The following is a 72,089-nucleotide window of genomic DNA, read 5'->3' on the forward strand; positions in this document are numbered from 1 at the left end:
GATCAGCTCTCCCCTCACATTCTGAAATAAAGCTGATTATGAACTTAGCAAACCTCTCGCTGAGTTTCTGCTTTTGTGTCCACAATCCACTTCACACAACAATATTACTTTATGAATCTTTTTAAGAGTTACTTCACTATTACTTTTGACTCTTTAGTGAGACACTATTCTGACTTTGTGTATATGATGAACTAATTATCTATGAATCTGACTTTTATACTATACGGTGACTTTTCATGACTATATAAGACATACTATACGATGAGTTATGAGTTTTTATGACATACTATACTATACTATACTACGACTTTGTTTTTATATTTTTAGACACATAAAGAGACCGGAGGATTTCTTTTTTTTAAATGTTTTATTAAATGTACAAAATGTGAAATCGATGGAAGCAAAGCCTTGAGCAGCCCCAGAGGCTAGATGAATACCATCATACTCATCACTGGTAAGCATGTCTGTTTTGGGGATTATTCTTCCATAAATGAGCAAGACTACAGAATAAATCAATCCCAAACCGTCCGTATCTACACTTGAGTACACTGTGCCGTTTAATTACGTCATAAAAACATGTTCATGGGTATTTGAAGGATCAGTCTACTTATACCACAAGAGTTTTTTTGATTACTCGATCCAGGTAACCCTGCAGATAGTCTTACATCTTGGATGCTCAGGACACCTTTGTCTGAATCTTCCTGATCCTCTGGATAATCCACAGAACTCTCAATAGTTTGCAGGATCATCCAGAGAAACATGGCATCATATCTGGAAAGATAAGTGAAAACGTCCACTTATCAGCCAAGATATTTATATTTTTGGATAAACCAATGTGTTTTACATGTCTTAAAAAGATTCAGATTGATAATGCAAAATCTGGAAATGCCGAATCTCAAAACCTCAGCGGATAAAATAAAATGTTTGGGTTCGTCCAGAAGCCACTGAGGTTAATCACACGTCTTTGTAGTTTGGTTTTTGAATTTGAAACTGCAGATGCGTCACACTGCCACTTCTAGTACAGCTACTTTAGTTCAAGGCCATTTTCTATTCAGACTGCAACTCTACAGAGTGAAGGGAAAGTCGAGGACACCATCCTTTGTTTTAGCCACACGACTGAACAGGAGAGTTAGCAAAGACACTTCTACATTACATCTAAAAGCACTCCCTCCTCCATTAATAGTCAGTGAGCAATAAGGTGAAATGATATATAATAATGAGTCATTTTAAGGTGGCCAGATTGTCTTCAGACAAATATTCAACCAGAGAACTGGGAATGATCAACTTCTTAAAAAAATATATAAAACTGCACAATATCTTTATAATAATGTGACATTCTCAGGAAAACGTATAAAACCTCTAAGTTAAATTTAAGCTTATAAAACGTATTTGTCACTCGTCACTATGACTGAATCCAAAAGCACTTTGCATTGAATCGTTGCACTATGTTGCATGTTTGAAATACATGTTGGAATGCGTCCCTAGCTCTAAAATCATTTTGTAATTCATGAAATTATTTCATTTATGATTTGATGCTTTGCTACCTCAGAATCAGATTCTTTAGTATTTTTACCCTTCTACCGAGTTGAGAGCAACATTCGGCTTAGCTCGCAGTTTAAAGAAAGACAGGTTTGTGTTTCCGGAGCTCAAATGTTTCCGTGGACCGAGCTGCGGAGGATCCGGAGGCGAGACATGACTTCATCCCAGTCCACGTAGGCGCCCTCAAGGTGCCGCGACCTGTCCGGCCTGCTCCTGTAGGTCCTCCGGCCGTGCAGCAGACGCCAGTTATCGAAGGTCAGTACGTCGCCTGCAACACGACAACACCAACACATCAGTCACGAAGGAGTGCGGTGCATTTCATCTGATCCCTATTTCAGTGTGGAATTGAGTTTGTTAATGGAAAAATGCTTGTGTAACCTATTCGCTACACGAGTCACAAACATGAGAAAGAACAAAACACAAACAGAAGTACATCCCTGTGCATCTTTTTTAAATGCAAACAGCAACAACAAAACAATTTCCTGGGCAATTTGACCGACGCCTTCACGTAAAAATACATTTAAAAAAAGCCGGGAGGTCGTTTTTTTTCCCGGAAAAACAAGTTTCAACACCGTCGCCTTCAGATGCCGTTGGGCGACTTGTTGGAACAGGTTTGTTTGAAGGATCTCAGGGAGGCTTGAACCCCGCGTCGCCCCGCTAACGGCCACACTTTGATCTCTCACGATATCGCTCCTTCATCTCTGTCCTCTGGATGCTGCAGACTCTTTGCAGGGCATTGATTATTCAGAGAGCGCTACAGCACTCTTGAGGTAATTTGATTTGGTCCACAGTGACAGAGGTGACCCTGACCGCGATGATGACAAAGATGTTGTTGCACGTCATCGTACCAGACCAGGATCCGTTTACTACGAGCCCGAGTATCTACGACTAGGGGGGCTTTTTGTTGTTGTTACGTTGCATGGGGAGGGTTTAGAGAGTTGCACACTGACCTGGCATCATTTTGTAGGTGACCATGTTCTCTCCTCGGTTTATGATATCCATGTAGGCCCTCAGTGCTCTGTAGAAGGGCTGAACCTGCTGCACGGGGAGGTCCAGCACCGAATCTCTGGTGGCGTTGTTGTAGTTTATCCTCACGACTCGGCCCTCGGCATCAACTCTGAGAGGAAGAGGAAGAGGAGGATGTCAAACTAACGCATCACACATTAAGTAACATCCGAAGTTTTAGAGCGGAAACCATTTGTTGATTAGTTGATTAGACGCTCAACAAAAAAATAATTGGCATTTTTGCTTTTAACAAAATTGTGGCCAAATTCACTGGAAGGGCTGCAACTGATGATTCTCTTTTTAACTATCGATTCATCTGACAAAGATCTGGACTTGGAATATAACATTTCAGAAAATAGTGAAAGCCAATGGGATGTTTTTTAATATTTAACTGATCGCTGGACAAAACAGCAATATTTGCACTTTGGGTTGTGGGAAACCTGAGAAGAATGTTTCAGGAAAGTCTCAAGGACTCATTAATTAATAAAAAAAGTAATCAATAGATTCATCAATTATGAAAATAATCACTTCAAACAATATACTGTATATATTGTTACACAGTTTTGGTTTTGCCACATTGAGAACATTTGGACATAATAATTCTGAACAGCAGATGGCAGTGTCCCATTTCAAATCACTCCACTGCATCTATTTCTTCCTTTTAATGCACTTCTTTTAGACTCTTTCAAGGCCTTGAACACGGAGACAGTAAATGTGTACGCGTGAGAATGAAACCGGTGATCTGACAGTCCGACTTACTCGATGATGCACTTCTTGGCCTGCAGCATGAACCGGCAGTAGTCTATCCCCATGTCGGTGAAGTCCACGTGGGCCGAGGTGAGCGTCCTGAAGGCCTCTGGGTCTTCTCTCTGCAGCAGCTCGGCCATGTGGAAGCCATCCACCATCTCGCTCTCTCCTCCTTCCTCAGCATCGCTGATGCAATGCAGCAACTGCACCTACAACACACACACACACACACAGTCAAAACAGACCTAAGAGCAGCACGTGAATGCATAAGTGATACCGTATCTGTTTAGTGTCGTTTGATCCTCTATAAAGAGCGTATAAGTCCGATTTTACTCACTCCAGGTGCGTAGTGCAGTGCAGGGTAGTCTGTGTGGGGACTGAGCTTTCCTGAAGTGTAGGCTATATTGTTTGCCATGTGTTTGTCCTCGACCTGCCATGTGTGCCTGAAGACAAAGATAACATTCATTAATCAACTCCTAGTTAATTATACTTTGGCTTTAGAAGATAAGTAACAATTAGGCTGCGCGGAGAAGCGGATGAGAGGACATGAACTTTGGGCAGCTTCACAGGACTGTAGTCCCTGAAGTAGACACTTCATTGGGACGCTAACGAGGTAAAGTTATCTTCCGCGTTGCGTTTGCACGCCTCGTTTGGATGCCCGACTCGTAAAATGGTCTGGTTTCTGCGATGGCAGGCCTTCAGCTTCAGTCTGCAGCGACTTTACTTCCAGCAGTATGAGCTCATGCGCTGGCAGAGGGTCGGCTTTACGCTCCAAACCTCTGTTCTGACTGAGTGCACCAGGTAATTCCTCTGGCTTAAAAGAAAAAAGAAGCTGGAATGCTCTTTCGGTTGTTTTCCCCGGTCTCTGTCCTCAAGTAATCAGCTCTGCAGTAAGTCAAAGTGATGAAGTCTGGTGTGATGAAAGGGCCGACAGACACTCTCTAATCTAAACCAGATCAATCAAAGCCACAGATAATTGACCAGTGGGGACTTTTTTCATAAACGTTAACGTGGTTAAGTGAGAATCTGAGAACATCTTTCATCAAAATATCAAACTCGTTTTCTGCTTCCCTGGAGAAGGGTTGTAAATAAAAAGGTCTTTTGTACTTCATTTTTTTTTGGTGCTAATAACACTCTCTGGGCTCCGCTCCAGCTAAAATATGATGGGTGGAAAATGTAGCCGTTCAGGATTTAGTGGGGAGTCGACGGACGAACAGTCACAGGGTCTCACCCGTAGAACGTCATCCTGAGATAGCCGATCCTCTCGGCGAGTCTGGCCACTACGCCTTGCTCCGCCGGCGCCCCCTTCAGGTGGACGACGCCAACGCGGCGCAGGGCCAAGAGCCAGTCCAGCGCGGCCTTGTCGTCGCCGAGGACCTCCTGGTAGTCGGCCGTGGGAACGCGCAGTTTGGAGTCCCAATAACTATGCTCTGAAACGAGAAAGAGGATCATGGAAGAAACGCCACTTCATCTTAGTGGAGAGGTACATACAGTGGCTTATGTGGGGGGGGGGGGGGGGGGGGGGGGGCGCGCTGTGTGTCTGACAATAAATAAGCCGAGTGTCTGCAAAGCACCAACATGAGGCTTCTCCACCCAACAGTGCGTCTTTGTCCGGGTCTGTAGCTGCTCTGCATCACTGCAACTTCATCAGATGTTGCATTCATTTTTTTTCTTTTCCACACAATTTATAAACTGTTCGCTTCTCGTGGAGTGAGAACCTGCATCATGTTCTTTAAGCACACATTTACTCCATGCCACGTTAAATAAACCCTAACAACCGTTTCATTTAGCAGAGGATATTGGCAGGTTTTAGCATCATGACTTAAAGCCACATTCAGAACTCACAACTATAGGTTTGGATTGACAAACTGCATGTTTTCACTGAAGACATCTGCGTGCAGGGACCAGAACCATCCAGGTGTGCCGCAGGAATGAGCTACAGTAGAGCGAGCGTGCCCATAACATTTGCACACGTCACTACTTTTAGGAAACATTCTTTTCCCCGAGATGACGGAAAGAAAGTTGAATAATGTGCGGTAAGAGCTGTCTGGCGTGCTGAGGGCAAAATAAATCAAGCGCACACATCGCATAATACATCACGAACGTGTGTGGCAGATTTATTCACTAAATATTGAGGAAAAAAAGAAACCGTTTTTTTTATTTTTTATTAGAGCAAACAATGCATTTATAACTTAACTGTTGGTCCCTTGTCTCTTTCATCTGAGACGGTGCCAATGCGTACGATAGCCTGCTCACTTCAAGACAAAAGTCTCCAGACAGAAGTGGAAAGAAACCCTCCCACTGCTCTCCACCCAGCTGGCTCCACTCCTTTTTTTCCATGCAGTCCGTCTCCAGTGACTTCCACAGAAACAGCTGCTACGTGCATTTGCAGGAGCAGGAAGAAGGGTTCAGGTGAGGAGCTGGTGTACCTGCCTGATGTTTGCGTCTCCTCCTCGTGTCTCTTTTCAGTACCAAACCACTTGAAAAAGAAAAGCTTCCAAACGGCTGCGTCATGGACACATTGCGGGGCTAAAAGCCGGCAGGAGAAAGGGGCAACACAGCAAAGGAGAGTTCGCACAACTTCACGCATAGTTAATCATCCCCAAGTGTCTGAAACGTTGAAAAGAGAATGTGACCGCTCGCTCTGAAGGCCGTAAAGATTTACAGTTGCAACAAACAAAACTGGTGGTGAGGACCTTCAGTGAAGGCAGAAAGCCACAAATCATGATCACCGGGACTCGCAGACCTCCCTCCAGGCTGTTGTCACACACGATCAGCTTCTGGCCGCACAGTTCACAGGGTCAGGGTCCCCCCGCTTGTTAAGGCTTGTCAAGGGGAATCAGAAACTGGAGAAAAGGTCAAGCCTGAATGTTACAACTGCTCTTGTGAAACTGGATCCGGATGGGTTTTTTTTTTCTTTGGGTGTCACCCGTGACAAAGCGTCCACGCCGCCGGCCGCTGGTGGCGGTGTGCATACACATCGGCTGTGTCGTCCCGGCTGCCGTGCGGCTCGAGTCTCATTCTGAACACGCTCGCTGCTGTCGAGCGGGTTCACGCCGAGGTCTGGCCGGCTTGTGCTGAGGATGAGAGCTTTGCACGAATATCTTTCTTCTTTATCTTGTAATCGGCTCGTCGCGTACGTTTGTTTTAAATAGAAAAGGCTAATCACCAAATCTTGGATGTGAAGGATCACAAGGAATATGTACGTCTCTTCTCGGCTCATACTGTCAGAAGAGATTAAAGAACAAGCAGGAGTCTCGGCACCCGGACTGCTGTAGATACACATCTGGTCAAATGTAGAGTCGACGAAACAGAGATTTGATGCTTGAGAAGTACATTTATTGAAATAATATACATAAGTGCAGTTTTAAAGTACTTCTACTTCACCTCAAGTCCAAAAGAATCTATGCAACAGATTACTTCTTTCGTGTTTTGTGGACATTTGAGGTCTTTGGTCTTGTTGATTGTCATGATTTTACAAGCTTTGTATTTTCTTTATGCTGAATCATCGTACGCGTCAATTCATGTTGTTTTGTCTGCTTTTCATATTTGTTAAAATGCTTATGTGTTAATGCATTAGTAGTAATAATCCAGTGATGTAATATATATGAATAAAAACTCTAAAAAGGGCCCATTCTATTAAGATCTTTCACATATGACATTTAAATCGGTTATTTTTACATAAAAGCGCTGTTAATGAATTGATAATCAGCGTTGTTTTCAGCCCCAGCGGGCAGCTGCTTTCAACAGGACTCTATAAAGCTCCACACACACACACACACACACACACACACACACACACACACACACACACACACACACACACACACACACACACACACACACACACACACACACACACACACACACACACACACACACACACACACACACACACACACACACACACACACACACACACACACACAGTGGAGCACTTAGCAGCTAAAGAGCCAGAGATTCCCCTCAGGAGTTGGTGGAGACCAAAAACGGAGCCAAAAGAGAGTTATTACATTATTGTAATTAAAATATTGTAGATTTACATTCACCAAGTGGCCGAAACACGACTCCTTATGAAAGATAAAGTTGCTCTGTGACTGCTGGACGTGTGAATAAGCAATGTTTAGTTCACAGCTTGCTTCTTGATGCAGGTTTAAGTTCCACTGCTTTTCACAGGGGTAGGAACACCTGACAGCCTGACGAGATAGTGTACGTGCATGATCCCTCTCCTGCCCCCCTGCCCCCCCCGGTCTGCTCCAGTGGCTTTTCCAGATGAGGAAACCCGAAGCCGCGGCTCCTGCTGCTGTCATGGCAGTTTGGGCTTCTCCACTCCACTGTGCTCTGTTTAAGCTCGCTCTCCTCTGCTGCTGGGAGCGCCTTCAAAAAGCTCCGTTTCAATCACTGCAGTTATCCAGAGAGCTGTTGTTTTGACTTGGTTAAGTTTTATCACAGAGCTCAGATCAGCTCCCTTCAATGGGCCGTCTGTGGAACGCACAGCGGAGGGCTCAGAGCCACATCGGCAGGAACTTAGCTTTTTGTTGAAAGAATGGGCTCTACAAATGAGTTTCAAGCTGTTTAGACTAGAAGCACATTTTAGACACAGTCCTGAAATAAAGTAGAGCAAGATTGACTCGGTTACATTACATCACTGTAAAAATACTTTACAGACTGTTTCCATTTCATGCTATTCTATATTCATGTTGTACTTTTTACGCCACTACATTTATTAGACAGCTGCAGTTACTTTATGAATTAAGATTTCATCCATAAATCATATGATGATCTGATCAAATATGACGCATTTTTATAGATGAAACTACCGAACTGTAGCTATAAGACATGCATATGTAAACTGCAATGTTCCTCAGTAGCAACAATCCAAATGTATAATATACAAAAGTATAAGACTCACAGGGAGCTATTCTTCTACATTATGAATGCAGGAATTTGACCTGAAACTGTTCTTATCTTGCAGTCTTTTCAGTACTTCAGTAAACGATCCGACTACTTCCTCCACCGCTAAATAACGACACTTTTGACCGACTTCCTCCTTATTCACAAAGCAATAAATCCGTAACTCGGTTCCATCCCTGTTGATGCACGTGTTAAGTGAATACAGATGACTTAAACCAGGTTGGTGTTTTTACCCCCGACTCAGCTTGTTAACAGCTGCAAGAACGAAGTCTGCTTAATGGTCACTGATTAGTGTTGTTGAGAAGAATAGCAGCCGTTCATTACCATAATGCCAACATGTTGCATTCATTAGTGTTAATCTGTTACACAACTTGCTGCCGAACTTAGAGCAACTTCATTACTTGTTTTAAGGAGGGAATAGCACCTAATTTGGCCACGTGTTGATATATATATATATATAGTACTATATATCTATCGCTGTCTATTCAATGATTTTTTACCCATTAACAGCTAAAAATATTTACTTCAAAACTTTTTGTTACTTCTGGGAGGATTGAGATTGTATTAAAGTAACTAAAGAAAGTGCTTTACTTGTAAAATATAAAACAATTCTGCCTTTGATCGCCTTCATAAAAATAATTATTTAAAAATAATCATTTTCCCCTTTAACCAGACGCACGAGTCCAGACATTTGAAAAATAAAAGAGAAACTGTGCTCCTAGTTATATTCCAGTCAACAATTAGCATGCGTGTTTACCCAGTGTGCATAATGTGTGTGTGTGTGTCAATGCAGCTGCAAGAAAACTCCCTCCACCCTCCACCCAGTCAATAAACACACCTTTATCTGTGAAACATACCTGGATGACAGAGCAGCCAACCTCTGCACTCCCAGTACGGAGGAGACAGAGTGAGCAGTGTTTTCTAACTGGAGAGCTGCCGTCTCTCCACACACACACGCACACGCACACGCACACGCACACGCACACACACTAATCCAAACACAACCCTTTCTCCATTTCTCCATCCTTTAGTCTTCCCCACATTCTAGTGAGTCTTGCAGTAGTTTGTCAAACGTTGTCCAATTCGATGTTTTCAGTAGTATTCCATGCAGTCTGATGTAAAGGTGTTGAAATTTCAAAAGAGATGACAAAGAGAGAATTTAACCCAAATATGGTTGATCCGTGAAGGATACAGGAATATACTGTGAACAAAATAACTGTGTGTGTGTAAAAATCAGTGCTATTTGTTGAAAGGAGGCCTAATTCCCCTGGAAAGAGACATCTGATATGTGGAAGCTTTAGCCGACCACCGGTATGTTGGACAGATCTGAATCTAGCAACGCTTCACGGTGAGAAAAGCTCATTTAGACGAATGAACGCTTACAGTTTAGATTCCTCAAATTCCATTGATAACACGCCACATGCACACGTGTATGTAAGCACGTGTTCGTTCACACATCATTTACAGCTTCAGCCTAACCGTCTTTTCCCGGACTGTCAGGTTTTGGAAAACAGTTTTTTTTTCCACGGATGGACCTCCACCGCTTTGTTTCCAGGGAACCTTTTCTGTCGACTGACGAGTGAAATTCAGAGCAGATGGCAGAAAGGAGACGGAGCACATCAGCTGCTACTTGGCCGAGTCACATGGCTCAAACTTTATCTCTCTAGCACGTATATCTGTACAGGTACGTGCAGATATACGTGCTCTGCAAATCACTGACAAATGTATGCAAGTAGCAAAATATATGTGAGAGACGACCATAAAGCACAATGCAGAACTTGATCTAAAGAAAAGAAGTACAAATAAAGATTTAAGTTTAAAAAAGGGAATAAGAATGTAATTACCACCCAAACAGTCGTGATGTAGTTTACGTCCACGTCTGTCCAAAATGTCATCACTTCATCGTTTTATCTTATTGGATATTTGTGTGAAATTGTCAAAAGTAATCTTTGACCACCAAATTCTAATCCGTTCATCTTGATTCAAAGGAGATGTTTGTGCCAAATTAGAAGAAATTTGCACAAAGTGTTGATGAGATATCGTGTTGGCGTAAATGGGATGTATGAACGGATCTAAAAACCCCAAAAATAAACTTTAAACTGACTAAAAGCCGGCCTAAAAAAGTGTTACGTGCACATTCAAAGATACCAGCATGCACCACTTCCAGAAGGTCCTTCGGCAGACACAGAAGAGGATGTGCTCTATATATATATATAGTTAAATCTGTACAGAAACATGCAACAAGAGTAAGCCCTTGGAAATGGGAGCGATGTTTGCTCTTCTTCTGGCCCTCAGGCTGTGGAGTACTGGATCAACTTGATCTGATTTATGACAGACTGAGGTATTACACTTGTCAGGGTCTGCTATAGATCATCGGTCTTGGTTGGTATCTAAATGTATTACCTACTGCAGCAAATAGCGCCACAGTGTACTATAAAGTACACACTGCTGTGGAACATTTTCACCTCGTATTTAGGGCACGCATGGCCTTTGTCAGACCGGCTTCACAGAGATTCTCACAATGCTCCGGATGATTAGGACCAGATAGTTGAGAGCAGGGATCAATTGAAGGACAATCTACAGCTCAAGATTAGATATTTTTCACGTTTTTTTGGCTGCGACTAGTAAAAGGAGCTGTTTTATTTTGGCAGGTCAAAGGAAGAGGTAACAGGAACAGCTGTTTCAGTGAGAGAAATCTCATCGCACCTTCAGTGTCATCATTCTCTGTCAGTCTCTTAACACATTACCCGTTAATTAATTTCATGAAGTCTGTCCAGCATAGTCCTAAGATTTTACTTACTTGCATTGTATTTTGAAACTACACTCCTGTGTCAAAGGTAAAGAATGAACTCTCTAGAATGTTATTATTGAACCCGTTATTATTGTACTGTTTACGGACCACACCCATCTTCAAACTCCGCCTTCATTATGAGCTCGACTAAACACACCTTTAAAGCTTCGTGATGCCAAATCAGGCATGAAGGCTTGAAGGCATAAACCCTCAACCTTCATTTTGATATCAACTACAAACCGGTTAAGCTTCCAGACTGCTCGGGTTGGAACGCTTTCGCAACGACAACATCTTTCTACTGATGAACACACACAGACTCAACAAGTAGAAACAATAGCAGTGTTGCTGTTGTGGCTGTTAATAAGGAGGATAAAATAAACTTTATTACACCCGTCTTATCAGAAACATGGAGCACAATTTGAGTTTGTGTTCTGCTACCATCTACTAGAGGGACATGAGGTACAAAATCCTTCTGCAAATGAGTAAAGTAAACCGGCAAATCCCTTTAAGTTCTTTTGTTGTTCTACTCCACATGAACCATTCAACCATGGTGGCTTGCTGTGTGAAGCTACATCAACCTTTGACCTGCAGAGCAGCAAGAAATGGGAAAGGGAGGCCAAAGAAGGCCGGGCGGTGGTACTTACCCCCATTAGCACAACTTGCTGCAGTTATTCTAAGTGATCACAGCAAATGACTCAAGTTGTCACGGAAATGACATGCCATTATGCCCCATTGAGGGCCAGCGATTCAGACAGTTTACTCAATCAGAGAAGGCTAGACGACGGACTCCTTTTACAAACTACCGATGTGAGCTGGTGGTAAAGTGTGTGAGAAACGGCTGGGAGCTGCGTTTGGTTATCTTTCTACAAATTCTAAAACTCCATTTAACCTGTTTCAAATCCCTCTATTAAATACCAGTCACATGAAATTAGTCATGATTCCCTCCCCGGCTAAATAAACATGACAAGCGCAAAATGGGAGGCCCCGAGACGATGACGTGGTTCAAATATGAAAAGCATCTGGCAGGCGTTTGCGTAACTCACTGACTGGTGAAAGGGAGAGTCATTGAAGATAAGGTCGTGAGGGGCGCAGCGTAGCTGTCAGACGAAAAGCTTGTATGTCCAAAACTGTTATTTTTCAGGAAATATGACAAACTGTGTTGTTGTTAATTGTACACTTCATCGTCAAAGTTGTGCACTGTGTCCTATATGGTCAGATACTTGCATGTGTCATTATATTAGCAATATTTGACCCAAGCGGCAACCATTTGTTCTTAAAAGTGAAGCCAATGCTTAAGTGCCTTAAACCTGCATTCTCTCTAGTGTCCACCAGGGGTCGACTCCTCTGGTTGTATAGAAGTCTATGAGAAAATGACTTTACTTCTCTCTTGATTTATTACCTCAGTAAACATTGTAAACATGAGTTTATGGTCTCAATCTCTAGTTTCAAGTCTTCTTCAATACAGCATGATGTTCATTTAGTAAATGATGGTCCATTTAGAGTCAAACAGACCATAAAGCAGGGGATGCTTTAGGGCGGGGCTATCTTTTGATAGACAGGTCGCTGCCACGGCGTTGTCAGTGTTTTCGTCTTACAGCTTTAACCCTGTCACAGTGTGTTATCAGTTCATGAAAGTTAATTCTAACATTCCGGTCACCTAAAAATGTCTCTTATTCAGCGTTTTGTTGTACTTAGCTCCACCCTCTCGGGTCACTTTGGGTTGCAAAAAAACAAGATGGCGACGGCCAAAATGCTGACCTCGAGGCTTCAAAAACAGAAGTCCACAAACCAACGGGTGATCTCACGGTGACTACGTCCATCAATGATTAGAACGGGCACTCAGCCGCTGAGGTCACTTTGCTAGCTAGCTACGCTAGTCTCCTCAGCAAAAACTTTCATCTCAGATTGTTAACACTAGAGCTGGATGATTAATGGGTACACTGCACAGTTTTAACTGAGCATGGAGTTCCGCGGCTCTCGGTCGAAGCCACAAGCCACTTTCACCCCGCGCCTTTCCAAGCTGAACAAGAGCCAGCGGTCACGGCGCCGCATAGAGGAAATGTGGCTCAGGGACGGCCAGCCAGCACTGGGGGGAGGTCTCATGAGGAGATCCTCCCACACCGAGCAGCCGTCTTCTGACCCGCCTAGTTGAATCCCCCGGGCAGACTGCTGTTTAGTGTGAAAATATGTTCAGTTCATTATGAAACTGTGGGGGACACTGCCTCAGAAGAAACCAGACAAAATCACCTCATGTAAAACCCACAAACAGAGGTGAATGGTGACCAATGACAACATGATACAAGAGATACAAGGACTCCGCCAGAGAGAAACCAGCATGTGTGAGTTCCAAAGGTTCTGAACAGATCTGAGATGAGACGCAATACTTGTGTTGATGATACTAGCTACCAACTACCAAGTGGCCTATGAAGTCCAAGGACATAGAAATAAATGAGTCTACAGCCACACTAGTGTAATGTTCATTGGTTAGAATCTGTTAAATACTTTGGTTTGTCTAACTCTGACCTGAAGATGGCACTAGATGAAGCATCAGGGGCTCACCAATAATGTCCTCACTGAATTTCCTGATAATCCATCTAATAGTCGTCGTGACATTTCACTCATTAAAGTACAAATGCCAGCCTGCTGGGGGAAAAGTCAGGGGATCATTGGGGATCATTGGGGATCACGATCATGAATGCCAATCCAAGTAGCGGATATTGAGAGATTTAACAGGAAATATATATAGAATATCTATATATATATATATATATATATATATATATATATATATATATATACATACACGACAAGTAAGGAGATCCCTTCAAGTTATTACAGTTCATCCCGAGGGTAACATAAAGGTTTGAATCAAAATGTATGGTAATCCGTCCAGTAGTGAATGGACATTTCCAACTGACAGACGCGTCGTCATCAATCCACACTGCTTTTTCTTGGCAAGACCCGCCCTGCACAGCATTCGAGCGCTAGGATTGGCCGGGCAGCCATGCTCGCCGAGATACTGGATAGCTGATTCTTTCAGGTCCCATACCCCGTACCCAATGGCCTATCCTGACCCTTACTACTGGAGGTTGATGCCTGATCTTAACCAATCGTCTCTGCCTCAAACCAACAGACATTGCCAGCCCTGGAACAACAACCATGCGGGGGCCTGAAGTGGCTTCCTGTAGTTCATGCCCTTTGAAAATAAATGTTCTTATATGTTCTTTTGCAAAAGCAAAGTTACCAAACTTGTATCGTAAATTGCTAAAAATATAGTGTCCAACTGTATATTGGGATATTAGAGACTGTCTGTAAGAACTCCTCCGTCTCAAACACCAGGCAGTTTGAGGTTACATTCCTGGTTACACACACCTACAGGCTCGGGGATTTGTTCGTTCCCAAGGAAGGAAATACTGACAACGGTGAGCTTGTGTTTGGTAAGAACATGCAGACCTGTTCTTGACCCTCACTCTTGAATCAGTTTTCCATATGGCGGAAGCAGAAGGGGGTCTGAATGAGACTCGCATGTATACCGATGTCAGCCTTTAAGAAGCTCCGCTGCTTTACGCTGTTCACATGCAACCACATGTGCAAGGACAATAAACTAGAGATGTCAACAAATCACATGTGCATCCTATACGCTACAGCGGACATGTGAAAATAAAAGGAGGAACTGAGGAACTGACTGGACAGTTGAGATGCATGGAACGTCAATTAAAAGTTAAATCTTCTGTCTGAGAATGATGGAAAACGCGTTCTATATTTGGGAGTGTGTAATACAGATTTAAAAGTTTTCAATATCATGAAGTAAATGTCCTTGAATAGTACTATTTCCATGTCTCACTCCAATAATAGCTGCCGCTGAACTACATACTGTGGTTTGAGTTACACAACTCCATAGAAACGGTAAAAGCAGAAGAAAAAAACATTAGTTCGGACATAAAAGCAGGAGGCTGAATAATACCCCCAGAGCTCCAATTTTCATATTGACCTCGCAGTGTCCCGCTCACTGTTGAGAGCACTTTAACAGGCATACTCGGGCCTGTAACATCTAGGTGCACGGCATGGAAAAGGAAACAGAAATTCAAACTGTGGACTACGCTTCAGTTAGTTAACGTCACGGAGAAGTAAAGAGCGAGAACAGGAGCCAAAACCCTCCGAAGTGAACACTGTTCATCATCCATCTTTTTTTGAGAAAGTAGACCTTTTTCCGGGAATTTTAGGCAGGAGGAAATAATTAAACCCAGACAGAGAGAGTGTGTGTGTGTGTGTGTGTGCGCAACATAATCTTGTATTGTGTTTTGGTGTTTGAGTTTAGCGGCGTCTTCCAGGAGCACTCCTGGCTCCGAGCTGGACATTTTTTTTCAGACTATCTGTCTGTAGATTCTTATGAGGGGGATCTGTTTACACTTCAACATGAATGGAAAGGTTCTGCAACACACACACACACATTAGTCTAATCAGTCTGGAACTGAGCAGGAGCCACTCAGCCCTGTGGGTCCTTCAGGACCACGTGTGTGTGTGTGTGTGTGCGTGTGCGTGTGCGTGTGTGTGTGTGTGTGTGTGTGTGTGTGTGTGTACACAATCCCGACTACAGTCCATCCCCCGCTCCGCTGAAACGCTGCTACCTTGTTCCACGGCTTAACTTTCTCCTCTGCTGTCTGGCAGACTGTAAAACGTACTGGGTCATTGTAAATGTGCTGTAAAATGAGTTCTCTTTCCAGTCTTCAGAAGAAGAAAAAAAAACTTCCTCCTCAACAACCCTGTTATGGTACTGAGTAAGAAAGAGCCTTTTCTATTACTTTGGCCGTCTCTTTTTTTTTTTAATTATAAATTTGCAACCAAAAGTGACACGAGATGATAGAGCTAGTTACAACAGAGCGCTGAATAAAACATTTTTAGGCTGAAAACACGGACAACTCCCAGACCGGACGAACCGGTGTAGTGACCTGTCAATCACGAGTGTATCCAGAGTGAAATATAATGTTCATGACTATGAAAGTATGACAGTATGGAAAGTGTTGTGCGTGACAAGCTTCATGTACAAGCAGGTAACACTAGCAGAGAAATGACTGTTCTCAGAAATGCCGTAAATCACGAGTGTTTGTTCATCCTGTTAATTCTAAGACAGCTGCGTTGTGATTTATGGCCTCCTATAACCATCTATTTGATCAATAACAGGGTAATCAATTAGAAAGTATTAATTAGTTTCAGACCAGTGCAGTCCAATCAGTACAGGCCCCTTTGTCAGCAGTCTGAATGCATTATGTGTATTCATTTTTAATTTATTAGCACAGCACCACTGTCTTAACACTTACACATTATAAATACAGTTGGGGGAGATGAGTGATTTCCAGCTATCAGCAGCTATACCTACATTTAAGGTGTGGTCCTCAATTCATTCCATTACATGAAATTCTAAAATGACGACTTTTGCTTTGGACAAAATGAAAAGCCGGACTCACCGTTGAGGAAAAGCTCTTCTTTTAATGCTTGTCTGGCAGCAGCAGAGAAGCAGCGTTTCTTCAGCCACTCTGCATCAAACACACTAGTGTGCTGGTCGGGCCACGCAATGGACACCTGTAAGAGACATAAACGCTTATTGATCCCGATTGAACCCTTCGCTAAGCCCCGCCCCTCGCTGCTACTCCATCAAGCTGTCAGAGCTACCATGGAGCCCACACTGTCACTAACTGCACTCCATGAAAAAGTATTAGCTATGTTCTTGGGAAAAGTGATTTTTAGAGAGAAGCAGACAGAAGGGTCTAACATAAGGATATATCCAGGATGTCTAACTGATTCAGCAGCGAACACAAGTTTAAAAAACAAAATGCTAACAGCAGTAAGCAGCTAACCCACAGCAACCGAGAATGGCGGCAAGTGGTGTAACAAACCATCGTCGATCCATGATCTCTACGGATCCCCCCCTCACAAATAAAGTTTTACTGACGATCGTTATCCACTAATATTCAGTAAAATATGCGAATCAGGACGCCAGTATTTATGCTTTTCTAGTCACCGATCTCTGTTACACTGCAAACAATCAGTCCGTGTTCAAAATGACGGCCGTTAGCGATGCGGCCATTGTCCTAACGAACGAAGGTTGTGTTCAGTTACATTATGATGCGTTCAGGTTGTGTTCGGTGAGTAGTGGGCGAAGGTAAATTATAACGTTATCATGATGTGTTCACGTGTAATCTCGTAAAATGTAGTGTTGGTGAGAAACTTTAATAAATCCAGTAGTTTGAAGGAGATGTTTTCACAACATAAATAGATATTAGAGATGAATTATAACCTGTTTACATTAGCTCTATACATCTTATAATATATCATTAAAACTACTAATGACAAGATTTGTTCTTTTATGTCCTAAAAATGTTGTGTTTTATGAGAAAAAAACCCTATAAATTACTATAACAAAGTAAAAGGATACCATTTAGAATGTTTGATGGTTTACAGACTTCATTTTCTTATATATGCGTAAGTTAATGATATGCTAACACACTCGGCTAATGTTAGCTCCGCAGGTTTTTACGTAGGAAGATAATATTTTAGAAACGTATATCTCCTTCCAACGTCTCTGAGTATCACTGTTACACAACATTTAACCATGACGGGCTGAAAAATCCACGAAACCAGACTGACAATGAAGAAAATCGGAAAACATCAATTGAAAAGATTGGATTCGTATGTCCACCATCTGCTTTTTCTAAACGGTTTGTTTTGGCCCATGCAGCTATCTAATCATTTCTATAGCCACAAGCCAACGTGAAAACATTGCCGTGTTACTTAAAACACATGTTTACTATAATACTAGATCAGCGAGTGAATCTTGATACAGGAAACATAATTACATTAATTTCTTGTCGACATAAGCAAATGGCACACAGAAGCTTGGCAGCACTCTCGTTGTGAAAGCAATCCGTTTATAGCCGTGTCCCACTTCAGGGACCTCTGAAGGATGCAGGAGCTGGTTGATTTGGAAGACTTAAAGGTCAGAATGAACGAGTGCTTCTGACAAAATTAGATTGCCTAACCTCACAGTTCATCACCAGGCAGTTGCCCTCAAACAGTCAAACCAAAGTGTAAACGATATTAGTCAACTGAAACCAGTTTCATGAAACTTTTACACAATAACAACTGTTTAAGTAATAAGCTTAGTATCAGTGAAGTATCATTTATAACAGTAATGATGCGATAGGTTCAGAAATAGTGTTATGTTTGTTTTCATTTTTGATTAATCTGATGAAATTCTCTACAGCTCAAATGGCTTTAATGCAAGAGGAGGAACGGCGATTCATTCTTCCATTGGAGAAGATGGAACAGTCAAATGTTTGACTTTATTTCTTGGAAAATGACTTAAACTGCTAATAAATGATCAAAATAATTGCAGATTAATTTGCCGTTGATGAACTAAGTGATTTATCAACTCTCATGTGAATAAATCTTGACAGCAGAGAGTCAAACCCATAGAAATAGAACAGAAGTAGGACGCTGATTGAACAGTTTTCTGTGGTTATTTGACCAGTATGTAACACAACGTTGATTGTTGATAGTTGCTTTGGGGCCGTAAAGTGCTGACGCAGCTCGAAAAACAGAAAATGAGCCAAACAAAGTTGTCACTCATCTGGTGATAGCAAATGTGCTTTCTAAAGCTGTGACAAGAGAGTGTGGATGAAGCATTACGTTGTTATTTCACTCATTCACTCTGTCTCTCTACGCTTCATAACCTCACTACTCTACTGCTCGCTTAAGTCTTTTCTGCAAAAACTCACCTCAGGGTTTGATATAGAACGTCGTGCTGAGCATGTGAACACTGGCGAACGAGTCTGATAATGGCGGCGGCCTACCTTGTTGTTGTTGGTGACCTCAACGACGTCGATTCCAGTGTGGATGTCAAGATCAGACAACAACAGGTTCCGGGCCTGAGCGGAGTCCAGCGTACACAGTGGACACCGGCAGTTGTCTCTCAGCCAGGTGAACGGGTACAGACTGTGGCCTCCATCCTCCCACTCCACCTCCATCATCCGCTTCTCATCCAGAGCCCGGACGTTCCTCACCGAGTGTTGAGCCAGAGGGAGGGAGGCAGACCCCAGTGTCTGCTGCCCGCGAAGCTGCATTGAAGTCAGGCAGGACGGTAGTGGACTCGCAGCCCGTCCTGGTCTACGACAAGCCCTCAGAGCCTGGCAGGCCATCGCAGAGGTGCTCCTCTGCAGGGCAGGCAGGGCGAGACGGGAAAATGTACTCATCCACATTTCAGGCCTCCAACACTGTAGTTAATGAGAAAGGAAGGCAATACAATGAAAGAAGGGAGAGACAGGGAGTGCGATTACTGCGTCAGTCAGGTGTCAGGACAGCTTTGAACAAAACCCAAATCATTGGGTACAGTTTAAATGTGAGCTTGGGAAGTTGAGACCGGTCGCTGTGCCAATAAGTCTGGTCTGTTGACTGTGTGCTGGTATTAAGATCTGGGCAAAGCTGCTGTGCAAAACAGGAACATTATTTTAAGAAACACATGTACAACATGTGCTGTGATGAGTAATCCTGCTCCTGTTTACGGATTTGTTGAGCCATGTGGCTTATAGTAGCCCCAAAAATTATGTAAACATGCAACTGACTGCATAAATAAACTGATTAATCAGCTAATAATCATCTTGATTGATTGGTCTACAGTTTGTTGTGTTTGTTTGTTTTTTTTAATAAGAAAAAGTGATGTCATCATCATATGTCTCATATGTCTGACCAACAGTCCAAAACCCAAATATATTCCAAGTCACTATAATATTGAGACGAGGAAAAACTGCAAATACTCCCATTTCTGTAGTCTTTTAAACCTGGTCTATCTACGTCTTCAAGTGTGCTTGTTTGCGCACGTGTTGAGCTAAATGTAGCAGCCCCTAGTGACGTACATCTTTAAAAAGAACCCTTTCATTCCAGTTCCCTTAAAACTACCAACACAGTTATTTACGATGTGACGTCACAGATTGGCACACAAACATCACGTTACCACCATTAAAAACCAAAACAGAAGCATAAGACCAAAGTTAACCCGGAGTGTAGTGCACTTATTACATCGAGGTGCTGACAACATCTTCACTAATAAATAAACAGTCGTTTCGTTTCAAACTGCGACCGGAAATCACATAAAAGAAGTAGGCGAAGAAGAAGAAGAGTAGCCGTCTAAAGCAGGAGCTAACCTGTTAAGCTAACAAGAGAGGCTAACCTCTCCACAGCTGGGTTTACCGGCTTTTTAAAGTTCGTGTATTAAAGTGGCATCAAAAAGCTGTCAAAGTGTTTTAACGTTACCTGTGTTGTTTATATATATTTTGGGTTCCTCTTCCCCACGAGCGTCGCCACGGATGCCGCTGTGTGTGTGTATGTTTGTGTGAGAGTGAGAGAAGAAGTAGGTGAAAGGTTGATCCCACGAGGATGACATAATCACCTCGAGTGCACGGCTGTTGCTCTACTTTTGAGTCCTACGCCAACAACTAGTGATCAAGTACTGCTACAATGGCAGCTTATCTAGGAGGATAACATTTTAGCCTTGAGGATAACATTTGCTAAATAGCGTTAAAACACAAGGAACATCTGAGCTGAACAATAACCCCAATCCTGAATAAGAAAGACATCGACCTGCTGGTGCTTCTAGATGAGAAAAGCATTACCAAAAGCATTAGTTTATCCTCTGGGGACCTTGAATTGGCTTTTTTTTTAGCAAGCAAATGGAGCATTCACACCATATTCGGTGGATGAAAGAAAGAGAGAGAACTTATAGTTACAATAACGCTGATATGACATGAACGTTTAAAATGTAATGCCCATCTAATAGAACTAAATGTCTCCTGGATCAAGTCACATGACACATTTCAGTCATGGACAACAGACCGGCTAGAAATCTGACATATATATTAAATATATTCTAAGCTAATTATTTCTCAATGTCCCAGAGAACTTTGCAGTCTTGTCCACAGCTGGGTGAACACAAAGATATTCTGAAATATATAAATCTTCATCATTTAGTCATTTAATCAGTTAGTCGGAAAAATTCGTAATATTCTGAAGATCAATGTTTGTTATTTATCTGGCGTTACATTCGCTGGCGTGTGGAGGAATGTAAGGATTTGCTGCTTTAGTTTGTCATAGATGACAGTAAGCTGAATATGTTTGGGTTTTGGTCTGATTATTGAATAAAACAAGGAATTTATGGACACCGCCTTGGGCTCTAAGAAAGTATATTTGTAATTTTTCATTATTTTCTCACATTGCTAAATTAATAAAGAAACTCATCTGCACATTAATCAATACTAAAAGTAATATGAGTGAAAGTTTTCTGCGTTCGGTCGTACCTTTCAGTTTTCCTCCACCGGTACCTGGAAAGATGATGAGTGGATGTGCAGAACCTTCTTCTACCCCTGCTAACATCTGAGCAGAGGTTTTAACAGCGTCATTTAGCAATTATTAACCCGACTCACCGTCACCCATGATACAATGGGAGTTTCAAAGGGTAAGTGAGGATTACAACTCAGTCACCTTTGCAGCTGATGTCTGCACAGATTCAATAACAACAACAACAACAACAACAACGCTGATCAAGCAAACAGTCAACTTTCATGTAATCCTGGAGAGAGAGAGAGAGAGAGAGAGAGAGAGAGAGAGAGAGAGAGAGAGAGAGAGAGAGAGAGAGATATTAAAACATAAATGCTAATATTATTGCTGGAATCGAGTATATTAACGTATTTTCACTTTATTTATTTTTTTGTAGCAGAATAAAAGAGACGTGATCAACGCTGAAAACCTGTCTGATTTTATAGGTTTATCATTTGTCAATACTTCTGTCTGGGTTACTGGCTGTACCCTTGAGAAGGTACACAATGTTCTATCAACCTGTAAATGGTACAAAACTACCATCACCAATTAAAAGGATCCATCAATGGTTAGCCTTCCTTGGATTAGGTGTTAAAATTATGAAATTGTTTGTGTTGAATAAGTGTTTTTTTCCTCTGCGTGATGCCAGTGTGTTCGTCTAACGCTGAAAACCGTAGGCATTCCCCTCTCATGGAAACATACAATGTAGGCTAAAGGTTTTCCTTTGTGTTGCCTCATCGTTTACACAATCAGAGGGCTCAAAAGTCAAAACCGTCACACTGCACTTTGCAATGTGACATGATTTACATCGATTGGCACTTTTTGTCAATACAGTGCGGAGTTGTGGGTCCTCGTGACATTTTAAGGCCCTTTGACTCAGTTGCATTCGTGACCTTTAAAAGGTCTAAGTACTAAATAACGTCATCTTGATTGGAAGGTGCACCACCGCCACCATCAACACGACTTCCTTACATCTCTGCTCCTCGTAAATACCAACAACCGGTCTTCTTTCCTTCAAAGCACCCACAGGACGGCTGTCCGTATAATCTACAGCAGACCTCAAAGCCTTGTAAAGCAAACATGGAGGAGCACTTTGTCATTATGGAGCATGTGGCAATAGTGTGCAGTGCCAGTGGTTATAGTGCTACACTCAGGGGTCACTCTAAAATCACTCCACAGTGACTCTTAGCAAAATAAGGAAACTGTTTAATCTCTTTTTACGTCATTAGCTACTTAGAGGAGGTCAATAATAGTGGGAAAGACCAAATCATAGCATGTTTATTTAGGAATATCTCATAATATTGATCATTTCTGCCATAAAAAAACAAGCATGCAACGACACTTCAAACACAAACTGTTTATTTAAGAAGACACAACACAATCCGATTAGTGTTCGACATCGAAGTCCACGAGTGCTGCCTGCAGTCTTATCCGTCAATGTCTTTACATCTCACCGCATATCTTTAAAAAAAAGTTAAACAAGAATAGATGTATGCGGCTCTATTTCAAAACTTTATATAAACAATGAATACATATATGGGTGTTTTTTTTTTGTAATAAAGATATTGACACTCACAGTATTTACTTACTTCTTATAACACACTGTACATTTTCCAAGATTATACTGCCTGTGCAAGCAGCACAGTAGAGGCCTCGCATTGTGAAAAACCACGTCACAACCTTTAGCACCGGGACAGTAAAGAATTGTGCTGCTAGCCTGTTAAGCAAAAAATAAAATAAAATACAACGTAGGTGTCCTTATGTAAACATTCTTTGATATTCTCAGAAACATTCATCGGAATCGTCCCGGCTCATTTATCCAACTTTTTTGGTGAAAAATAAACCAAGCACATAGCATTCACTCGTGAGTACGGACACAGGCACACAGGCTGCCCAAAATCTCCAAAACTCACTCCTCACTCTGTTTTTTTGGTCACAGAGGACTGAATGAGTTTTGGGGAAAACTCTTCATCTGACTCAGTGTTATGAAAGCTGACAGTTCCTGTTCTCACTTTAATGATCTGCTGACTCATGTTGGAAGCCGTTGTTTTACACACAAACACACACACACGCACACACAAACCAAGTGAATTCATACTTACCTAAAATGACCATATACCTAGCAGAGTCATAAAGCCACACATTATTTATTGGACAATATTACTGTTATTTGTGATTGAACTGTTGTGTGTTTGCATGGTGTGTAAACACCATGACCACAGTGTCTATGAGTGGGCATTAGGATGATTTACACAGTCAGATAGTTGACGTACACCGTTTATACGTCGGCAGCTCTTTAATATCTCTGGGAATATTGCGAAATCACGGAGCACGACCGCGTTTTTTTGGCAATTGTTAAATGATTCTTTTGCATACGATGAAGTTCTTTGATTTGTTATGAGTTTATTTGCAGGGTCATCCTTTCTAGTTGTTTTATCGTTTAAGAATTTTCTCAGTTAGCTTTATTTTTTCAGAAAATATATCGCCATATTATCATATAAAAATGTAATTGAACCGAATGTGAAAGAGGATTTTATCCATATTGCCCACTGCTCATTGTCTGCTCATACAAAGTAAGCCGTCAGATACTTACTAAAGTTCAAAGCAACACATTTTTCTTTCTTACTACGAGCAGTTCCTATTGCCACAGAGATAGCTTTGGTTTATGCCCAGGTTTTTATTTTGTATTATCCATCACAGAGATGCATGCCATTAATCCAATGGACACATATGGAATTTTGTATATTCTGGAGCACAACTAAGTTTGGAAATGAGCACAATATCAACAACAATAATAAAGGTCTTAAACAGAGTCTGATACATAAGGCCTCTGTAAACAGGACCGTGAGATCGGGTCACAACAAGGGATCCATCATGGTTAATATTGTACTCAAGTAATAAATAACCAGATTACCAAAACACAGTTAATATGCAGTGAGTATTGGGGGGCCTTTTTTGGGGCCCCCTGGGGCAGCTGCCTTCTTTCCACTTTTGGTAATCGAGCTTTGGAGAAATATCACATGACCTGGACATATTCATCTGCATGGCTACGTACTCAACATCAGTGTACCTGCAACCGCTCATCACCGGTTCCTTATGACTACGAGTTGTGTGCATCTTTCCTCATAAAACCGATCAGATTTTTTTATTTGAATATTTGTCAGCAACAACAACAAAAACTGTCGAGTATTTAAGTAAAATGTATCTTTTTTTGACAAACCAAAGTTGGGAACAACTGGCCCTTTAACTTTTAAAATTTTTTTTTTTTATCCCTGATATGACTGCTCATTTTTTTAACCCCTGTCTCTGCCCCGTGCTCTCACACACACTCAACCACAAACAAAAAAATAGTACTCTACTGTAAAGTGTGGGGACTACTTTCTCTCAGAACTTCATGTATTCGTTCTTCAGTCTGCTCAGCCTCGTGCCGTGGCTGCGGATGATCAGAGACAGCAGCTCGTGCTTGTCCTTCAGTCCCAGAGAAATGTCCACCGTGTCCTTCAGGACGTCCCGCGTGTGCACCACCATGCTCAGGAAGTCGTCGTTGAGCCGGTGCTCCTCCTTCAGCTCGCTCTCCTGGCTCTGCTTGAATTTCACCTCCAGCTCCAGCAGCGACTTCTCCGAGTTTGTGAACGCCTCGCTTATCTGCGCCGTCTCCCTCCGCAGGTACCTCCCGTAGCTGTCCTCCCCGTCCAGGTCGTAGGAGATGCTCTTCCCGATGCCCTCCAGCACCCGTGCCGAGTCCTCGATCTGCCGCTTGATGATGGTGAAATCGTCCCGTATCACCGCGTCCCGGTCCTCGTCGATACCGCACTTTCGGTCGTCGGTCATCTTGAAAAGCATCTGGCACTTCTCCGGGTCGTCGTTGTCCTCATAGTCTCCGTCCGGCACGAAGTAGTGATGAAACGTGCCGTTGGACATCTCCGGTTGTAACGGTCCGCGGTAAAAGGCTCCGCACGTCGGCAGCGACAACATCCCGGCGCACAGGAGCAAGTGAAGAAAAGCCATGGTGCTAAACGTTGTCCCAAACACACGCACGAATACCAAATGAACTTTACTTTCAAATGTTATTTCAGTTAAAGTGTCAGCCGGACGGACTATTTAATCCCCAACACACATATTTCAATCAGGGTTAAACGTCCAAAACTGCGCAGTTAAATTGAGACTTTGTTGCAGCTTTTTACCTCAATATCCTCTTTGTCCAAACAGTTTTTTAAAACAGCCTCACTTCTTCTTGTTAACCGAGCCTACCAGCGTCCATCACTGCCGGTGAAACGTATGAACAGTTTGTAGCTTACACTCCCGACTTCGCTCGGTGCCTCGAACGCAACATCTGGATGTCTGGATGTCTCCAGTGCGCTTCGGTTCTTTTTTCTTTTTTTGGGGCTAATAATACCTCTCTGCTACTCCTCAAATTACAGCCTCTCCTCTCCGTCACTTTAAAAAACCAGCTGCATTCAGCCTGGAGCAGCCGAGCCGTTAGAAGCCTCACTGAGACCAGTGTTGATTCACTTAAACCGTCGCGATGTGGCGCAGCTAGATGGTTAGAGAAGTTATGAGAATACAGCCTACTGAGGAACAAACAAAGTGGCCACGTGAATACATCTTGAAACGCGATCCAGTGCAACGGCTCTATAATTTCAAAGGGTTTTTCTAAAACTTATTTTAGAATAGCCTGACGACATGTGGCACAATATGTGGACGTAGACTTTTATATCAGGCTACATATTTGTTTTATGAGTTAAACTAGTACAGTGCAAAAACACACACATATTGTATAATAAAGTGCAGCTGATATATAATAATGCACATCTTAAAAATGACAATAAATGCCTCTGTGACACATTGGAGAAAAAGATAAATGACATCAAAAAGTGCAGGATTTTCTCCCCCTGTTCCTGATACTACATCCATAATTAATTCATTACATTACTTAACTTATTCAACTTGTATGTTACTTTAACGCCACTATATTTCATTATATTATAATAGTTTACATTTTGCTCCTCAGCTATGGTTCATAGTCACTTTACAGATTATGATTTTACATACAAAACATAAGATCACAAAATATGATGCACTGTTTATGGAAACTAGTTCAAATTGGTTCCACCTCAACCTGCTACTACTGAGCATTTTGACTTGTGATACTTTAACTAAACTTTGAGTGTTTTCACAATATTGTATTACCATATTTACTCAAGCAAAGTATCTGAATACTTCTTCCTCCACTGCCAAAAATATAGCCTGTACAGATTTAGGCAACATTAGTTATTCTCTGACTCTTTCCTCTACACTTTTCCCCTCCCAACAGTTAAAACACATCAAAAGAATACAGTTTGAATTGGATTCAAAAGGTTTTAAATCCTTTTTTTTTGTAAATCTGCAATCGATCTTTGTTTTATTTAATTATTTAACAGAGCATAAATCCTGTTGTAAAGTGCATGTCTGGCCTGTGTAGCTGGCAGCACACACAGAATTCAGAAGACGTAAAAACATGCTCTCTGAGCCTCCTTTAAACACAGTGACCACCTGTTCTTCAGTCGCCTGCTGGCTTCAAATTACAAGTCTAGTTTGTTTGAAAGGAAGTAGAAACACACGTGATGGTCACCTGTTGAGTAATGAGAGTCGAAAAAGCTTTTGTTTCAGTTTAGACCTATACTTTGTCCAGATTCTCCCTTTGATGCACTGATTATAGTTTTACCTTCTTGGGAAATAAAAATAAACATGAAATATGTTCCAGTATTGAAACAGAATCCCAACAAAGTGTTAAAAGGTAGAAGACACATTTTAATTTGTTGATCCAAGAGATGCCATTCAATGCTTTTTCCAGTACGCTTAAGCCACTACAGTCACGAAAAAGCAGTGCCCCAGGGGAGGAATAAATGTAATCTTATATCTCGAGACCTAACATGTTCAAGAGTGATCTAATTGCTAAAAACCACAAGTCCACTCAACGTGCATGTGCATATTCTTTCCAGTGGAAACGGCAAGACGTTACACCATCACCTTCCTCCGAGGAGTCCTGCTCTCATTTTTCCACTGCATGAGTGATCATGCAGGGTTGTGACCTGCATGAAGCAGATCTGGAGCACAACAAAACAAGTTTTAAGTGGTAAACTTCTTTAAAAAAAAAAGAAATAGGGTTAGATCTCCGAATAATTCATAAAACACAGAGACAAATTCCTCGGCAATCAATCAGTTTGATTCTGATAAAATAAAATACATAAACAGAGTGACTAAGTTATATAAGTCTTACATAAACCAGGGTCTGCAATGTGCATCAGTCCGATTTATGATGTGGAGAAATTCTTTACTGCTCATATCATCTAAACCTCAATAATTGAAAGAACATAATTTTTTACAATTACACATTATACTTCTCTACTCCAACAGTAATACGATGCATCAGCATGTGTGCAACGCCACTTTTATTAGAAACCTGCCGAGTCCACTGAAAAAATAAAATAAAAAGAGAGAGAGAGAGAGAGAGAATATGCTGTCAGAGATCAGAGTGGCAGCTTGGAGGAGCATATTGTAACAGTGACTGCCCTGGGACATTATTCTGCAGAGAGAATTTCAATGTGGTGTCGGACAAAAAAAATATAAGGGAAATGAAGTCATGGTGGTTTCAGGGTGTGTCACTCTTTTGTGGCACATTTACATTTACATTAAATCCTTTTGAAGAGGAGAACCCCACCTACTCACACAGGACATGTACATTAACGTGGTTGGTTATACCTCCCTCTTTTTGCATTACAGCTCAAACAAAACAAGTCTTCTGCTGCTGAAGTATTCCCTCAGTTTGGATATTGGATGCAATTCTGTACAATACTTACACACATTTTACAACTTAATTTGCGATAAAGTGCCTCCAATGTTGAGCTAAATTGACCAAGCTGGGATCGGATCCCAGTTTGGCGAACCTCTGCTCCCCAAACTGAGCTTGACTCAAAAGTGATTCAGCTCAGAGAATGCTTCCTGTGATTCTAAAAAAAGAGAGTTTATTTGACTTTTTCTGGGACCAACTGAGGCTGACTTCTGTACCGAACTCTAATATGTTATTGGAAACCTTGTTCATTTATGTTTTTCAGAGCATGCTCATTAAAGGATCCGCTTGTCGTCACAGTTCTGGTGTTTGTGTGTCAAAAAGCAGAACAGAGAGGCAGAGCAGGAGAAGAAATTAAAGTGGGGTTTACTTGCTTTATATTCAGGCTGTCGGCAAAGGTAAACACGTCCAAATGGGAGCAGACACCAGGATAAAACAGGCAGAGATCAAAACCTACAAACAAGCAGGCAGGCAGAAAGGGAGCAGATGGATGAAACACAATGGTGCAATGCCAGTTTAAACAACCTGGCAAAGGGCAGGTGTATATATAAGTGCCTGATGACAGGGAATGAGGGACAGCTGTGCTGGCAGGTGATAATCCACTCTATGGAAGCCCATTGCTGCCACTGTGATGAAAAACAAATCTGTATGTCATTATATTGGGAAACTATCACAAAATAATGAGTGTGCGTCTAAAAAAAATGATGAACTTAATCATTGTTTGTGTGTACGAATTACAGCACATTCTTTTTTGTAGGTATAGCTACAAATGCTGGATAAGACCAGCCTGAACTCAGTCATAATCAATCCACCAAAGTTAAACTGTAGATGATTGTTATTATTTACTCTAGAGTCATATTGTATTATCATTATCACAAGACTTTTGGAAATCTAGCAGAGACAACGGCGGCGGCGCATGTAAATGCTGCGGCCGCTAGCTCTCATGAATTTCGCTACATTTTTCTCTTCATTGGTTTTGTTTTTACCGTGTTTATCACTAATGGCATTTGACAGAATACATTCATCAACATCTGAAAAGGAAGCGTTGGGATTAAGTGCAGCGGACTTTGAAGCTAAGCTAACCCAGCTAGGACCCGAGGCTACTCCATTACCCAGCATGCTGCTATGCTGATGTCCGGTCGCAGGAACATAAGATGGGGGAAGGCAGCGGGAGGTCGGTGACCGTTGATCCCACATCTTCACAGAGACCTGGATCCATCGTTCAGCCAGGATCAAGCTGCACTTGCCGGGCGGACAGCAGGACTCTGGTGGGACGAGAGGAGGTGCAGTCTGTGTTTACATCATGATGCTTGGTGCTCAAAACGTCGGTCAAAGTGATGGACAATGTTTGCCTGATGTCGGCCATATTATCTGGCCGGAGAATTGTTTTTTGTTGCTGCTGTTCCGATCTTTGTGATGCAAATTAAAAAAAAATGCACTACAGGATGGCACTACTGTTTCTCGCGAGACCCATTTTGTGAAATGCAACACTCAGTTTTACCCAATTTAACATCCCCTATGAAAATGTTTTTTGGCTCTTATGTCACAGTTCAAATAATATATATCCAGACACCATACTTTGCAACGCTCTCCCGCAACCCTCTGGCACTCTGCTCCAAGCCCAAAAATATATGATGACCCGGCATACCCAGTGACTGGGATGGTGGCAGTGACATCATAAATCATGTTGACTTTTGTTTGTTCAGCAACTCAGACTGTAAAATGTAACACAAAGAGAAATTCCAATATTCATTATCCTTTTTCATTATCAGTTGTTTCTCCTAGTCAGCGAATCTATTGTATTTCCAGACAGATTGTGGGCCGGGGAGGATTTAGATAGGACCGCAGGAAGACGGCCAATGCTGAAGATGTATGGTCTTGTCTGCAGAGCCTCAAACTATGTATCTGTAAAAACCAAATGTCCTTTGTATCTGCAGAGTCGACTCTCCTGTCATTATTTTGTGTATAAAAGTGTCTCTCTGCACTGGCGAGTGTGAGGTTCTCACTTCTTGCAGCTGTAATAAATGTTGTCCAATCCCATTGGTTTAGTGTTAGTCTTTTATGTGTCACCGGCAGAATCTCTGGAGCCGTTCCAGCCTTCAGACAAGGCTTATATAAACTGTATAAACTAAATATGCAGAACAACTCATTTGAGCCATATGAGCAGATGTGTTGGATCATTGTTTTGGATCTCTCAAGGTCTTTTTAGCACTATCCAGTTAGGTGTGGGTGGACATCTCAGACAGGCAGCAGTTTAAACAATGTCCCTAATAAATTTGGCTGCAGAGCACGTATAGTCTTTTCCGCAATCTTTCAGTTCGGCTAAGTGGAAATACACTTTGGCGGAGCACGCGCACTGCAACAAAAGTGCTGTTTTAACCATGTTATCTGTATTTATTCCATGAGCCAAGGGGGTTTGGTTGTGCCAATATGGAGGGACCATGTCTCATAGTGAATTATTTTAAAGGTTGTTAAATGGATGGCAGCTTTCTATGTGCTATCACTCATTTTTTCCCATATAAAAGATGATAACAGACACAGAATGACGTCATATGTCATTGTCAAGCTTATAGGGTTTAATCTATCTACCGTTCAAACTTTCATGACACTGAGGCCAGACCGAATTTGACCTATGACCTCTAACGCTGCAATGGGCAAATATGAAAATTGTGAATGCACAGAAAGAGCTTTATAATGATGTATAACATGAATAAATAATAATTAGCACGAAGGACACACTTCCGGGGTCTGGATCATGGACTATCACTGAATAATGTTTGTATGATTTTATACTGTGTGACTTTTGGGAATCAGCAGAAAGGCAGTACTAGTTATATCTTAGTATATATTTAGTGAGCTCTGTTAGAGTTTGCACACACAGCATACATGCTTTTTTAATGTATTTCCAGTCTTGCGATACTAATATCGTTGAGTTAAGTTTACTTCTGCCAAATTTATTCCGTCCACATTTACTCTTCCCCCCCTTCCTGTCCCTGTGTCGATCTTCTCCTGCTCCAGCAACCCAGCTAATGAAGTTATTTCTTTTCAGCCTGAGATAATGACCCAAGAACAAATCCATTCGTCTGCACACTCAATGTCCGTGTCATTACAAAAGACAGTAAGGAGTAGCTGGTAATTCAGTTTTACTTGGGAACATTTTGTAATATATGTGTTTTTCTTTAGTTGTACTGTGTGTGAGCCTCAGGTCAACCTCTGTCCTGATGTGCTAACGTGGATCCACTTTTGATAGCAATTTACACACTGATAAAACATGAACTACTGTCCCAGAGAGACGTGCAGGATATAAAATGAGAAGTTTCTTGGTTTGTAATTTGGTTTTGACGTTCATTAGAGAGTAAATGCAAAGTGAAACATGTTTTTTAAAGCTGTAAACTAAATGATATGACTGTGCTGTGATGAAACACTCAAGCCTGGTGTTAATATTGACATTTCTTAAATATTAATAAATCTGCATTGCTGAAAATTGCAAAGTAGTCTCTCATAAGTGGAGAAACCACGAGGTGTCATTTTTGTCTCCTTTGTGGTCTGGTAAACACAAAATCCATCAAATTCAATGGCCCATGCCATATCGCTATTTTTCAAGCTACTGTACCGGTCAGATTTGTCGACGCTGCGTTGAAGATTTTGTCATACGGCCTGGTTTCATCTATTTATTTCAGACCTCGGGGTTAAGTTACACTTTGATTTGAATGCAGCATAATTAGTTAACATGATTTGTGATCAGACAGATGTGCAGACAGTTCTCCTTGCTTGATATGATGCCAATGCCATTTGTTTTTTTAAGCATTGTTCAACTTAACTATATTCATGTTCTGATTTGTCACATTTGTTGATACTGTTATAATGATAATGTTATAAAGATAAGCCTCTGAACCTGTTTGAAAAAAAAAAAAATATATATATATATACATTCAATATATATACCTAGGACATCCACCGCCAATCACAAAGCTTTATTGGTTAGAGACAAAAATACTAATGCTCATAGTGAGATGACACAAACGTATCTAAACATTTAATTTCAAATCCGCTTAATTTCTTTGACGTTCCAATGTCTGGATCAACTGAAAACTTTAACCTTTGGTCCAAAACCTTCCTCAAGGTGTAACATCTGGGGTTTATCTGAGTTTTATATTGCTATTCAAAAACATTTTTCTCAATGTCAGATATCTGGATTTTTATTTGAAATCCTAAAAAAAGACTGAGTGCTGTTGAGTGCCTGAAAGTTTCCAAGTTCTCGTCTGTTTCGGATCATAGTCTTCTTCCCCACGGCCCCAGCTGTTGCTTTTCAGGCTAGCTCACATCCTTTGACTCACTGTGTAAAATAAAGACAGTTCTGACTAATAGACAGCGAAGCACGGATTTGAACTGGCACTGTGTCTGCGCACATGTGTGCGGCGCGATTGATCTCTGAGAAACAGCTGTGAACCTGTCTTCACGTCAGGAAAGAGCTGGATTTAGGTCAGTGGGTGTTTCGTCATTATTTATGTGGAGACATATGAGAAACTAAATGCATTCAGAGAAAATTAAGGTTTCTGTTTGTGGCACTTTCTTTCCAAGAACCATGTAACATGTATTGCCAAATCCTCAGAAGCCAAATAAGATTCACCCCACATGAAACTGAAATGACACACGGTCACTGGACTTCATTTATATGCTCTTTTCGAGCTACGACTTCAGTCTCCACACACAGATACACATTTTGTTCTTTAGATCAATCTTAGTAGCTAGCTTAGCATTAAAAGCAAAAGTTTGAAAGTATACCTGTTCGCGCTGTGGCAGAGAATTTGATGAAAAGACTGATGCCAGATTTTTACAAAATGATTAATTCAATTTGCATTTTCATTACATCCCAATCCACACTTATTATCTGCGGGTGACTTTGGGTTGTTTTTCTTATGATGTAACAGAGAAAATATATCACACCAAAATTAACTGGTTAGCAAACTGAATGAGAACCGGATACATGTTAATAGCTCCAGTGGTTCTCAGCAGAGTGCACAATAAATTCAGTGGAACAACTGCGTTTTACAAAGACAAATCTATTTAATTAACAGAGCTCTGGAAGAGCCATCAGCCATTGAAGAGCAAAACCCCTCACGAACCTCTTTATTAAGAGATTTCGATGCTTGGCTGCAGTGAAAGAAGTCCTGCATCACTCGTCTTCCTCTGAGTGATCAGAGACATAATTCGGCTTGTACTCTGTCCAACTGTGACTTGAACAATTTTACACAATTACTGCTATAAAAGCCACAACAATGACTGAAGGGACCTTTACTGGACACTTTTTATTGAAGGAACCTTTAAAGTTAAATTGGTATAAAATCCCTGGTCGCTAAAAAGAATGTATTCATTCTTGTTATTCTAAAGGGAAGCCACTGAACAATATGTGCGCTGGAATTCTTAATGGAAATATAACTCAGGTATATAGGAACACAAATAGGCACATTTGTTTCCAAGAATAAAGGCTTGTGTGCAGAATGAGTATACTCCAAAGGGACAAACCATTAATGATACAACCTTTTCTAAAAGCATTGCGGGGGACCTGATATGTGACCTCGTTCCATCTCAAACCCACAGCCTGTAACATCAGGAGAACAATGATCACTAAATGATAATGCTTTTCATATGCAGCCGGGGCTGGCGTCATTCGGCACATGTCTCATTCAGTAGATAATGACTTCAGGGATTTTGTGGTATTCAAACTCGGGAAGCATAAATAATGCACTGCTTCATTCATAGCACAAGAAATTTGGAAAAAATAAACATACACAGCAGCCAGTTAATTCTGCGCCACGCAACTTTTATGATGCAGTTCTGATGAAAACCGTTACCAAGCGAGTCTCAAGAGCCAAATTTGCTGATTGCGGTTTCATGCACACCAGCGGGATTGGCAAGAGTCTAACTTTGCAAAAGTCAGTAAGGCGAGTTGTTTTTTTAAGTCAATGTTGAAGTGTGCATGTTGGAAATGACACAAGTTATATGCGCTTTCGCAGCCGCCTGGTGGCGCTGTGTGATTATTTTGCCTTCTTTGTTAATGAATAACCATGTCAGTCTCCTGCAGATACTCGGATTCATTCACATATCCGTCGAGGATCTAAAGAGCCAGCAGAGATTTTAGCGTAGACCTGATGGTGAAAGTTCACGTCACTACATTGAGTTGCAGATAGATAATCACAATGACTGATGCTACTTGTGCTGCTGCTGGTGTAGAGCTTCTGGTTCTAGCTATTATATATTAGTTAGGGTTGGCTGCATCCTCTGAGATCTCTCACCTGGCTTCTACTTCCAGGTTTCCTTCAAAGTGAAAGAGGCCGCGCACTAAAAGCCCATTAGTAGAGAGGTTTTTGTACAGTTGTGCACAATTATCTTCAAGGTACTGTTGCCATATTGAGTACAACTGTAACATCTTGACCGCATTCAAGGTAATAGTTTAATTCTGCACTAGCTGCTGCAAAGACAACATTAGGTTTAAAGTGTAGTTCATGATTGTTGTTTCGCCAAACAAAACTCTCTGGGTTTGACTTGGTAAGAGTCTGGTTAATCTTTGCAGTGCTTAATCCCAGTGAAAATGCCCTGGGAGTTTACGAGGTTAATGGAAAATCAAATCTTTGAACCAACACAATTGTTTCAGGCGCTGCCAAGGCTGCATAACCAACCAGACAAAGTGGGCAAAATGCCCCAGGGCTCCCGACCCTTGACGGCTCTGAGGGCACCAGGTTCACCGAGTGTCAATTGGTTTGTGGTAATAACATGAATTGCAAATTTGTTCTGGAATATGCAACATCATTGTACAATACCCCCATGAGGGCCTTAAGGGTGGTTCCTGCATTATTACCCAACGCTGGGTCACGCTTTTAATCCTCTTGATTTTGTACTTAAATGGTATATTTTATTGACCGAATTTACAATAATTTAACCAACAATTTCTGAATAATTTGAGAACAGATAAAAGATATCTTAGTAAAAAATAACTGTGTGCACTTTAGTGGGTGTTTGAAGGCTATTCATTGTATAACAGCTCCGGATTTCCTCTCCGCATGTGCAAGGACATGAGAAAAAGAAACAGAGAGAAGCATAAAAGAGAAACTATGAGAAGTACCCAACTTAATAAAATTGTGAAGACACCAAGTTGTATTATCCACCGTGCCCTGTGTTGAGTGGGAGATAGCAATAACAAAGACCGCAGTGCTTTTTCCAAATTGGGAGAAAATGGGTAAAAACACAGAAAACCACATGGTAGTGTTTCTCATCTTTTAAACAATTGCAAAGCTTGGACTGTTGCTTTCAAGATGTTTGGCATTCGCATCGCTGAAAAACAAACAAAGCCCCGTAGGTATGACGTATAAGATGACAAACTTAAGAGACAGAGCAGTGATTCAGAATGAAATCAACCACATTGGACGCATACACATTAGTATCAACGATATTGTAGGCTGAATATGAACGCTTTGCAGATGGGTATTTTTCCGCAACGTATAAGGTGGGAAATGAAGAGATGAGTCAGAATCTGCAACACATACTGCTGCAAAGAGAAGAATGGAATAAGAATAGGTTTAACAGAGAGATGGTTCATCTCATCACAGCGGATCAGTCTGGCAGTGTGTTGGGAGAGTTGATACTAACCATAGAATCACTTGGACGGAAACAGAAATGACTCATACACCACATTGCATGGAGGGAATGTGTATAAATCCCCAAAGCTGTACAGTATATGTTCAAATCAGCAGATCAAATCCAAGCCAGATTGCTTTTATTGAGTTGGACGGCTGTAACTGCACCATGAAACGTTTCTGCATATCGACGTCCTCCGATTCCGCCTGATGGGACAGAACAATCAAGCTATGGCCTCCAGTGCAGGAGGATACATCTGTATTCCTCATCTAGCCTGCAGCTCTCTGTTTTGGGCTTATTTATTAGCATACTGTGCACACTCAGGCTGTCACCACAGCAACCATTGCAGATAGGTTGATGATGCCTGAGCCCAGCAAATGGACAATCACTTACAGATAACAGTATGCTCTAAAAGATTAGATCTTAAAATCTGATTTTAAAGCCATCCGAACGTGTAGTGTTACACCCACGGAGGTGCAATGAGAGTGTGTGGGCTGCCTGAGGAGACAAAAAATGAGTTTTGAGGAAAAACATCAATCCTGGCTCTGCGCAAATAAAAGATATGCCCACCATCCTCTTAACTAGCTACTCTCACTGATTTACTTGTTGCATCTTGGTTAGTAGATCATTTTTAATATTGTAGCACAAGTTACATTGTTTTTCCAGTAAACTTGGCAAAGAAGATTATCCTGGCTAAATAAAGGTAACATAACAATAATATAAAAAAAAACACATTTGCCTCAGCAGTTTGGTTTTCACTACGTCTCTTTCAGCAGTGCAATATCCCACATGTCTGCAAAACTCTGAACACAGGCCATTGTTATATAGAAAATTCATTTCCAGCTCAAAAGTCCAATAACAATGCTCCAGATCAATAAGACTGTCCCCCGGAGCACACTCCAAATTCCCCATCATCACCCAAAGACTCCATGGGGGAGAACAGCTCACCTGGCGAGTGAACACTGTGTGAGAAAATAAGCCGTAGAATGAAATTCAGCTGGTACTTCATGTTTCTTTTGCCTCAGAGAGGTTATTTTCCACGTTCAGTTGATGCTTGAACCTGCTCTTCTCCGATGGGGGTTTTGTCCTTCTCACTTCAGGTGGTAACCTCATGAAGCGGTGTCACCATTTAGCTTTAATGGGCAATGTACAGCCAACTGCAAACCTGGCTTCTGGAGCTGGCTGCTGTTGTTATTCTGTGGACAGTTTACTGTAAAAACACCAATAGTTATATTCTTGACCTTGCAAACGGTCTTACCTAAAGAGCCCTTTAATAGCTGTTCTGGAGCTTTCAAAACACGCAGAACAGCTACTAAACACATCTTATTGCAAGATTGTTTTGTCAACTGCATTGAGGTAAAAAAAAGTTAACAGTCAAAACCTTTTTGCTAAATAAAAAAAAAGTAGTCCTCACTGGACCCAAACGCAGACAAACAGAATAGGTTCAAGGATTTACTGATAAGGTATACAGTATAAATATCAAAATAGATATTTCAATTTACATTTTGTTGCAAGGGTAACAGCTACTGCATTAACAAGAATTGCAACAGGAAACACAAAGGGGCCCATTTAGTTTGTTATTTTGAGGCTTAAAAGCAAAGGTACAAGGCACATTGTAGATTAACTAACTGGCAAGGAGGAAGTGGAAAGGGGCTGAATAAATACCTGCAGGGCTGATGAGGAAAGTGGGAACAGGTGTGTAGTTTGTGTGACGCAGTCAGGTGGCGGTTGAAAGGAGGGAAGGGACAAACAAGTTCTGGGAAAACTACATCTTCTGATGAAGAATACGGGATATGATTGAAAGCTCTTGTACAGCTATTAAATAGACCTTGAGATTGTTTTGTTTTGAATCCTTGCTTTGTGTTTTTGCTTGCAGGGTTTCCGAGGAACATAAACACCTCCACCACAACGAGGATGTGGTTGTGATTAGTTAACACTTTCATCTTGTAGTTTGTCAATGAGTAATGCTTCATGGAAGTTAATGCTTCTTGGAAGTTCTGGCTCAGGGCCTGTCTCTAAAACTGGGTGCATATCATTGTAAAAAATGATCAAACTTGTTTTACTACAATTTATTTGTGACCTGGCTGCCATACAATGTTGAGTTAGGCAAGTTAAGAAACTTTAGTTCCTTAAAGTTGGAATAAACAGTTGAGGTGAAAAAGGTTAAGCTGACAAAATGGTTCCAACACTTTTATACCTTAAGTTTAATCAACAAGTTTTTAAGTGATACCAACAAGATATTTCGAATTGTACCAACCTTAATCCTAGTTGAGGCAACATAGAATAACTAGTTAAACTGGCAATCTTGTATTAATGTATTGAATTGTACAAATTGTGATTATAATGCCCCTCATGATTGATGATGAGTAACATCTTGAAGTCAGGTGATGGTATGCAAATCTGTGTGTCTCCTGAACTGAATTAGATCATACAAAAAAACCTGACAATAATAAATGTTGGTCTGGTCCCATCATATTTCACATATTTGCTGGTACAGAATTAACTGTTGGCAAAGAAAACATGACCTGTGATACTCTCAAAGGAATCATTGTCGATAGCCAGTGTTAGTGGAAGGGATGCCATGAGTCAAGCCAGAGATGAAAGTCCTGAAAGAAGCCATGGCTGCCCTTTGATGAAAGCTTATGGTTTTATTGCCACGGCGCAGGGGTCTGGACCGTCTAATTACACAAGAACACTTATCAGCCTCAGGAAAAGGTCACAGATGGTGGGAGTCGATGTGAAGAGCTTAAACTTAAGTGCAACACTTAACTTCTACCTGAGAGATGGTAATTGAGATGAATCCCTGAATTACAACCAAAATCTAATTTTGGAAGAAGAACAAAAGAGATCTCTATGAACTGCTTACATTTGTTCTCTCCATTGATTAATTGCGGCTTTGGGCCGTCTCATTGCCTCTTTACAGCTTGAGGTGACAGAATCTTTAAGAGAAAAGGTTATGCACCCAATGTAGGTGGAATAACTGTCGAGCTGCTAATAAAACACTTTGCTCAGAGCCGTTCATGCTGTGTGTAGGCCTGCAACACTTTACAACATGCACTGCCACTCAAACAGCACATTGGAGCTGTTGAGTGCCTCTTGAAACTCTGCCACACGGCCACTTATTTTAGCTTGCTGCGCGCGCATGCTTTCCACATGCTGTAAGCAATTTGTGTGGAAGTTGGCAGCACAGCCGAGGCCAGTGCGGTAATCCTTGGATCGTGCTGCTACATGAATGGTGGCCAGGGCTCTGTGAGTATCCTGACTGTCTGCCTGGGCGCCAGGCCGCAGGAATGGGCCCATCCTCGCCACTGTCTGCCTGGGAACGACACCGTTAATGCCCACATTGTAGTTGACGGAGACAGAAATGTCTGCTCCGTGAAAGACTCCACTTTCTCTCATATTATTCTGGTTTTAAGGACAATGTGCTTGACACGGCCCTAAAGGGACTCTATGTGGCATTGTTTCTGAAGGCCCATCACCATTTTTTTGGCTTTGCTTTGCAATATATTTGAGTCAGTTAAAGCTACGTTATGTCTGGACCCCCTTAGTTCCTGTTTCCAAACTGCCAAGCTTTCTGTTCTTGCACGACTCATATGCAGTTTACAGTTGATGAATTGGCAGATTAACCATCAAAATACTTATTTTGAATGATGTGTCCTTGATCTCAGATAGAAGTAGAGGCTGACAAAGAAGGCTTCGCATTTCTAAATTTTGGCGACTGAAATGACAATCATTGCTTGGGGATTTTATCAGCAATCTAGCAAGCTAATTAAGCCAACATTTAGCTGCATGGATTGGCTGAAAACACCGCTTCCTGCTTTCAGCTGACTTGTTTTAAAATGACAATCTTGTAAAATGGGTTTTTAATATGCACTTGATAGCTGTATACATGCTAAAATGTTAAAGCCACATGTCCCAGGCAAAAAGTCGTTCTACTCCTAGCATTAGCATACATTTGCTTTGCAGTGTAGAGCTAGTTAGTTCTTTGGGTATAATAAGGGAAAATGTAAGATCAAACTGTCATTTTGTTCCAACATAACCCTGTTTGGCTGCTTGTGTTTTAGAAAAAGGTGTGTTTCACTTTTAATGCTACAAGAGAAACAGCTTTTTTCTTGAGGACTAACTGATGTGTTTGGCAAACTTAATGCTATTTCTGTTAACGTTGGCTTGAGTTGCTGGAGAATTAGGTAAAATACTGGTGGGAAAACACTACACAGAGGATATGATCGTTGTTAATGGGGCTTTTTTTAAGTTAACAATGTGTTCTTGATTAGTCACTATATATTGACTGGTTAGCCGGACATGCCAACAGTTACAGCTTATGTTAGAGCAGACAAACACACCGTCTAATTATTTCCTTTCACTCTTTCTCTTTATTGTTGTTGGTTTTGGAAAGGCTAGAAAAGACCATCGAAACTCTGTAAATTGAAACTCTTTAACTGTCAAGTCAACTTAACCACCGCTCCGTGCACACGTCTTCAACATGTGGAGAAATCCAAGCTTCAAAGACTTGCTGTGTCTAGTCTACTGAGCTATGATTGGACAATCGCTGTTCAGGGTAAAGGTCAAGCAAGTGGTCAATGAAGCATTTACTATTTTCACTATAGTTACATAAGATGTGTGTGAGAGAAAAAAAGCTGCCCTTGAACAGCTGTTCAGTACTAAATATCTCGCGATTTAGCTCCATCTGGACATTAAATGTTAAACACTGACTTCAACATCTGTGTTGCAGCTCTCGAGATTTCTCAGAGCACACTTCAAAATGTGCCCGCACCTTTACAAACTCACTTTTTATTAAACAGTCAGTCAGTAATCTTATTTAAGCTTCATACCTCATTCTTTGTATAGTTTTCTGTATGTTAAGTTTGTTTTATTATATTTTGCCTTATTTATTGTGGTTTTATTTTTTTTCTGTTTTATTAAAAGGAGGTCATTTCTCCAGTATCATAAAGAACTCAAGGACAAATACCTTTTAAACCTTAGTTGTAAACACTCCTGTTAGTCATCTTAGTGACACACTTAATGACTATGATTTCCAAGGTAACCATAAAAAGCAGCATATGAGGTAAATATTGTGGTTTTTCCAATTCTGTTCTCCCACAATGAAGAGGTGCTGACGAAGCAACTCTTTCCATTTGTCACCAAATGACTCCAGATTCTCAAAGGAAATTGAGCCTTTGAGTCATTTCCTGGACACAGTAAGTTGTAGCTGGGCATGTCAAGAGGACATTTATGGTAAATGATTTAATCAGTGGGCAGATATTCCTTGAAGTGAACATTGAGGTATTGTAGAGGAAGATCAAAGATTACGGCGAGGTTAGCCAGTGGCCTTTTTGTTCCACCTTTCTGTAAATCTACAAAAACTGGCAAAAACTTTAATCCTGCCGGGCTTCTTATACCTATTAAATGCTAATATGGCCTCAAACGTCATGAAGATCTCTAACAGGGAAATGTGGCTGGAGGCAAGTAACGGATTTACCCTCATATCCAAAGCAGTACATTTCACTGCATACTGAACCACAGAGTGCCTTTACAATGTTATCATAGTATTTTTGGGTTATTTGAACAAACACAGTAAAGGACTAGCTCTATTTAAACACGAGCTTTTGTCCTGGCTGGAGTAGTGTAAAAGGTGTTGCTTTTTTTGTCCAAGGTTTTTTCTTTTCTTTAAGGTCTATGGATTATAAGTGTATTTCTTGAATGATGGTTTTACATGTGTGTTTGGCCTAATCCCGACATTTCTGGATATTATTCTATCCTCACTGCATTTTTAAGAAGACACTTGTGTATTATGAGGTTGTGATCACACGATTTGATATCACACCTGTGATTTGTTCTCCCAATTCACAGGCAAGCCTGATGAAGCACATGTACAAAGCTACATGCAGAAAATTCTTAAATCAACATAATTTACTTTTTAAGTTTGTCCAGAGCTGAGTTAATTTTGGTGTGTACCGAGGCCCTTAGTCACTTCAGTCTGAAACTTGCTTTGGATCACTGAAAGTCGCTCTGACAGTGATTGCATTTGGCACAGTGCCTTCTGTCAACATTTGCAGGAGCACCAATTCCATCAATTCTGAATGTACTGCAATAGAACATTGCATCAACCTTTTTTTTTTCATTTTGCAAACCAAACAAATGTGACAGGCATGGAAATAGAATAGGAGTAGAACGTACATTCCCATTCAAAGTGATGTATATGATGGTCAGAGCGGCGGCCATTTCTATGTTTACTGCCATTGCAACCATTGTGGCGTGCTAACTTCTGTTATAAACAAAACAGATTTACGAGCAGTGGAGTAGTAACGTTAAGTAGCGTAGAGAGAGAGTGAATGAGTAACATTTAACAACTTCTACTCTTGTCACAGCGTAGGAAAGAATATTGCTATCGCCAGATGAGTGACAACTTTAATGTCTCATTTTCTGTAACCACTGTAGCATAAAAGCATGGCGGAATTAGCAAGCTAGCCAGCTGTATGCTAGTTAGCATCAGCAGACTGGAGGCAAGCAGCATCGCTGGGTCTATCTGTCCGACCACCTCACTCCTCGCCATCCAGAAGACAAGCTAACAAGCCAGTCGTCCGTCTTCGGAGCTGCAACAACATTTAAGTTGTTAAACGTGTGTTTTCACCTTAACAACTAGCAACAATCGGCATTTTCATTTTTTACCCGTCAAAGGACCACAAAAAACAGTTGAAAGTCCGTTCTACTCCTGTTCTATTTCTATGGAGACATGGCTTTTCAAGAAGCAGTTTCTAAGTTCAGCCAAGATAAACAGTCCCATCTCACAGGGAAGAAATGTCTGCACACTGATAGAAAAAAAAGTGGATCTTCAGGTGTAAAAGAAGAATTAATATATTACAGTAGATGTGCAATAGGGGACAAAAAAAAGTGTACATTTCAGTCGTGGGAACATCTTAAGCAGCACAATTTATAGACCTCGTAATTGCAACCACTCTCTGCAAACCAAACGGGAGTGCAGTCAAGAAATGCAAAATGATCTTTACATATTTTTATCAGATTATTTACTGGAAAGAGAAACTGGTTCCTTCTGCTTTAATAATCAGTTAAACCGTTTTGTTGGACAAAGAGAAAAACCAGACAGTGACGTCTGTGGAGACTGAAAAATCTCTCACGGATTACATCAAGGACCTCCTTCAAGTGAACCATTTCCAGCACAGATTGGACACCAGAAAAATGTCAAAGCAACAATGGAATTGAATTCAATGAATTCCTTTGTGCAACTTTCAAGATATTTTCTCATAGGTCTGATGATTCGTGTGTGCGACGTGTTGTTTTGTGTGTTTCTCACTGGTTGTGTGCGAGTCTGGATTTTAAGTCGGCAGACGTTTCAGCTCATGAGTGGATGGTGATGTCATCTCTGTGGAAGGAATGCGCTCTTCTGTGGAAGGCCGGGTGCTCGAACACCAATTAACTTCCTTTTTTTTTCGTCTTGGTATATTCAGTTTCAGTTAGCAAAGTAATTATTGATATTCACATCACTGCAGTGCAAGGCTTATATATTATTTGCAAATTGAAAATAGGCCAAAGATTGTGCATCTTTCATGACCAGCACCTTTTATTTGGTGACAAAATAATTTAAAAAAAGGATTAACTGCCAATAGTATCTATTCATTCAGTATTTTTTATCATTAAAAGTCATTTAAAGTATAAATACCTTTTCTTTGCTTGTGATTCTGATCACATCCCTGTATTTTCTCGAGAGCAGCCGGAATCTTTCACGATTACAAGGATTTGTGCAGTTTTACCTCACAGCACAGTCATGCTGCAAAACATTCAGCTCCACTTCATGTCAAATATGGTTTTATGGGGTCGGGGTCTGGGACTTCTGCAGGTCACCGGAGTAAACCGCACACACTCTAACCTTCCCGGAATCATTAAGGGAATCATAACATGCCAAGAGGCATGAAGAGGTGAAGCACAAAGAGACGCTGTTACATCTGGTCACATGTTAGCAGAATCCCAAACACAAACAAACAAACATAATCTTTGAAGAGGTCTGTTCTTACCAGAGGGCTTCTTACATTATAACAGTGGGATTGTTTTGACTATTATTTCATCTCTCATCTGATTTTTTTGTTTTGTTTTCAGCTCTGTTTACTCCATGCAACGACGTATCCAGCTGTGCACATGCTCATCTCACTGAAGCAGAACGGATGGCAAGTGTTGAGCATTTTAAGGGTTAAATGAAGGCACCGGTTAACAACCAATTAACTTTAAGGGCCTTACTGTTATGAAAACAAGGGGAGATTATAAAGTAGCCATTAGAGATACTGCATGGTGCCCTATTCAAGGTAATAACTATACATGAACGTATACGTACTAAATATTTCACATCAGCAGTATTTTATCATTCATTCATTCATCCCTCTGTTTTGCCACCAGCGGTTAGCTGTTAACAAAGCATCACATTAGCATTTACAATGTAACTGTCATTGTTACATAAATATCGTCAAGTATATTTAAGCTGTCTGATGCCAATATGTTTGCAATGCAACATTCTAAGTAACAGTCAGTGTTATTTTGCTTTCTGTAGCTGTACTCTTGTGCTACTGTTGTACTATGTACATGTTTACTTGATTAATTGCTGTGTCGTACTTCCTACAATCTGCAATGCGACTAAAAAAAAATGAGTCCATTTCTGTTTTCACCTTGTTAGTCTGTGTGTGTGTTTGTTTGTGTCATCATGGCAGAATGGAAAACCTACTGTACCCTTCCCTCAAGAGGCTTTGCCTTCTGTCAGGCCAATTTGTTCCTAATGACTCGCTTGGTGAAACAAAGGTAAGATACAAATAAATTGAAAAATAAAAATCGGGAATAACCGTGGAAGCAGTACTTTACTGAGCTATACTGTGCGAGGTGCAGTCACGAAACTTTACAAGTGTGTAGTTGTGATCAAAACGAAGATGGGTGTGGACCGAGCAAGGGGCGCCGAAAGTATAGGAAGTGGGGGAACCATTGCCCCCATCGCTGGTGATGATCTTATCTCGTTCGTCTTTATGGCCGTTTTTCAGCCTGAAGATTGTGGCCATTGAATTGTATTGTAGTTAAATCTGGATTCTACACTCATCTTTTCAGCCAGTCTTTTTGTATTAATGTAGGTTAATGTAGTAGCAAATCGGCCGCCGCAACGACGTTCATCCAGATATTTGACAGGGAAGACGATGCTTCCCAGGCGAACAAGACAAAAAGCTCAGCTGACTGTAATCAAAAGAAAATATAACAAGTAGGGCTGCATCAAATAGTCCGAAACTTCATTCATAAGTTGTTAATAATAATAATTTGAATGTCAAAAAAACGTTTGAGAATCACTGATTCATTAAAGTGTCCTTTGGAGCTTCAAATATAATTTGGTCAACTCTACATTAGCTTTTTTCCCGATTTGCAGCCACTATCGTTGATTTTGTTGTTTTTTATCCGAGGCCGTACTCACAGTGTCAAAGCTGTGCAGCATAGCGAGGGCAGAATCATTACTTTTGTCAGGGGATATATTTGTAAATGCAAAATGTATGTGTTGTATTGCCTGCTTTAGTACTACAGTCACTTCGCCAAAAATCTGCTCTCTTGTATTGATGCACAGAGTCCTCTGTGGTGTTGTATATTTCAGCCCTGCTACCTGCAGGTCTGGGCTGTGTACCATAATCCTGTCATTCTGTGTTTCTAGTACTTTGCAGTTCTTTGATTTCAGTAATTCTGCTTCTCTACATTGTAATTGGACTACACCTCTGTGTCCTGGAACAGTCGTCCCGCCGCTGTTACTCTTCCTAAAGGTTTGTCCTAATTATTATCGGTCAGGTTTTTGGTCCATAGCCACACCACTGCGCTCTTTCAAAAGGTCAGTCTATCTATTATCAAGCATCAACAGGCTGTGATCACAGGGGAAGGTGTTGGTTGATGCTGACATCTAGTGGCGGAAAATGCATCAGCATCATCTCATCGCTGCTGGAGGACAAAACAGGAGCAGAAATAAATAAATAAAATAAACACACAGGACGAATACAAGGTTACACTGTGATACACTGTGTTTTCCTGCTCCCCGTGAACTGGTCATTCAGTCTCTTGTAATTTTCTTCAAAAATTCTGTCACCTTTACTTGTTTATCCCTTGAGGTACAAAAGGCCACACCTTTGCATTATTCATAGGTCATTTAGTTCCTGTGACAGTTCATCAAGAAAATGCTTCATAATTTACTCGACGTTTGCGTGCCTTTGAATCCTAATGTGAAACCACTGCTGGCTTGATTAACTCATCGTTTTAAAAAGGGATTACGCATCAAAATAAAAGAACAAATGTGTCATCCTGAAACGTAATCACAGTCTTGTAGTTCCTGGCAGAAATCTCTGTTGACCTTTTGCACACATTATATTTGATTATGTAAATGTGGCGGAGACACACTGAGGTCCTTTTGATCTTGTGCAACAATAAAAATATCTTTTGTATTTCCAACAGAAAACGCTTGTGTCAAACTCTCATTCTTGACATTAAAATGCAAACGGCATTCATCGTTCAGCTGTTCTCTTCTGATGAGAGAAAACAAAACAAGTTTACACAGAACAGAAAATCGAATTAAATTGAAATAATTTTGGAGTTTATGAGTGGACACAGACGCACACAAAACGTAAGTTTATATTTGTCACATGTTAATAACCTGAAAGCTGCTTGTTCCTGTGGTACGTTGCTGAATCCTGATATTCCAGCCTTTTATTATGTCACATCAAAACCATAAACGTGACAGAAACCACTTTCAGTTCTTTGCTTTTGAAAGTCTTTCCTGATGGTGACAGCTTAATAACTTCTTCTAACTGTCCTGGATGTCTCCTTGATCATTTCCCTTTTTGAATTATGGTCCAGAAAGTGTTTTGCCGCCGTCAAAAAAAAATCAGTTTGGGAAGAATCTGGACTGGTTGGCACAATAATTCAAAGCTATTATATTTGCTGTTGCCTGTTTGTCCCAAAGGCAAATAAAAGATAAACAAACACCACATAATAATAGAGAGGGTTTTTTTAGCCACTGTCACTCAAACATGTTGTAGTCATCCAAAGCAACAACACGAGCCATAATGTGACGTATTTCTTTGGATCTAATTCAGCTTCCTCATGACTCAAACGCAGCCGCTAATGTTCAAGGAAATCAAGGTTTTACGTGTGCAAACAAACTGAAAGCGTGAACAGAAACTTCTGCGGTAACTCAGCTGTCACCACACAAATGTCAACATCTTTAATTCGAACAATGGATCAGTGTAAAAGCTCCACGTTGTGGTTTTACAACACATTTACTGTACGGTTTGGTCTGAGCCCCTAATTACCTCCTCCAAGGAGGTTATATTTCCAGTTTGGTCAGTTTTTATGTTTGTCAGCAGGATTACGGTAAAACATAGCCCGATTTTCATGAAACTTGGTGGAAAGATGAAGCATTGGCCAAGCAAGAACCCATGGAATTTGGGAGCGGATCCGGATCACAAGGCAGATACTTTCCTTAACTTTGTGAGATGGGGTATTTGGTTTGTGGCTAACCATGATCTCAGCGGCCGCAGCTGTTTTTCAGCAGATAAACTCTGCTGTGTGACTGTACGCTACCTGTCCAGCACCAGGCGACACACAAACAGGGTTTCCAACCGGATTTTGTGAGGCTTTGGTGGGTGGACCGCCGACCCCTCTCTAGTTTAATGCATCAATCTAGCGCACTAGTCCAAGCAGGTGAAGGAGTCCACCATCTATATCTGCAGGGAGTACGATGCGGCCCTCTGTGTCATTGTAGAACTTCTGTCAGGAATGGCACAGCTAAAATTTTAGACAAAGGATGAATACGGACTTTACCAAAATGGATGTAATATTTGATCTGTGTCAGCTGCAATGTTCACCAAGGCTTACAATAACATATTCAAAAAACAAAAGTCTTGCTCAATAATGCTATGTGTGATTTGAATAAATATCGGAGATTGTTTTTCTTTAGTATTTTTGGTCAAATAACTATTTATACATTCATCACTGCAGTGCACATATTCTGACAGCCCAGTTTGTCATGGAAAAAAATAACATGATTGTGCATTAAAGTGTTGAGGTTCTACATCCATTATTACAAAGGGAGATCAGGCAAACTACAAAGAGGAAACAATGTCTTTGACCTGAGAGGAATAAACTCAGTGTGCGCTAGCTGCCCGCCGCCAAACGACCGACAAACTTAACAACTAGCTGGTGAAGAAATTCGACTATGGAGGGATTTTTTTCAGGAGTTGGTGGAGACCAAACCAGAGCTAAAAGGAGAGTAATTCTAGAGTAATTCGACTTTCATTCAGGGGACAAAAACACCACTCCAAATACATGCACATGCCTTTTATAAGGTCAAATCAGGTCAGAGTTCTTCTTCTCCCTAGCGGCAACAAACAGACAAACAAACAATGATTGCAGCTTTAATGATAAATTAATTGAATATGAGAAAATGACACAAGTAATCTGAGGTGTTTACACGGCCATTTCTGCTGTGTTATTAGCTTGAATAATTAAAAGGTCACACAAACGCGTCCTTTGGCTTCACGCAGAGAATGACCTTTCTATTGGCCGCACACCAGCGCTGTTTACATGCACCTTCGTCATCCTGTAACTGAGTCTTTCAGCGTCCATTAATGAACCAGATTATTCTTGTGCCGACCTCAGTGTGCATCGGGCCCCAGACACAACACCTCACCAGAAAGAGGAGGAAAAGGCATGCAGTCATCAGATTTGTAATTTGAAGAAATGCTTATCCTGTACAAGAAGGCTTTTGGGCTGAAATCCAAAATGTACTTTTGATGCCATAAAATATTTTGCACACATTAAGGAAAATGAATTTGAAAGGAGAAAGATGCTTCTATGTCACAGTGACTCAGTTTGTATCACAGTGATGTAGGCATCTTCCTCAGTTTTCTCATGACAGGATGAAAAATGTGACATATGTTTGAAACTCAAAACTGGTCAGCCTTTTACTGCTAACGACAATAAGTTGGCACGGTTCCTTTTCTTATTTTATATCTGTATTTTACTCTTCTGCCTCCCCACTTTCCACTGTCACGATTACAACACATATCTTCTTGAAAGATCTTGAAAATCAAAGAAACCTTGTGAGCTGCTTTTCTGATGTTAAAGATAGTCACGAGGAAAAAGAAAGCCAGGAAACCCTAAAATAGGATCACAAAGCCTTCTATGATTATTCATAATGAAAAGTTTATAAGCTGCAGCGTATATGCATTTTGAGCCTGCGTTCCTTATGAAGGCCATGAGGCTGATATGAATACAGCAAAGTGCATGGAAAAAAGGCTTTTCAAACTGTGTTAGAGTGCATTTCCTAAAACCTCTTGAACATCACAGACCTGCTGATGGGCCAGTGAGCAAACACAATGCATCTGTATTGTAAGGATAATGCATGCATCATCATCACTGCTTTACAGGAATGCTTAAAAGCAAGCAATTCAAATGCATGAGACAAACAGATGCAGAGGCTGTTGGTAAAGTGTGCTAGTCCAGATTTCAGATTACATTTTATGCCTGTAGGCTACTTTGTTCCCTAGTACACCTGTCCAACTGGTTAAATAGTGACACTATAATACCGCAGGCTGTTCTTGAAAGCACCATTTTTTTGGCTGCAGCGAAACACTGTTCAAACAAATAGAGCTAAATGTGAAAACATCTCCGGCGAAACCGAATATGTTGGACATGTACATGAAATGAAACACCTCTAATATTGCTCTCTTTTGACAACCTTAAAGGTGCAGTGTGTAGGATTCGGTGAGATCTAGCAGTGAGTTTGCAGATTGCAACCAACGGAAACTTCTCCCATTTGGCAAGCATGTTGGACGAGAAAACCTATCGAGAGCCAATGTTTGGTTTGTCAGTTCTGGGCTAATGTAGACAGAATTGTGGCTGGCTGTGTATGTCGATATAAACGACTCATTCTAAGGTAATGAAGACACTACGATTCTTACTTCCAGGTAATTAAACACTAAAGAAAACATACTTATTAATATTGTATTGTATTTCAGCCAATAGACCCCTAAATACTAAACACAGATCCTTTAAAACTACAAATCCTCTGAGAATCATTACTGTCTGTGTGAGGCTGTAGCCGTCTCAAAGTATGGCTGCCCACGAGTCTACCCTTTACTTCATTATAAGCCCATGCAGTTTGGGGCAAAAACCATGCAGTTTTTTTTTGCATGTAAATGTTATTTTCACCTATTATAAAAACGGTATATTTAAATGTCTAATTTAACATTTTTGGAATTGCATAAGTGTGGTGAAACTGAGACTCTTGCGGATCCTTTGAGCCCAGTTTATTCATGCGTGATGATTTTCGTCTCCATAGTAGCCATTTCATTGTAGTGAGAATTCTTTTTTTAACTTGACCTCACTGTATAAACTCACCTTGTTGCGACATCTAGGATAATCACAGCCTCGTGAAACTTTACAACCACAAAGTAGAGACAGAGGGCATTCAGCAGAGATATGCTGACAATGAGGAACAAAAGTAATTCTTGCAGAAACCTCCAAATATCAAAGGTTTTTGACATCATTTTCTGCAGTGTTCTTCAAGGTCTTGGTGTCCTAATGTGGTATTTTTGGAGGAAATAAAAAAAAATAAAATGATTGAGTGGTAAAAAAAGAAAAGTTCCATTTAGCACCAAACCTGTGTAACAAATGGTATCAACCCAACAACAACAACTTATGAGACATAATAGAGCATGGAAATAGCCATCATATACTTCCATCATAATGGGATAGGTTCACAATTTATTTTATTAATCAATACATTTTTATTTCTGATTTATGGCTATAAAACATTGACACACAGCACTGAGCTGCATCTCAAATTAATCTTCAGGTTCCCAGCTGTCAGATGATGTACACCACGTCTATGGTGAAAATACTGTTGCTCTGTTATCTCCGCCCCAAAGATCCCCTGTCCCGCCATGAAGACGACAACAATGGGTCTATGTTAATCTCTACGTGTTGAAGGAAAAAACCCGTAGGTTAAGGCGTTTTTAAAAAGGTATTATAAAATGCCAGGCAGTGGTTTCAAAATAACTAAAATAAGATTGTGTACAGTGTGCATCTAAGAGTTAAAGATATCAAGGCAGAGACATTCAGCTTTCTATGCTGCCTTCTGGGTCTCACCGCTTTTCTGCCAAACACAAACCTGAGGAAGATAATTCAACTCTGACAGTGAAGCATTCTCCCCAGACATGCAGGAAATACATCCGGGCACACCGACACCTGCACACACAGACACACACACAAAGAGTGTTTTCTAAGAGGGTATCATGAAGGCCTTTTTGTGGACTCGCGGTAACGTAACAGTTGGACACAGACTGTAACCAAGCCCAGAGAGAACGCTCAAAGCACAGGAATATATAAAGCCACAACCTGGCTCTGTCTGAAAAAACCCAGCTTGACAACATTTATTTCCGTGGCTAACCTGAAGCCATGTTCTTTAGTTAAAACGATGAGGTTTTCTAGATCTAAATCGACACACGTTCCCTGGATTGAGCCCCTCCTGAGAGGGATGTGCCAGGCAGCCGCGGTTCAAAAGTCACAAGCATGTTATCGAACAGAGAACACCTCGAGTGTGATTACATGTTGTTCCCTGAGATGAATGTGTTTCCTAGAGGCAATTTACTGCTAAATTTCATTTTCACTGACTCTGAGTCAAAAGCCATTAAAACCTCCAGAGGAAACCACGCATGGATTTGACTTTACAACTGAGGAAATAAAACGAGAGCAGGCACAGTGTGAGTTTTTTCATTACTTTTCTCCAAAGATTTGCAAAGTGATTGTGTTCAGACTGAGTCACAGAATCTCTAGCATACAGGGAAAACACTCATCAAATCTAATGTTTATCCGCAGCATCTGAGAGCGTCATTTACTGAACTTACTGAAAAAAAAGGAAATCATTTCTATTCTGCACATGAAACTTTAATTCAACATTACCGTTGTGTAATTGCTAAGTAAATTAAAACGACTGTAAACTGACAGAGAAAACAGGAAAACGTTGTGTTTTATGGAAATATCACAGACGCACACAAACATCCTCAGAGCGAACAGCTTCTGTCTGTTTGAGTCTAATCAGAGTGAATTAACCTTAAATACAACAATAGCTCAAAGGATGTTTTGTAAGATTCATATTCACAGTGCACAACCCATTATAGCATTTATGCTGTTACATGTTCCCTCTCGCAGCCATTTCCCAAATTAACTCTGTCTGATAACCACAGCGGTGTTTTCCACGTAATCATGAACGAGGAAGTATAAAGACTGTAAAAGCGACACAGGGCAAGGGTTGAGGTGGATGTGTGCAACAGACAGCGATCTTTTCCTTCAGCCAGGAGATCGCTGTCAGTTCCCCGTGTGAAACGAGAAGTCAGTGTTGATTTATTTGTCACGTAGCTTCAGTAAAGTCACTTCTGTAATTGTTTTAACCCAAACTAGAATCTAGTTTCTGAACCTAGCTAAGTCGTTTTGTTGCCTAAACCTAACTAAGTTGTTTCCTGAGAAGAAGGAAGTTTATTCTGAAAAGACTATACTCATGTAAGGAGCGGAAACTGACACATGTTGCTGGCTTCGTAGGAAAATGCACAGAAAATGAGGAGAAACTCTTTGTCAGACGTCATACGAACCCTAGTATGAGGATATGTTGTTTAACGAGATACCAGAGTGAGCATCATTAATGGTGCAACAGAAAAAATAATATCCCTGAATTCTCAAACTGAGCATATATATATATATATATATATATATATATATACACGTGTTTTTGAGTGAAGACCTCATAAATATGACATGTTTCCTCATGATTTTCTAGATTGTCAATTTACTCTACATCATCTGTTTCACTACATGCAGTCGGTTTGATTCTATGTGAGCTATTCTGCATGCGACCATGCAAACAGCATATTGTGATTCAACATCAAATGGAACTTTTTTTAAAACATGAACACACGGATGAATGAGAGAATCCTGTGTCTCATGTGCGTGAATGAGCAATACGTATGAATGAGTAAATGAATGATCCCGATATATTTAAAGGGCAAACCCTATTTCCACCCTCATTATTCATTCTACTACAAGTCTTTTTTTTTTTAACGAAGCAGGCTCCTGACTGAATTTATTTACGTACATGCATCTCCGGTACGTGACGCTCGTTAAATCCTCCAGATGAAAAGGACGCATGCTTCCTTTCATTTATCCCAGAAAACACACCATCCTTTAGGGGAAGAGAGGCGGTACTGTACGGTCTGATGATTCAATGCCTTTTCTTTTCAGTCCGTCTGTTTTGAATAAAAGCATATTTCCCATTGTGTGTTTTGTGAAAACATTTTTATCTGCATGCTGCACATTATTAAGATTTAATTAATAGGTTAAGATGGATTCAATACAAACCTTATTTGTTCATGTTTTACTCCATTTTGGAAAAATAAATATCAAGGATAAAGCTTCTCAATTTGAAGTAGCTACAGCTTTCAATAGAATCACACAAATGACTAAAACCAAATATGCAAATATGCTCTCTATCATAAACTTAGTGTGATTGCTGCAAGCAATTTTTGGAGTTTTGGAGCAATTCTGTCTCACTCAAGTATCATTGCATTTCTGTACCTCATGAGGGCTGTTTTATGTTATGACTTCATGAACCGTCAGGCGTAAGGAAAAACAATATTGCACATTTAGTTTTGCTGATTTTGGCTCATATTTCATCTAGTCTTCACCAAACTTGGTACATTCTAATTTCAGATAACCCCAAACAAAAAACATGAGTTTGTGTTTGAGTATTACTTACCGTTTGTCTGTATTTGGCTACCAAACCTTTAAAGGCTTGGCGGGATGCATTAAACAGGCCATAACTCTTGCTATGTCCTAAATCTCATACAATTCTACCAACAGGGGGCGCTACAGTAACAGTAAAACCATAGACTGAATATATAAAAGTGGATATAGTCATCGTGACGTCACCCATTGGTTTGTGGACTGCCGTTTTAAAGCTTTGATTTCGTCGTCGCCATCTAGGAATATGGCCGTCACCATTTTGTTTTGAAAAAATGTACAAAAATAAACCATATTTGGAATGAGGAGGAGTGACGTAAGAGGTAGAGACACCGTATACGGCTCTGGTAGCGGCAGCGAACTGTCAATCACTGTAAGCCCGCCCTAAAGCATCCCCTGCTTTATGGTCTGTTTGACTCTAAATGGACCATAATGTACTAAATGAACATCATGCTGTATTGAAGAAGACTTGAAACTAGAGATTGAGACCATAAACTCATGTTTACAATGTTTACTGAGGAAATAAATCAAGAGAGAAGTAGAGTCATTTTCTCAGAGACTTCTATACATATATTTTTGCGACACATTTTCTTCAGGAAATGCAAATATTCTGGTTGTAGGTCTTGTTTATCTTTTACTAATAGAAGTCACCAAAGTCAGAAATGTACAATAATAATACCAACACATATGGGCTTTAATTTAACTCTTTGCTATGCTAATATTTCTTCTGTCTCACCCTAATGTTTATTACCAGCACTCAATTTTATTTTCTTTAATTGTCCTTTCCTGAAAACTACAAGCTTTTATACAATTATAAAAATGTTGAAAAACATCATAAAACACCGAGGCCTAGTGTAGTTTTGTCAGATATTCTCTCATCACTGTGGTGGTCCCTGTTTACATCTTTTATTTTTTACCCCATGCAATTTTCCACTTAGGTCAAGTAAAAGTGGTCTTCAAAGGAAAATGGGTGGATCATTTTCTGCACGCTAATTTGAATCCCCACCATCACTGTAATCCTGATAATGACCTCGTTATGACTTCAGCTCTACAGATTGAGATCCTCTGTCACTGCAGTGTCACTGCCAAAAACTAAACAAAAACTAAACTAAGCGGACATGAAACTTGAATCAGTTTTCATAAATGTGCTATGTTGCTGTTATGAAGCTCTTCATAATGTATTTACCGGGGGTTTCTAAGTGCCCCACTTTTTTACTTTTTCATGGCTTTTGAACACCTTTGCTTCACACCAAAGTCTGAGGCCTGTTTATCCTCCATTCAAGATGTAGACACTTCCATTATTCACGTCCCTGATGAGGCTACACGATCCCATTAGCTCCGAACACTGGCAGGCCACGTGAGGTGCCAGCGACAAGCTGTGTGTGAGGAACTTTGTGTGCTTCAGTGACAGTGAGCCTCATTTATGGCAGCGGAACAGTTGAACTCCAAACGATGACACCGTCGCTGCTCTATTTAGGATGAATGTCATTTGGTTTACGATAACAACACGGACGTCTCTCTGGGCATGAATGGGAAGGTTTTTGTGGAGCAGTCCTGAAGTCAGAGACTTCAACCGAGAATACTGAGGTTATTTTATTCAGATATTTTCATTTTATTTGGTCTTTATTATGGTAAATTGGATTACATTTATATGGTGCTTTGGTCCAACATGCTTTACATTTTGCTTTACAAGGAGGAGCAACATCTCCAACCCTGTAAACTGGAAAGATTTCACATTCTACAAATTAGATTGTACACATGGGTATATTATTAGCTGATTACAGTGTTTTTATTACTTAATCTGTTTTAATTTTCACAATGGTTCGGCCAATAAAAGAATAAAAAAGTAAATAAAGAAAGGGTTTGGCATTTCTCCCCAGGATTTTAATTCATGAGAGCGTGGAGAAAGCACTGAAACAAGCTTGGACGGCAAAATTGACTGATTGATCGATTAACTAATAAATAAAATGTAAACAAATTGAAAGGATTGAAAAACAATATGGGTTTCTGGTCAAAGAGTCAAGAGTGCCAGAAAGAGATTTAAGGGAACCAATGACTTAAGCATTTCTAAATTCCTGGTCAAGAGTGTAAAAACCAAATTGAAATGTGACATACAAAAATAATTTAGTCGACGAACACATATGACAAAGGAAAGTGTGTTGTGCGTTTGTCAGACTGAGGACATTTTGACATGTCACAATAACAAGGAACACAATAACAAAATAATGGTGGCTGAATTCCATTTAGTTTCAGGCTCCTGTTGTTGTGCATGCTGGCTCACGGTCACACTGTTGTGGTTTACTGGGACACCTGACCACAATGGAGCCATTGTTAGTGTTATTAGTGACACCTGTTCCCCCCCAAAAAAACAGTCCTGTTCTCACATCTACTGAATGTTGAAGTTCTCTTTTGAGACTCATATTTTTGTTACTTTCAGATTCATCAGCAAAACAAGTCCAACCAGCCCTCGCTCTTAACTCACAGAAGCACATCGGCTTTGAGTGCCACTTCATCCTTCGCCCTGGTCCGCTCTGACCGAGCGGCTGCGTGACTCAGTTAACAGAGGAATGAGGCCGAGAAGAGAAACAAAGAAAAAAAACAATCCCGACTCGCTTGACGCACCAGTACCTGTGCGTTCACAAAGTCCCACGTCACTCGGTAGCCTGATATAGACCACGAGACAAAAAGGGCGTGGATGAAACCCGAGCTCGCCAGCTTCCTTTCTGTTGCCATGACGACGGCAGCCGTTTTCAGCGCCTCGGTGAGAATAACAAATAAACGAAACAAAAAAAAAAACATAATAGAGCTCAGAGGGCCTGTGGCTAGAGGCTCCGCCCACTGGGGGAATTAACAGATCTAACCTGGCAACGCCGGCAACCTGGCAACCCCTTAAATGAATATAATCAAATTTGTAACAATTTAGATGGTTACAAATGAATCCCCCTCTGTTGACCACTTAGTCCTTTCCATCCCGGCCCGGTGTGGCCTTTTCACAGCGACTGCAACTGGATGTGGTTTCAGGGCGTGTTGCTGCTGCTGGCAGGTGTAGAAGCAGGTTGAGCAGGTTGTTCCCTGAATGCCACTCTGTTGAGCCCTCCTCCTCCTCCTCCTCCTCCTCCTCCTCGTCTCTCCGGGGCAGACTGCTGATTCATTCTCACACGTTGGCAGCTCAGAGGAGATTTAGTTGCACCTGTTCTCATCTGATATAGCCTAAGAATAAGGTAAGGATTTACTGAGAAAGGGAGTTAATTTGGTTTTTGTCTGTTTAATTTTCTCGGGAAATGTGTGATGGGTGATTTTCTTTGGGGGTCTAAATATGTTTAGTAAGATTTGAGTCGCTGTTCTATTTTCAAGTTAACAAAAAAAACAACTTTTTTTAAGATCAATATTTTATTGTGAAGACAATTGTTTGTACGGTAACATGAACACGTTAAATATTCATTATATTTTGGTTATACCTGGCGGTTTTTAATAATCACTTCCTCTTTTGAAAGAGCTGAAATATCAGAATCAGGAATGCCTTCGGTTACAACGTGAGAGTATAAAAGAGTTCCGGGATGCCAAAACATCATAACATCAAGTGACAAACGTACTGTAGAACTTTACACAACCGAAACAGGGGAACCAATGCAACGCAGGTACACAAGTGTCAGTCAGCTTTACAGTGATACAAACTCAAAAAGGTACAGTAAGAGCCGAAGTATTTAGATACTTCACTTAACCTTTCTAACCCTAGCACTATTTTTAGGCCTCTGCTCGAAAATTGCATACCCATACTAAAAAGAGTGTATTTCTGTAGTATTAAACAGTAAGACCTCACTATAAAAATACAAGAAAAGTAAAAGGCCTGAAGTCATTTAAGTAACGTGCAAGTGAAATATTAGTACTTATAAGTACTTTTTATTCATGACAGCCCATGTCAGTGTTTCATTGGTCGAGGTGGAGCTAATTTGAATCTGAAACTCTTAACATTTAGGGGATTAAACGTATAAAAAAAAAGCATAAAATTAAAGTACAAGTATCTCAAAATTGTGCGGTATTTGACATATTTAGTTACTTTCACCCCCTGATGGGATTTAGCCTCACACAGATACCGAAGTTGACAGAACAGGTAATAATAACACAGATGAACTTTAAACAAATCAAGTGATTTGCAACATAAATGTCAGGTAATGAGAGTCGTGCATGGGGCTTGAAAGAGTGTGTGTGTGTGTGTGTGTGCAGGGAGTCTATCTGTCTTTGAGTCTATGTGGCAGAGCTGTTAAGGTGATAGCTGGTAGAGACTCCGACAGACCAGCTGGGTGAGTCTTTTCAACAGGCGGCTTTTCTCTGTGTGCGAAGAGGTCGGAGGTAAACATCGACCCGCGGCGCCGCAGAGACTCTTTGGTGGGATGCTGACATCCAAACAGCCTCTCAGCGGGACGGGCGCTTGGCTTGCTGTAATTTTCTAAGAAACAGGTGGAGAGTTGTTCCACACGGCTGTGCCCAGCGTGATGGCGGATGTGAAGAATGTTTGGATTATGGACAGGAAATGATGCGTAGAGTTTACACAATACAGGGAGCACTGGTTTGAAATTCAACAGTACACATTTGCCACACAAAACAGGTGACGGTGGTAACATTTGTCTCAAATAAAAAACAGGTCACCTGCCACATTTCTTTTTAGATAAAAGCGTATTGATTATCGTCAGATCTTCAATCTCGTCATCGCCGACACATTCACACAGGACAAATCAAAACCAACCCGTGGCTCTGTGTGTTATACTGGTTCTACATCAAGTTGCGTCATGTACACCTGACTCTCATAATTACACTTATTACAGAGTGTGCGTTAGGTTTCCCACTTCAACATTCTTATTTATTGGTTTAATTTTAGATAACTTCGGGGGATTCTTTTTTCAGACATCAGCAGACAATTTGTGGAGAGAGAGTCAAGAACTTAATTAATTGTATGACTAAAAAGTGGCTGGTTACCAGCACAGTGCTCTCCATTTCAAGGGTTACTGTAGTGACATGCACAAACACACAAATTCTTTTTTTTTTTGTCATTTCAACTTTGTCTGTGAGAACTCATGTGTTTTCTCTCTTTTCTCTGTCCGTTTTGTGTGGCAGATGGCGTTAAATACTGCAATACCCACGAGTCATATCTGCTGAATTAGAACTGTAGCAAATCCAACAGGCTTTATTGTTTCAATTGAGAACAAAACACAGAAACTGAACTCATTTAAATCGTAGTACAGTATCAAGTCTTTATAAGTGTAATATTTGGTTGCATGAAACGGCTCTGAAAAGAACACAAGAGTCAAAACAATAACCTTTGACTTGAGAGCGCCGAGGATGTTTAAAAAGCTAATTTTTCAGCCAGGTGAGGTTCGTCACACCGGTCTGTTTATTTAATTATTTTCACTGCTGCAGTGTTACAAGCTCCAAGTTGTAATCGTATCTTGGGGGATGAATCATGTGCTCTTAGTGCCATATTATCCAACATGTTCTATTTCCCAGAGCATCAAATACTGATGCTTTGCCACACCTCACTGCGTCTGATACCGAAGAACAAGGCGTCCTTTAGTGTCTGTGTGAGACGCACCAGGCTTTATATAACTACAATGTAAACCCATCTGCATTAGACGCTCAGTGAGAATGCTTTCAACTTTCAACTAGGAGACCAGCGTTCGTGTCCCAAAGTGTTGTTGGGTGACTTTTTAGTTACGTGGCTTACGTACTTATGTTAAGTTGTTTACGTTTTACTTATTTTGAGCCCAACCTTGATGTTTGTTCCAAAACCTAAAGTGGTTTTGTTGAAATTCACAACGTTAACCACGTGTTTACTGCGAAGTGGAGCATCATAGATTGTGCGCTAGAAAGTGACGCCCATGAGTCGTGACCAAGCGTCGGTATGTGACGAGTTTGGGATGAAAACGTTTTGTATTTTCAGACACAGAGAAAAACACACAGAAATGTGGCCGATATGTGGACGATAAACACGCTTGATGTTAAACTGACCACAGAGGAACATTCCTGGCTGATTGACAGTCAATATGATTGCATGTTCTTTATACTTATTTAAGAACGGCAGTTATATTTTTTGGTAGTGTTGTTTCAGAAAACTCAACTTGTATTTAAAAGACAGATTTTCTAATGCGTAAAGAGATGATCAATCCATTTGGGTTGATTAGTTAAAAGAAAATTAGGCCTATTTTTATTTAGTGGTACCCTGGTCACATATGTTGTGACTGGTGAAACCAGAAATGTGAAATCCACAGATTTGCATGTTGAGATCGCTGCTGCTGCTGCTGCAGGCCACAATATTACACTGCAGACAAATACAAAGACATCAATCCACTTAGGCTACGTTCAGACTGCAGATTTTTGTTTCTCAAATCCGACCTTTAAGACAGAATGTCGGCACTGTCATTTGCAAGTGATCACGTCGGGTTTGTGTATCCAGACATCACCGACCTATCTGCATGGCAGAGGCAAGGCTAGCATAAACTGCGATGTTCAAGAGACGCAGCAGAAAGTGGCAGGAGAGTGAAGCGTAGTTCACGGTCGCCAGTGAAGCCCGACAGAAAATGACATAATCAGGGCCAGACTCCCAAGGCTCCACCAAGTGGTGGCGGCGCTCGGTAGAGCACCACCCAATTTTTGTAACCTGGTGGCGCCTGAGCTTTTTAGAACCGACTGTCACAAATAGTTCCCTAATAAAAGCACTATTACATGTGTAGGGATTAAATAAAGAAGGCTAATTCGTTTTTAGATGCTTTAGAAAGAAGGTCTTCAAAATCTTTTTCAGCCAACTCAAATTGATTTCTTTATAATGCATTTACGACTGGAATGTCTTCTTTACAGTGCTTGTATAAGGGCAATAAAGTAGTCCATGATTATGAAATATGAGTTTAAAGTTAATCACAATTCCTCCTCTGCATTGTGGTGCTTGTTTTATGGTGTTTTGCCGGTTACACTCGTACTTTTTGTTTGTACGCCTTATGACGTTTCTGAAAGTAATGCAACAAACAGTGCATTGAGCATGAACGCCTTTGCATGCTTGTAGCTTGCGCGCCATATGCGGAGGCTCGCCATGTGCGAGTATAAAATAATCGCGAAAGTGTCAGCATACATATTTTGGCATCTGTCCACAGGCTGTTTTTCTTTTCTCTGCTAGTCAGCACCTCCGCACTTGGTAAACCGATTTGAGCGACCAGAGCGCCCGGACTGAGACGCATCTGTTGCATAAGAATCACATTATAAACCTCCTCCAAATTTGGTTTGGATCAGATTTGCTAAAGTCACTTTTCGTGTGTTAATTTGTTCAGACTTCGTAAAATCAATCTGGATATGCCAAACAACTGATTTGAGCTGACAGTCTGAACAAGGCCCAAAGTGACTCACAGTGAAAAGGCCCTGCAGGGAATAACTGGAGCTGCAGACATTTGTGTATCGGAGTGAAGCCGAGAGGAAAACACATAGCTCACAGGGCACCTGTGTAAATTCACCCTGTCATTTAGCTCTCACCGGAGATTGTGTTGGGACCGTGGTGAACTGTGGGTAGCTCGCTGTGTAACAATGCAGGGATGACTGCGTTGAAATTCACCAACAAGCTCCAGATGTAGCAGCAGAGGGGGTGTCGTGTTCGTGATGCTGTGGCCCATGTTCACCGCAACGTCAACTGAGCAGTTCCCTGACAGACGGGTGGTGGGACAGGATTAGTCGTTCAAGGGTTTCCATCATGACCGGTGTCAGTGCAGCTGACCTGAGCTGTAAAAGCAGGTGATTTTTGTGCCTCTGGAAAATGAGAACAACCACAGATGTCTTGTTGCCCACTGAGTCTTGAGCACAGAAAAGGAGTAGAACTGACTGTTTTCTGAGGTTATTTGACTTGTACAAACGAAAGTGGCCCTCTTGTTAGTTGTAAGTGTTGTCGAAGTTCTAGGAAGAGAATGGGCAGCTCCAATGAAACAGATGGCTGACAATAAGAACAAAACAAAAAACCAACATAAATATATAAATAAATAACTAATATAATAAAATAAAAGCAGTAAAACGTGTTAAATCTGAACCTGCTCAACACTGGCTCTTTGAAAACAATTGACTATATACTTAATATCAAGAAAAATAGTAATGTTTTATGTTCTTGTGTTTCAGAGTGAAACCAAAGGGGAAGATGGGACTGTATTTCAAAGTCGCAGCAGGCCTCCTTCTGCTTGTCCAGGTTTTTCACCTGGCATCGCTGCAGGATTCAACAGACTCTCCGGGGCGGACAATTGATAAAAGCTGGCTGCGTGAACTAGCGAAAAAGATCGCTGGAAGTCAAAACGCTACAGTTTCCGAAAATGAGGCAGAGAATGATCAGGGGCCTGAAGGTATGGTTTCAGGTCCTAGCATCGGTGATGGGATAGCATCTGTCATCATGACACCAACTACTGAAGAAGAGAAGAATGTGGCCCGCCAAGATAAGGATACAAATGAAACATCTACTGACCCGAACACTGTCACCGAGCCTCCTACATCTCCCACAACTCTTCAAACTGAAGACCCAAACCCCACCATTTCTCCAAATACTACCGCAACTACAGTCCCCACAAACTCAAGCCGGATCAACGGGACAGAAGCCGAGGAGGAATTTCACAGCTCGACAACGACGACCTCCCAAATATCCAAGACTCATCTGAGCAAACACAACTCCACCATCTTCCCAGATAACTCCAATCGCACCGATTTACAGACGACAACTGTGGCGCCAGGGAGCAACGCGACACAGGAACCAACAACAAAACCCGACGAGGTAACGCGTTCAGCTAACGCTACAGAATCTACCACCACGACAACTGCAACGAACACAACGAAGCAAGGGATGAACGAGACATCCGCCATGTCTTCGTCCACAACGGCGTTCCCACCTGAGATCACAAAAACGAGCCCTGCGACTACAACCACCGCCGTTGAGATCACACCTGAGATTGCCAACAGGACAGACACGGATGCAGCCTCAGGGAGCAGCTCAGAAAGAGGTACTGCTGCTGTTTTCAGGTGTCACAGTATCTGGTGCACATTTCTGTGACCAGAAAAGCTGCTTTGTGTGTCTTTCTAGCTGCTTTTCACTTTTTAGACAGATACCAGCAACAACAACAAAAACAAAGTGTGAAACTTCATGCAGATCAGGCACAAGATCCTTTACAGTTTACCTTTAGAGACTTATAGCAACACAATGCTCATCGCTCAAGAGCGTATATCACTGTTGCTTGTTTTAGACGTTGCTTTTCCCCGACCCACATTTGCCTGCATCTACTGTATTTTCCCACTGGCAGAGGACAAACGCCCCTTCATTCAAAGGATAAGGTTGGATCGGGTTTCAGGTGCTATCGATGTGGCGGCTATGAGTGGAGGGGTCTATTACAACCACCTTCTTAGCAGGACAATGAACCCCTGTTTTAGTGTCGAAAACCCCCTGAGAGAGGCGGTCAGGGGCTGTGGTCAAAGATACTCATGCTGCCTCTGCGCGGGAGCGTGAGATTAGTCATTTTGTGTCAACCACAAGATCAAGGAGATGTGATTGGAAAAGGCAGTTTTTCATATCAGCAGTGTGAATATTTCTATTTAGCAAGCAACTTTTCCTGCAAAGCATACGTGGGCGAGAACTAGAGACACCATGTCAAAAGAAAAAAAAAAAGTCCTTCACAGAGCTGGCGCGAGGTTGGGATAACTGTAAAATGAAACTTCACACGGACAGATGTGACAGCAAGGATACAACATTGAGAGATGATGGCAATAAACCGTTGGAAAACAGTTGTGAAAATGCCGGCAACACAGAAAGGAAAAAAAAAACCCAAACTCCATGGTTACCGTGACAGGCACAGCGTGTGCACAAAGAGACTGTAGAAAAGCACAGACGGTTGAGCACAGATAAACTTTAGAGTCTATAAATATGAGCAGTGGAAACTTGAATGTCACTGTTATCAATACAGAAAAAATATCCGCTCACTCCAGCTGTTTGAAAAGGGCAACACATAGTTGTGCGTACAATCTACAACAAGACTGAAGGCCCTTCATGAACTGGGGGCTTTTGCGCGATAAATTACGTGAATATGTTTTTCAGAACTGTTCTTTTTGTCATGAGCAGTTTCACACAGGACGTCAGTATTACGCAACAAAAAAGCTTTTTAGAAATGAGGTACATTTTTCTGAGCTTTTGCACCACGGATTAAGGCATCAACCAAACACATTGTGTGGAATCGACATATTCAAAAACGCACACTATATTGTACAACACGGAGGCTTTGTAGTTCAAACCAAGAGGGGAAACTTTAGTCCTTTCAACAAAAGACAAAGGCAGCGCAGACCAGATCCTCTCCTTCTATTCTTCATGTTTTACAATAAAAGCCCTATTCATATATACTACATAACTGTTTTCAAACTGAAAGTGTTGTAATTGTGGAAAATCTGCATCACTGCTGGTATGAAGAGTTTTGTGTAAAATATTCACATTTCAGTCGTTTTACGCCATGCCACCGGTGTGTAAAGGCCTTAAGATTCTACAACCATGCAAGTGATATCATCAAAATGTTCACAATGTTTAACAGGTATGATTTATACCATTCTCATCTTCTTAATTTAGAGTGTTAGCATTTGCTAATTACAGTACAGCTGAGCCTGATGGGATTATCATCAGCTTTCCAGGTATTTGGACATAAACCAAATGACCAAATCCGTCACATTCACATATTTTATCTCAGCTTGGAGCTACATGACAAGTCAGGGAATCACCAAAATGATTATAATTCACCCTGAGATGAACATAAATATCCTCATGGTGGCATAAGGGAAAAAGTCAGATGATCCCCAAAGTCAGTAGGATTTATAATCAGGGGAATGTGGATATAAGTGCCAAATTTGACAGCAATCCATCCAATAGTTATTCAGCTATTTCAGACCAAAGTGGTGGTCCAGCATCATATCCATCGAGCAACTTAAACACCGTTATGTGATTTAGATTGGGGTAACGTAGATTTATTTGCATGCATTCTCATGTTTCACTAAATCTGTATGAATTTCCCATGAGAGAACACAAATATTTAAAAAGCCAACATTCAAAAGAGAGTTGCGTAAGATTACTAGAAAGTATGAAGAACAAACATTTCCACTCATATTTTTAAAATGCACTGCCTCAAAAACAAAGGTCTCCTGGTTCAACTGGCCCCAGGTTAAGGATAAATTGATCTCAGCAAGTGGGTACATTGAGCTATTAGTGGATAAACAGAGCTGCTGAATTATTAATGTGAGAGTCCTGATAAACTACAAATGTAGTATTTCCTTGTCAAAGGATATTGAAAACAATTCTGTCACTTTCAGAAACAGCCTATTTTCCTCCCCCACTGCTGTTGCCCTGAACTCAAACAGTGAAACAGAAGAGTAGAAAAACAATTACACTTTGCAAAGTATAAACTTTGAGTCCATGGTTTTCAAGTTTTCACCGTTACACATTACGTTAAAGCACGAATTGTTCGAATAGAGCGTGTTAGAAAATTCCCACCTGTACAGCTGTCATAATGTGAGAGCACAGATGTTAACGTGTGCAGGTAATGATTAGCTCCGTGCTATAATTACATGTAAAGAAGTGATATATAGTATATTATGTAATTAAAAGTCATGTGATACAATGTGAACTATGGTAATATTCCGTCACATTTCACCTCATATAGAAGATGAGCAGCCTGTTGTCTTTAAATATTCAAATGTATTCAAGAAATTATCATGATTTCGGCTTGTTAATTGCATTAATTAACACATCATAAATGAGACAAATCTGTACAGCTGACTAAATGAGATGTGTATCTACTGGAAACACACTTTCCAAAACACATTTCAGTTGTAATTATCTGCCAATTAACCCTCAAAGACGGCGGTTGATATGAATAATTTTGTTGTTGACATATTTCTTTTTTCTCTCCGACCCTCTCAACCCCACATCCCTCCAATAAAAGGTATGGGAGAAGACACCATCAACAGTAAAAGAAACGGAACGTGGGTAGCTCTACTGGGCTTGGGGTTGGCTGTGATCGTCGTTGGACTGGTGGCCTACGTCATCCTGAAGAAAAAAACCCGGAAGGGTTTCTCTCACCGTAAACTGGTTGAGGAGTATCCTTCAGACCCAGGTATGTCCTGACTTTCCCTTATATGCTAAACCATAATGGTATTTTAAAGGAATTCTACCCTAAGACATATATCATTACACTGTTGACCATCACTCTGTAATTGCTGGATCAGGAAAAAAACTAAATTCTTAAAAGAGAAGATATTAGAGAGGATTAAACGACATGATAGACCTTTTGCTAAGCCCCGCCCCCCCCACTGCTACTCCATCAAACGGTCAGAGCTACGTTACCATGGAGCCCACACTGTCACTAACTGCACTCCCTGAACAAATGTTAATATTTGGAACAACAAATCTCATCCCATGCGTAGTGTCTTCTCAAAATACACTTTCGTCTTCACAGGATGTTAGGTTAAGACAACAAAACCACTTAGTTGGGCTTTCAAATGAACAAAACCAGCCTGTAAATGAAGGAAATCTGAAGGAGTCTATGGAGCAGAGCCGGATAGTGGTCAAACCCCTGGACGGAGCCGCGCTACGATTGGCCAGTCTTCCTTCGAAGGACGATACTTAACCAATGGTCAATTAGCTTTAGAGATACCTCCCGTCTTTATGCTAAGCTAAGCTAGCCAGCTGCTGGTCGTGGTTACATATTTAAACGTACAGACACGGGTGGCATCGATCTTCTCATCTAACTCTCAGCAAGAAAGCAAATGTCAAACTATTCCTTTCAGCCCTTGGTTAATCTGCCTCTCCCTCTTTTTGGCTCCCTCTTTTCAGTAAGCTTACCATGCAAAATAGGATCATATTCTTCAGTATGACAGTTTGCAATTTGTCTCAATCGTCCCATGAACTAAGAGGAAGACAGCATTTCTCTGACACGCCCTCAGACTTAACCTGTTATGGTCCGACTAAAATTAACCATGAGTTTGTTTTTCTTTCGAAGCACATACAAGTATGCAAGTCAGATTCCTAACTAAATAGTTTTGTCGCCAACACCCAACCGCACACAAAAGACAGATTCCTGAGGCTTCTGCCTAAGTGCTAAAATATGACGAGTAGGGATTAGATCGTGTTGACCTACAGTCAAGTCAGTTTTATTATCACACCATTACAAAAATAAAAATAGGCATACAAATTTCCCCTGAGCTGTACTATCTGTATAACACACAACACCTTGAGGGGTCCTTTTTTAACCCCCCTGACACCGTAGCCATGTTATTTACAGTAATATCAATATATATATATTTTTAAAGATTTATTTCAACAACAGCCTGTCGAGGAATCTGTTGGGATTCATTACTTTTTTCCTCTCAGGAAATTGAGCCTCCCCATCTCTGTTGCAGTTGTTATTTTGTAGTTAGGAGTCACTACTCTGGTGTACCCACTTACCTTCAATCTGCCTTGTTTACTCTTACCTCGGCTAGGCGTAGTGATTTCCTCCATTTTCCCAAAATGACTTTCAAAATGCTCTATAAAGTGGATGTAACCCTGTTGCCTTCAGTATTTGTAGGTGAAGAAAACATGTAATAACAGGAATGATGATGGTTTATTCAAGAAAAGTGCCCTGCATGATTTATTTGTTTGAATGTTTGCTCAGCAAGGAAACCCTTGCTTCTTGAATCTTAAGGGATTTTTTTCCTTTACCTGTAAATATACTTTTATAATTTAGATTTATATCATTAGGATGTTGCATTGTCGATGTTAACAACATTCCAACAAACACAAAAAAGTGGACCCACAATTGCCACATCAGCAGTAACAATCCAAGTGTTTTATGGTGGATTTTATACCAGATTTAAATACAAGTGAAACACATGGAGTAAGATTAACCGTAAAGACTGCAAAAACGTTAAAACTTGCTGTAAATCCAGCATTAACACGAATAAAACTGAATATTTTTCTGCGTAATACAATGTCATTGTGAGGCTACAAAGACAAAAAGAGTTGAACTGTACAAATGTTTAATTAACTTGTCTGATTCCTAGTTCTCAGATTAGACAACGGCACCCCTTTGGACTTGAATTTTGGACTTGATCGTTCGGCCTATTCCAACCCAGGACTCCACGATGACAACATCCAAATGAACAACTTTCCAGGACACCGCTGAAACTGCCCAGACTCTCAAGACCAAAGTCACGAACTCCCTTGTGCTTGTTGGCGTTTGATAGACAACCTATAATGTGGATTTTTGTAAATAACACTGTCTGAAAGTGGCATTTGTGGGTGGGAAGGAGTTCGTGAAAGTGTTCCGTTTTCAACCACAAATGATACTTCAGATTATGCATTGCGTTAAGTAGATTTATTGCGTTGAAATAGAGGAATCACTGAAGGCAATCTACACAGCCAAAATTAACTGTCAGCCATTTATGTATGTTGCCAAAGGGTATCAAATGAAGTCTTTCCTAATAAAGGATGTCCATGAAGGATGTTAAAAATGTATGCATTTGTCATAACTTTTGGTTTCATTTTTAATATATATGTATGTTTTTGTAAATAGGAACTACGACATTATGTAAAAGACGAGCAAAACAAAGACATTATCATATAATCAGATCAAACCAGAATGTGACCCCTGCTGATGCAAAAAAAAAAAAATGCTGTTGTTCTGCAGCCTTAACAACAGACGACACAGCTGGCCCGCTGAGGCCTTTGCAACAATATTCAGAAGCCACGGTGAACAATAACATTATCGGTATCAACAATCACATGCTGCTTTGGTATAAGGAAGGCAATAAGAAGGTACATTTTCCAGTGCGCTTTCAGATATCCCACAACTGGCGTTCACAGCCAGAGTCCGAGAAGTGAAACGTCAAACCAAAAGACTTGTTTGTTTTCTGACGCCAGCGAGGGAGGTGGAGGGGGGCTGGGCTCTGTTTTGTTATTCAGAGACTGAGGTTTCGGTATTCAGGCAGGGAGTCGTGTATTTGGTCTTAGCATTACTCAGTAGCAGCAACTATATCATCATAATATACTGCTTAAATCTTCGGACCTCCAGGTGTCCAAACAGAGATTTGGGTTTCTCGTAGCGACAGTGTGCACCTGCTGCATATTTAGAGCAAAAATTAAATTTACCTTTAATTCTGAATTAATTTTTTCATTGTTATTCCTCTCCTAAATTTGCTTTGACTTTGCGAAAACAATGTTTATTTTTTGACTGATATGTCGGTTATGCATGGAGGGAATAGGCAGGGATTAACTACACGCTCTCATCACTTTATACATCTAATGCTTTGGTAAGATACAATCTAAAAATATTTCATAATTGTCCATTTCTCAACCTTCTTACTTTTTTGCGTCATATAACAAATTTACATACTTTTAATACTATATATGTGAATCTAGAAAATGCATCTTTCAGCTCCCTCGACGCTTTCACTCATCATTACCTGAGTGACGACGCCTCCTGATTGGGATTGATATGTGCCTCATTTTGGGCCTAAGCAGCCAACAATAACTCGGAGATGTGGGATGTTTTTTTGTTGTTGGTGTGGTTCTAATTTCAGACATCAATTAAGTGCGAGAAACACTTTGTCTGACTGAGGGAGGAGTTTTAGTGTTGCACTGTTGGCAGTGATTGCTGCAGACACAATGCAGGGCAGATGAACAATGGGAGACTTCGGTTACCACTGCTTGTAAAATGTAAAAGGAATTTGACGGTGATGCCTTAATAAACAACCAAACCCCAACTAATGTTTTCTACATTTTGTGATTTAATATTAAAAGCTTAGGACTTTGTTTTTCCTCCCAAGATGCTGACAGCAATTGTTCTTTTATGTATTTTACACACACACACACACACACACACACACACACACACACACACACACACACACACACACACACACACACACACACACACACACACACACACAGAGAAAATATTTGGGTTCCTTTCATAAATCGAGAAAGCTTGCTCTGTGGGGAGATAGTGGCTGTTTTAATTAAACAATTTAGGATGTGATTGTTTGGCTACGTGCTGAAATCAATTAACTGATGCTAAGCCCTTGCTAAACAATGTACAGCTGAGCCAAATTGATTCGGATGAAATTAAACGATCGCTATCTAAATTGAGGCTATGTCAAATTCATTGTTGGCTAAATTTGAAGTAATTTTGCTCAAGCTAGCTCACTGGAAATGAGTTTAACCTAGAAGTCTAGCCTGTTGTAATGACCCAAATCACTGTCTCCTTATCAGATGAGCCTCTGCATGAAACGGTCAACAGTGCTTTACGCTGAAATCCGTGGATTTTTAATGAACATTTGGCTTTTAATGGAGACAGGAGGGAACCACTGCTCTTGGAGGGAATTTTTTTAAGTAAAAACAATGAACGAAGTTGGACTTCAAACGTATCCGGTACGACACGTGGGGATCAGAAAAACCAGGAACACGAACACGAGGAAGGATCGCTGGACACAAGAGGATGAAGACAAACTGATACAGAGACAGGGGGAACACAGGGTTTAAATACACTGGGGGAAGGTGAGGGTGATTAGACACAGGTGGGTCAAAACAGGTGAGTTACCTGAGTTGCATGAGTCATTAGTCAAGTTACCGTCACCCACAATCTTCCTAACTGTAATTAAATGGTTTTTTTGCCGAAACCCGAACTTCATCATTTATTTTGAAAAGACACTATGCATGTAACGCATGTGTTGCAACACTGGGTTTAGTTGCAAGTCAAAGAGATACGATAAGATTTTAACACTTCTGACAGCAAATAACAGTCAAACTTCCCATGTAATGTTCTCAGCATGTATAGCAAGGAATTCAGTTTTCATTAATATATTTTTCTTCAATTTAGTGCACCCTACAGTACATTAGTGTTCCCCAGGATGCATGAATGCTGTATTAAAAAAATTACAGTATTTTACTGTCACCAGCAAGATACTGCAGAATTTACAGTATTTCTACTGAATCTGAGAAATACAGTAAATTATTGTCATTAAAAGTAATTAATTAGTAGTAACCAGTAAATTACAGTAAAAAGAAAAACTTGACCGTTGAGATTATGACACCAAGCGTTATGACTCCCAGAATGCATTGCTTTTACAGCAATATACAGTTGAAGCATAACACGGTAGATCGCTGTTAAATTTCAGTGCATGGAAGTCGGGAACTTCCAATCTTATCTCAACTTCCAGCCAACCAGATCCTCCTCACTTAAAGCATGCCATGTGTGAAGGACTGAGATCTCTCAAAGTACCGAACCACAGCAAGCACTGATTCCTTCATGTCTTTCACATTTCTACCACAGGAAGTCACTGGAGAGTATTTCCTAAAATGTGACAAAGTTAACGATTTATGACCAACGCCATGTGGGCTTGTTGAAGAAAGACATATTTTGTGATAAATAGTGATATAGGCTATGACGTGCTCCAGTCAGAAGCACACCATGGAGGTTGACAGCATGTCTCCTGGCAACACAGAACCTCAATTGTCAGTCAGCTGCTGCCGTGGGAAACGCCTCCAGAGACCTAAAACTCAGACGTTTCCCCAAATATGTCCAAAAAGTATAATATCCTTCTTTGATGGTATTACAGCTACTGTGCACACATATTTTTTCCACTTTTCTGAGTTTATATGCCCTTACTTAAACATTGAGGAGAATTCAAATTTCAGTTTGACTTTAATGCCGTTAATTCAGTGATGTAGTGTAAGGACGTTGTCTTCAGAATGAAACTAGCCTCTGAGAGGACTAAAGATCAAAGGATTTGTTTCAGTTTGTTCCTTTCTTCTCATAAACCAGATTGAACTTAATGAACAACTCATAAAGGAAAAAGTATTTGGAATAAATCATTAGCAGGATCTTACAGACCTTAAAAACCTCAAGATTTACGTATTAACTGGGAGGAATGGTAAGAAGTAGTGACATATGGCTGCTGATGTGCAGCTGCTGTTTCAGCCCTCTGTTTCCAAACCTGCCCAACCTGCCCACAGAGACAAATTCTGGTAAAAGAAGGAACAGCTTGAGCTCCAGGCTGACAACACAATTAAAATACCTGAACAGCTACAGTCTTTATGTCTTCATTTGGTGAATTTGTAACACAGAGGGAGAACAACATGTCAATTTTCAATCACAAAACAAAACAATAAAACACTTGAATAACTGAAATGTCAACTGTCAGCTGAAATCTATTGTGTCATTTTGTACCTCTCACAATTTACATTTTTTCACATTTACTTTTAGTTTCATTTAGTTTAGCTGCTTAAGATGGGTGTGAATAAGCCTATTACTGTTTGTTACATAGCATGTGAATTTCAAGCCAGCCGAATGTCTGTCTGTTGTTATTTAAAAAGGATTTTTCCAAAACTATTTTAATGTAAAATCACAGCAATACTTAACCTTGAAATTCAGTGTTAGA

At 40.7% G+C, this 72,089-nt stretch overlaps 3 protein-coding genes across 3 annotated transcripts; 1 reads left to right on the forward strand and 2 right to left on the reverse strand.

Moving 5' to 3' along the window:
* Positions 1-362: 362 nt before the first annotated feature.
* Positions 363-20,387, reverse strand: bbox1 (butyrobetaine (gamma), 2-oxoglutarate dioxygenase (gamma-butyrobetaine hydroxylase) 1). The gene is made up of 8 exons (XM_079166061.1): positions 20,303-20,387; positions 18,847-19,266; positions 16,462-16,576; positions 4,523-4,721; positions 3,629-3,734; positions 3,304-3,500; positions 2,490-2,656; positions 363-1,807 (listed from the first exon to the last, which is right to left on the reverse strand). The coding sequence occupies exons 2-8, from the start codon at positions 19,249-19,251 to the stop codon at positions 1,647-1,649; spliced, it is 1,350 nt and encodes a 449-aa protein (XP_079022187.1). The 5' UTR covers positions 19,252-19,266; positions 20,303-20,387; the 3' UTR covers positions 363-1,646.
* Positions 20,388-24,103: 3,716 nt separating this feature from the next.
* Positions 24,104-25,684, reverse strand: fibinb (fin bud initiation factor b). Its single transcript, XM_079164020.1, has 2 exons — positions 25,546-25,684; positions 24,104-25,373 (listed from the first exon to the last, which is right to left on the reverse strand). The coding sequence occupies exon 2, from the start codon at positions 25,367-25,369 to the stop codon at positions 24,746-24,748; it is 624 nt and encodes a 207-aa protein (XP_079020146.1). The 5' UTR covers positions 25,370-25,373; positions 25,546-25,684; the 3' UTR covers positions 24,104-24,745.
* A 31,091-nt stretch (positions 25,685-56,775) lies between these two features.
* LOC306693929 (uncharacterized protein) lies at positions 56,776-68,685 on the forward strand. Its single transcript, XM_079156611.1, has 4 exons — positions 56,776-56,857; positions 61,779-62,644; positions 65,615-65,785; positions 67,713-68,685. The coding sequence occupies exons 2-4, from the start codon at positions 61,798-61,800 to the stop codon at positions 67,832-67,834; spliced, it is 1,140 nt and encodes a 379-aa protein (XP_079012737.1). The 5' UTR covers positions 56,776-56,857; positions 61,779-61,797; the 3' UTR covers positions 67,835-68,685.
* The last annotated feature ends 3,404 nt before the right edge of the window (positions 68,686-72,089 follow it).

Source organism: Pholis gunnellus (genome assembly GCF_910591455.1).
Source record: "Pholis gunnellus genome assembly, chromosome: 1".
In the NCBI taxonomy this organism is placed as follows: Eukaryota; Metazoa; Chordata; class Actinopteri; order Perciformes; family Pholidae; genus Pholis; species Pholis gunnellus.

Excerpts from the sequence above, each read along its gene's own strand:
- bbox1 (XM_079166061.1), bottom strand. The coding sequence starts at position 19,251 with ATGTGGATGAGTACATTTTCCCGTCTCGCCCTGCCTGCCCTGCAGAGG. Across the intron at positions 3,501-3,628 it reads CACTGCACTACGCACCTGGA|GTGCAGTTGCTGCATTGCAT; the intron begins GTGAGTAAAATC and ends TGTGTGTTGTAG. Across the intron at positions 1,808-2,489 it reads CACCTACAAAATGATGCCAG|GCGACGTACTGACCTTCGAT; the intron begins GTCAGTGTGCAA and ends GTCGTGTTGCAG.
- fibinb (XM_079164020.1), bottom strand. The coding sequence starts at position 25,369 with ATGGCTTTTCTTCACTTGCTCCTGTGCGCCGGGATGTTGTCGCTGCCG.
- LOC306693929 (XM_079156611.1), top strand. The coding sequence starts at position 61,798 with ATGGGACTGTATTTCAAAGTCGCAGCAGGCCTCCTTCTGCTTGTCCAG. Across the intron at positions 62,645-65,614 it reads AGGGAGCAGCTCAGAAAGAG|GTATGGGAGAAGACACCATC; the intron begins GTACTGCTGCTG and ends CTCCAATAAAAG. Across the intron at positions 65,786-67,712 it reads GGAGTATCCTTCAGACCCAG|TTCTCAGATTAGACAACGGC; the intron begins GTATGTCCTGAC and ends TCTGATTCCTAG.